This window comes from Quercus lobata, chromosome 5, assembly GCF_001633185.2.
Source record: "Quercus lobata isolate SW786 chromosome 5, ValleyOak3.0 Primary Assembly, whole genome shotgun sequence".
Classification (NCBI taxonomy): Eukaryota; Viridiplantae; Streptophyta; class Magnoliopsida; order Fagales; family Fagaceae; genus Quercus; species Quercus lobata.
The window spans coordinates 61,543,526-61,609,871 of record NC_044908.1 but is presented as its reverse complement, the minus strand read 5'-3'; the positions used below and the strand labels follow the sequence as shown (position 1 = coordinate 61,609,871).

The window sequence follows — 66,346 nt, the reverse complement described above, 5'->3', positions numbered from 1 at the left end:
TTAACAAATTGAGGTATCTATTTGCCATTTTAAATGTCCGCATTTATTGGTACGATGTCTGTGGTCTTAATGGAACTTACTATACCTACTTATATCCCTGCCTTCTGCTAAAGTAAACATGGGTTGAGGCCATTGAAAAGACGGTTCATCTTTTATCTGCATTAACACCTGTTCAATGGGCATTATCAAAGGAGTAAGGTTAGCTAAATTTGACCTTCGACTTAGGAGGTTTCTTTTTCCATTCAAAGTCTGCTTTGAGCTTTGTGTTTCCTTCTTCTTCTCAAGGTGGCAACTTGTTCCTTCATCTCTCTTCCTTTTGTCGGTTAGTTCCTTCGCGACTACTACGCCTTCTGCATTCGTGTACTTCTAGGTTTTGTAAAATAGCTCTGTTATTGACTTCGGTGGGAGAGGTCGATTCAACACCTTGGTGGTGAACAGTGAATCTATGCTTCAGATTGTTACATCCAGGTTCTCCATGTCTTTTTCTCTCGAAATCCTCCTGAGTTCATCCATCTCTCTCCTCATGCTATGGAGTTCACCTTCCATCCTAGATGGATTTTCTTCTAAAGCTCTTGTTCTCCAATTACTGTTTCCTTCCATCCTCTTAGGTTGCTCATATCCACTTTAGGTCTCAGCTGCTTTTCGCAGTTCTCCATTCTAGCATATCAATTCTGCTATACTAGCCATGAAAGCCTGAATCTGTTGTGCGACTTGCTCAGGGTCCATCTCGCACTATGGAGATTTCTTTTGTCAATTCGGGAAACTATATGGCTTTGCAAATGTCCCCACAGAGGACGCCAAACTGATGATGCAGAAAATCAATAGTTGAGATATTCATCAGTGTGGATGGACGACGATAATGGATTCATCCAGGGACAAACCTACGACATATCTAAAATAGAGAAAAAGTGATACACTGGTGTGGTGTTTACCAAACACCCTCTGATGATTAAGTTAGAATGGGATTCCGTTGAAGTGTATTACAAAAGAATTCAACTTAGGAGTAGTTTTTTGGGTGACAATTTTGTGTACCAATTGGTGTTGTCTCTTCCTGACTTTATAGCCATCTTTGTCTTTAATTAAGAAGCAACGAATCTCTGCATTCATTCTCATTTGTAATAGTTGAGGTGTTACAAACTGGTGCTTTGACTTATGTAACGTCTTCTTTCATGTCTATTACTCCTTGTCATAAATGCTCGCAATAAATGCGTAATGTATCTTGGGTTCGTCTATTATTTGAACTAGTTGGGAACCCGCGTGTTGCACGTGATAATAATTTTTATGGTGGTTTCATTATTATTTTTTTTACAATTTAAACTAATTTAATAAAGAATAATGTATTTCACAATCATATTTTTATTTATTAAAGAAACAATCATAAATGTAATACAAGAATAATCATAAATCATAAATATAAATTTTGTCATACCAAAATGAAAATAATACAATTTTTCGCAGAAATTCAAAAAGCAAATTAATGAAAAAATTCATTTTTTAATAAAATTTATTTATAACAGTTTGTGAATTATTAAAAAGAATATAAATTTTGGAAATTATTCTTTAATTTTAAACAAACGTTCTCAAACCTTATTTTCTTTGCCTACAATCCAAAACACCAAAAAACATAACTAAGAAAATTAATAAACTTAACAATGATTAATCAAACAATTAGGAAAAACAATTTATTGTTGATAATCTATTAAGGTTATTTTCTTGGCAAAAATCGTAATTTCATCCACCCAAAATATATTATCAAATAAACAAATATTAGCAGTGATGAAGCGTGAATTTGTCAGTCGAGGTGGGCAGATGGAACTCCTTGTCAGCGCGAATGTATCCTCTATGAGGGTCACCGGTGTAGTGCCTGCCACAACACCTCCGATGCCAAAGTTAGAACAGAAAAGCACTTTGTGAAATGAAAATGGAGGAACAAGATAATCATGGGTGCTTTCTTAGAGTGTGAATATGTACCTTCTGTTGACAATGTGAGGGCTTTATATATGTGGTTTTGATTGCTAGCCGTTGTGATGTAAATGCCCTTCTTAGTAACGCCTCCCGCCCAATAATAGGGCTTTTAATAGACTCCCAATGGTCTATTTGGCTGGCTTTGTAACTGCCCAAGTTACTGGCTAGCTTCATTGAATGATTTTCCTATCCTCATCAGTGATGACTGGTTTCTTTGTCAATCAAGATGACCTCATCATGAACGTTGGCTTCGTCTAGGGGATGTAATCTTGTCACTCCCGTCAGTTGCCCTCCAGGTTCTGTGGTCGTCTGTGACGTGTCATGAAGACCATAGAAGATGAAAAGTTTTCCTAAGCTGTCTGTGACTCTTGGGGTTCTGTTCCGAATTTAATGTGTAATGGCGGCGCAGTACGCAATGTGTCAACATGGCGCATGCTGATTGAGGGCGTTAATAGCATGACCCTTGGGTTTCCCGCTATTTTTCAGTTTCCTTGGGTCTTGGTTTCAAAACTTTCTTTTCTTTCACTTTAATCATTTGCTCTGAATTTCATTTTTCCCGTTTATTCCTACAACCGTTTCGACCCTGCTCCAGCGGCATTTTTCTTCGAATTTTTCAGGCTTCAATCGTTTGTTTTCAAGGTACGCTCCTCTTTTCTTCCTCTTCCGTTCCCCTTTCCTTTATAATCTTTTATGAGTTCCTGATTTTTCCTTTGCCTTTTGCTTTTGTTGTTTGTTGTGTTTGATTTTCGAGTTTTTAGGACTTTGTTCCCCTTTTCATGGTCAGTTCTTCTGAGATTAGGGTAGCTTGCCCCTCGCTCTCTTTCTTTTTCGCTCGCTTAAGGGCAACTTTAGGTGTTTCCGGTGACTTTCTTCCTTTGGTTGGGGACTTTATTTTTGAAGGTTGTGGGTTGAGTGTAGTTTTAGGGGAGCTATTTCCAGTATTAGGCCAGTCATTTGCTTGGTTTGAGGGTGAAACGAAAGGGATGTCGGAGGTGAGATCTAGCGAACTTGAAAATGGGTTGTCGTCCAACGAAGGTCCAGTGTAGGGTGACACGACCGTCTCCGTCCCTCGTCCAGTTAGGGCTTTTACGCCCTTGGGGAGGCATGTGGGCTAGACGCGGATACTGTGGCTAGGTTCAAGGATAGATTTCAGTTTCTTGAGCGGGTTCGGGTTCGTCGGCCCAGTAGTGAGGATCGGGCCTGCCACTTTTTCCCTGGTGAGGTATGCTTCTACGAGGCTGCTTTCACTTGTGGGCTTAGGTTACCCGTCCATCCGTTGGTGATGGAGTTTTTAGGTTATTCTGGTATTGCTCCCGAGTAACTTATGCCCAATTCATGGAGGATAGTGATCAACTGTATGGAGATATAGTTGGCTGCTAATGAGGACATGATCAAAGTGAGTGAGCTCGTCTATCTTGACTGTCTGAAAGAGTCAAAAGAGTATGGGTATTATGAGCTAGTCCCTTGGGCGAGGAGGACTAGAATCGTCAAGGGTTAGCCTTGTCATTCAGATATTGGAAGTCCCGTTTCTTTTTCGTGTCCAGGGACGATTTTGAGACCCCTTCTAGTGAGGCTTAGGGTGATATCCCAAGGTTGCTCCATCGGTGGGGAACCCCAAACTTAGGTGCGTCAATGTTTCTCCTCATCTGTTAATCTTCATCTTGCTTATGTGGTCGTTCCTAACCCCTTTGGTCATTTCTTTTGGGAGTTAAAAGACGCCCCAAGTTAAAAAGCAAGTAACAAGGTCGTGTTGAAAAGGCGATAGAATATGCCAATTCAATTGAAAGTTGGAAGGACCTTGTGGACCCGCGGACGCTTGCATTCTACTACTTAGGCCCGGACCCATCTCCCTATGTCTTGCGCAGCATCAATATTGAGGAAAAGAAGTATTGACTTCGTCAGTATTGATTTTCTCGTGTGTACTTGGATTTCTAAGGTTTTTTTTTTTTTTTTTTTTTTTTTTTGTAGAGATGATGACCAGGTTTAACAAGGACATGTACGCTAAGATGAGGTCCAAGAAGGACGAACCTTTGGCAAATATTGGGAAGAAGGGGGTTCATGTTACGGGGAAGGGTCCGTCTGTTCTCCTAACTACAGATGCCACTCCCATCGTCTTTGGAGTTGAGAACGTACGGACAGCTTCTCCTGCTACCTCGGTTGAGGAAATCCCTACCCCTTCCTCCAAAAGGCAACGAGTGTTGGATAAGGAGAAAGAGAAGGAGAAAGTTGGTTCGTCCGTTTGGGGTGACGAGGGTGTGGCCATGGAGCGGGCACACGGTGTTGTGAATGCTGAGGACCTCAAGGTCTTTTCCGAAGTGCCACTCAACATAGTTGCGAGTCAGCATGTGCATAGGATCGTCTAGGTAAAAAACTTCTGCATTCTCTTTGTTCCCCTTCTATAATTTTTTTTTTTTTTATTTTACCGACAGACTTAGTTTCCTTTATTAGGTGTTAGGGAAGAGTCTTCACCTTGCTTTAGAGTGTCTTACTCAAGAGGCTAAGGTGGCATCTCTAGCATCCAGGATAGAGGTTTTGGAGAAGGAGAACTCCACGTTGAAGAAGACGCTTATCGATTCGATGGAAGAAGCTATGACTTTGAAAGAAAACGTCAAGGCCTTGAATGTGGATCTTAGGGTTGAGTGTCAGTTAAACTTGGAGAAGGATGACTAGCTTCAGGCGGCCAAAGAAAAGCTCAAGACCATTGCTACTAGGTCCGTCGAAGCCTTCCAGCATCCTGAGGAGTACGCCATGGTGCTCTTCAATTGGTATTTCAAGGGATTCGAGCTTCTGCGGAGGTACCTCGTCAAGCATCCTACTGGAGTTGACTTGCCGAACCTAGACCTTGAAGCGGTGGATCAAGAGATAGTAATGGACGAGGCTGCCCAGTCTTCGGCCCTTGAAGGTGATGTCCCTGAGAAGACTCCTGATAATAACGCTCCACCTAGTGACGCCCCTGCCATTGACGATCTTACTGTTGACGCTCCCACTGATGCCCAGACTTGACACTTGTGAAAAATTTTATCTATTGTATGTGCCCGTTATGTTTTGGGCTTTTTGATAGCAATTTTTTTTTTTTTTTTTTAAATCTATTTTGGGAACAATGTTTCTTGGCCCAGTGTTTATGGGTCTTTAGGAAGAACAGGGATAATTGCCCCCTGTTTTTGGGCTTTAATTGATTATATGATTTCGCACTTACCTGCTTATATGATTGTACTTTGTTGGTACCTGACATGTTTAAAGTGTTTTGAGATTGTCCGTATCTTGCCCTTAGCAAAATTTTTTAACTGTGACCCTTTCCCTCCTTTCGTCACTGATTCGATACTTAGTCTGCAACTCTCCATCCTACTGAGAGGCTTGAGTACAGCTTAAGTTTTATTTTGATTTGTTGCAAGGTTCTTGTCCCCATTTTTTTTTTTTTTTTTTTTGGGGTATGGATTCGTCAGTACTTGTGCCTGCCAAAATATTCTGACTGCATCAGTAACTTACATCCGTCAAAGTAGAATCTTGTTACTTAGCTTTTTTTTTAAGGGGATTTCGACATGTTTGTGGCCTCTCTAGTAACTTACATCCGTCAAGGCGGAATCTTGTTACTTGACCTATGCCCATTCAAGGGTTTTGTTAGGTTTACTGATTCGTCAGTAACTTACATCTATCAAGGCGGGATCTTGTTACTTGGCCTATACCCATTTAAGGGGTTTTGTTAGGCCTGTGACTTTGTTAGTAACTTACATCTGTTAGGGTGGAATCTTGTTACTTAGCCATTTTATGGCCTTCAATCTTTATAAGTATCGTCAGGAACTTACATCCGTCAATGCAGAATCTTGTTACTTCGTCATTGCATGTCCTACGATGAACTAGACCTACTTACACAAAGGCATTAGATGAATAACTCTTTTATTAATCTCAAGAATGAGTGAATTTGTTTGTTACATCTATTGGTGGTACTTCTTTAAATGCTCAATGTTCCATGGTCGAGGAAGTCTTTGTCCGTCCATGGTTTCCAGGTGGTAACTACCTTGTCTTGAGTAGTGAATGACTCGGTAGGGTCCTTCCCATGTAGGACCCAGCTTTCCTTAGGTAGGGTCTTTAGTTGTTGTGGTGGTCTTGCGCAGGACGAGGTCTCCTATGTCCAGTCGTCTGAGTTTAACTCTCTTATTGTAGTATTCGGCCATCTTCAGCTGGTACATCATCATTTTCTTGGAGGCTTTGTCTCTTACTTCGTCCAGACAGTCCAAGTTGAGTCGCAGTTCATTGTCATTGCACTCTTCATTGAACGTCCTTCGTCTGACGCTTGTTACTCCTACCTCGACCGGAATTACTGCTTCAGTGCCATAGGTGAGCTTGAAGGGGGTTTCTCCTGTTGGGATTCTTGTCGTGGTTCTGTAAGCCCACAAGACATTAGGTAATTCTTCTGGCTAGACACCCTTCGCATCGTCCAGCTTGGTTTTGATAATCTTGAGCAGCGTTAGATTCGTTACCTCTGTCTGTCCGTTTGCCTAAGGATGCTTGGGGACGAGAATTGATTCTTGATTCCAAGGTTTGAGCAGAAGTCTCTGAAGCCTTGGTTGTCGAACTACCTCCCATTATTTGATATAATCGTCGAGGGAATCCCGAACCTGCAAATTATATTCTTCCACACAAAGCTCCGGATTCTTGTCTCGGTGATCGTTGCTAAAGCCTCTGCTTCAACCCATTTTGTGAAGTAATTAATAGCAACTAGCAGGAATTTTACTTGACCTTTATCTTGGGGTAGTGGGCCGACGATGTCGATCCCCCATTGTGCAAATGGCCACAGGGAGGATATCGTCGTCAGTTTCTCTGCTGGAAGCTGTTGTACATTCCCGTATCACTGGCACTTGTCACACCTCTTAATGATTTCAACAGCGTCCACCTGCATAGTTGGCCAGAAATAACCTGTTCGTATTACCTTGTTTACTAGGGATCTGGGGTCGGCATGGTCACTGCATGGATCTCTTCCAGTATGTATCTAGCTTTTTCTTCGTCAACACACTTCAAGTAAGGCATGGAAAATCCTCTCTTGTATAAGGCATCATTAAGGATCGTGAACCTAGCCGCCTTCTTTTTGATCCTTTTAGCTTCTTCTGTGTTCTAAGGGAGGTGCCCGTCCTGGAGGAAAGACATTATGGGTGTCATCCAGCCGTTTGCACTCTGGATGGAAAATGTTGGAACCTCTTCAATATTGGGGTGTTTCTGGACTTCCATCACCAAATCCATGCTAATCTCCCCTTTTTCTGATGATGCTAGCTTTGAGACTCCGTCTGCCTCCATATTCTGACTTTTCTGACGATGCTAGCTTTGAGACTCTGTCTGCCCCCCTATTTTGACTTCTTGGGATCTGCACGAACTCCACTATATCGAACTCCTGAGTCAGATGTTTCGTCAGCTTGAGGTATTTCTGCATCCTCTCTTCCTTCGCTTCGTACTCCCCTCTGATTTGCCTGATTACCAGCTTTGAATCATTTTGGATTAATAGGTTCTTAGTTCCAAGTGCCTTACCAAGCCTCAAACCCGTCAGTATCCCCTCGTATTCAGCTTCGTTGTTGGTAGCTGGAAATTTTAGTTGAACCCCATATTTGAGTGTCTCTCCGTTGGGGGTGGTTATGACGACCCCTACTCCCCCCCTCATTTGGGCTGACGAACCATCAGTTTGTATTGTCCATCTCTCAACTACGTCGATAAGGCTGTCTTCGTCCGGAAGGGTAAACTCTATGATGAAGTCCGCCAGAGCTTGCGCCTTGATTGCTATTCTGGGATGGTACTCGATGTCAAATTGACTAAATTCAATTGCCCACTGGACCATTCTTCCGGCTGCCTTAAGTTTGTTCATTGATTTCTTGATCGGTTGGTCCGTCATTACGAGGATGGAGTTTGCCTGAAAGTATTGCCTTAGCTTGCGTGAGGCTACTATTAATGTAAACGCGATCTTTTCAATCCATGGATACTTGGATTCAGCTCCTTGGAAGGCCTGGCTGACGTAGTAAACTGGGAGCTGCTTTGTGCCTTCTTCTATAATCAAGGCTGCACTCACTACTGAAGTTGACACTGCCAGGTATAAGTATAGGTCTTCCCCTTATTTAGATGGGCTTAAGAGGGGTGGACTACTCAGGTAACGTTTTAGTTCCTAGAACGCTGCTTCACATTCATTGGTCCAGGCGAAAGCCTGTTTAAAGCTGCTATCCTTCCTTTGAGTTTCTGAACTTCCTTGACGATCCTGGATGACGCCACATTGATTATAACTCGCACTTTCTCTAGGTTTGCTTCTATTCCTCTTTGGGACACCATGAATCTAGGAACTTCCCTGAAGCTACCCCAAAAAAACACTTACTTGGATTCAACCTCATCTGGTATTTTTTGAGGGTGGCAAATGTCTCCTTCAGGTCGTCTAGATGTGTGAGCTCTTCCTTACTCTTGACGAGCATATCGTCCACGTATACTTCCATGTTTCTTCCAATCTGTTGCTCGAACATTTTGTTCACCAGCCTCTAATATGTAGCTCTGGCATTTTTTTAATCCAAAAGGCATGACCTTGTAACAGTAGAGTCCTTGACTTGTGATGAAGGTAGTTTTCTCCTGGTCTTCCTCAGACATCCTTATTTGGTTATATCCCAAAAAAGCTTCCATGAACGTCAGTAACTTATGCTCGGCTGTAGAGTCCATAAGTTGATCTATTCTCAGTAGAGGGAAGCTATCATTTGGGCACGCCTTGTTCAGGTCTGTGAAGTTTACACACATCCTCCATTTTCCACTTGCTTTCTTCACTAGGACGACGTTTGCGAGCCATTCAGGATAGTACACTTCCTGGATGAACCCTGCTGCCAATAGTTTGGTAACTTCATCTGTAACTACTTGATCTCGTTCTGAGGCGAAGACTCTCCTTTTTTGTTGGACGGGTTTCCGCTCCGAATCCACATTCAACTGATGCTGGATGACTTTTGGAGCTATGCCCAGCATGTCCTCGTGGCTCCATACGAAGACATCTATATTCTCCTTAAGGAATTGGATAAGCCTTGTTCTCATCTCAAGGCTTAGCGTAGTCCCTATCTTTGTTGTCCTTTTCGCTTCTCCTTCAGCCAATTCCACTATTTTCAAGGCTTCTATTTTGTCTTCGTCCTTCTCTTCGATCATCCATGTGTGGTTCTCTTTTGCAGCCAGGACGGCTTGATAACATTCTCTGGCTAGGACTTGATTTCCTTTTACTTCGCCGACACCGTTATCTGTTGGGAATTTCACCTTCAAACAGTAGGTGGACGTGGCTACTTTCCATTTGTTGAGTGTGGGCCTGCCAATGATGACATTGTAGGATGAGGGGCAGTCCACCACTAGGAAGTCTAGTTGACGGGTCAACTGCACTGGGTAGGCCCCCACCGTCACTGTCAATGTCACTATGCCCTTGAGGTATACTCTATCTCTGCTGAAACTGACGAGGGGAGAGTCAAATGGGTGCAGTCTCCTTGGATCTAGCCTCAACTGCTGGAAGGCAGGGAGGTAGATGATGTCTGCAGAGTTGCCGTTGTCGACGAGGATCCTCTTGGTATTGAATCCTTCTATATTCAGTATTATGACCAATGGATCATTGTGGGGCTGCTTCACTCCCCTGGCGTCTCTTTCATTGAAGGACATGTCTCGTTCTGTTCGTCATTGCTTAGACGGAGGTATGGTATGGACACTATTTACCTACCTCTGGTATGCCTTCTTGAGTGATTTAAATGATCCTCCTGAAAATGGCCCTCCTGTAACCGTCCTTATCTCCCCGATCACCTTGTGTGGAGGTTGGGACAGGCGGTCATCATCCCGAGAAGAGGACCTATGCTGGTTCTTATTATCGTCCCTGAATTTACTATATTCTCACTTCTTCACATATTTCTGTAATTTCCCTTTCCATATCAACTCCTCTATCTGCTCCTTTAGGTCTCTGCAATCTTTCATGTTATGGCCGTGATCTTTGTGGAACCGGCAGTACTTGTTCTTGTCACGGACATTGGGGGATGAGTGCAATGGTCTGGGCCATTTAAGATAATGCTCATCCTTGATCTGCGTTAAAATTTTGTCAACAGGCATAACCAAAGGAGTAAATCTTACCGTCTGAGGACTTTTATCATCTTTCCTCCTATTCCCATCGTTGTTCTGACGGTCTGGATACTCTCTCTTTTGACCCCTACGGTCGTCTTCTTTCTTTGCCTTGTCTCCTGGCCTCTCTGCATCGTTTATGGCTGCTAAAGCATCTTCAGCATTCATATATTTTTGTGCTTTCAGGAGCATTTCTGCCATCGTCTTTGGTGGATTCTTTGCGAGGGAGGCCATGAGATCTCTAGACCTCAGTCCCGCTTTAAAGGTCGTCAGCTGCACCTTGTCATCTACTTCGTCCACCTCCAGAGTCTCCCGGGTGAAGCGTTTGACGTACGACCTCAGAGTTTCCTTTTCTCCCTGTCTAATGGTGAGTAAGTGGTTTGCTGGCCTCTCTGGACGTTGCCCCCCTATGAAATGGCACAAGAAGGCATTGCTCAACTACTCGAAGTTGTCTATGGACGAAGTTGGCAACTTTTGAACCATTCCCTTGCAACTCCTTTGAGAGTGGTGGGAAAGGAACAACACAGTATCTCGTCAAGTGGCTGTTGAAGACCTAGAGTCGTCTTGAAGGTATTAAGATGATCTTGAGGGTCTCTGAGTCCGTCGAACGGCTTGAGTTGAGGTAACCAATACTTCGACGGTACATGGCATTCAAGCACCGCCGTGGTGAAAGGCGAATCCATGGCCCTTACCATCCTATCTATGCTCTGATCCGTCTTCTCCTTAATGGCATTCCTCAGTTCATCCATCTCCTTCCTCATTTCTCAAAGGAGATTTGAATTCTGCTCGTCCGGAGTGGTTGGCCAATGATGGGTACTCCTCCTGTGGCTATCCCCTTTTCCCTCCGGGTTATTTTTGGACCTGTTCTCTTCCTGTTGGGCCTGTTGGACCTGTTGGAGTCGTAGCTTCATTTCCTGGTTTTGCTTGGTGAGTTCTTCAATGGTGGCCGCAAGAGCTTGAACTTGCTGGGCTAAGGCTGCGGAATCTGGATTGGGTTCCATCTGAATGTAAAAGGTTGATGGAAACTATGTTCTCAAATATGAATTTAAAAATGTCGCCTCCCCACAGACGCCGCCAAACTGATGAAGTGTGAATTCGTCAGTCGAGGTGGGCAGATGGAACTCCTTGTCAGCGCGAATGTATCCGCTATGAGGGTCACCGGTGTGGTGCCTGCCACAACGCCTATGATTCCAAAGTTAGAATAGAAAAGCAGTTTGTGAAATGAAAATGGAGGAACAAGATAATCATGGGTGCTTTCTTAGAGTGTGAATATGTACCTTCTGTTGACAATGTGAGGGCTTTATATATGTGGTTTTAGTTGCTAGCCATTGTGATGTAAATGCCCTTCTTAGTAATGCCTCCCGCCCAATAATTGGGCTTTTAAAAGACTCCCAACGGTCTGCTTGGCTGGCTTTGTAACTGCCCAAGTTACTGGCTGGCTTCATTGAATGATTTTCCTATCCTCGTCAGTGATGATTGGTTTCTTCGTCAATCAAGATGACCTCGTTATGAGCGTTGGCTTCATCTAGGGAACGTAATCTCTTCACTCCCGTCAAGCAGAATCTAAGAATTAAATTTCTATATATGCATTGTTATAAAATAATAATAACAATTAAACTAAAATTGCAAAAGCTAAAATTTGTCACCCATCTTATTATTTTTGTTTGGCTAACCTTTGCTGTTCTCTAAATAAATGGCATTATAGAGTACTTCTAATACAACTATTAAGAGTACTTTTTCCACTACAAAGGATTAAAAAATAAACAAAAATTAGTAGAGTCTCATAGTTAACATTTAAATTGAGCACTATAAAAAATAATGATGTGTAATAGAATAAATACAAAATTACAATAAATACCTGTAAGGACGCGATTCGTGGCGGTCCGCAACAGTGTCGGGTTCGCACGTGAAAAGGCCCTAACAATATCATTTGTAGAGCGTGGGTTTGGAAGGCTAGGCCTTGATCGACAGGCGGTGGGTTTTTCGCGGTGTTCGTACAAGTTTAAGTTATCCTTCACCCCTAGAGTCTTTCTCCTGGAGGTGGGCTGGGAGGCTCTGGTTTTTGGCCATTTTTCCCAACCTCTCCATTGGTGCACCTTCCTTTTTATTATATAGTCCGTCTTGGTTGATCCTGACCCTCCACTTGTAGGTCAGGCAGGAGCTTATTTCTGTATCCATCCTATCAACCGTCCCGTCTAACTTTCTATTAGTTGCATGGATCGAAGTTTACACCGTCCAAACGTCTTTTCTCATTAATCAGCTCTGGGTATTGGCAGGTGCATTTACTGAAGAGGGGACGCATTTTCCTTGGTCCGATTTCACACCCTGCTTCCCTATGGGCCCCATTCCGTTCACATCCCCTTGAGGGGGCTGTTTGAGGATTGCCTACACCATGGTGTTGGTCTTCCCGTTGAAACTCTGGAATGCCGAGGACAGGGTAAGTCCTCAGCCGTTCCCCTTGCTACCTCGGCCACTGATCATTCGTCTTCGGCAAGATACCTCCTCGGCACGGGCCCCGGGCCCAGATAGAGTTTGGGCCGGATTGCAGAACTCTCGGACCCACAATAGCCCCTCAAAATCCTGCTATCCGTCCCCTCGGACGGATAGGAGGGTTTTGATGACATCAGGGATCTGCTAATGCTTATCAATCCTTGTCATCTATCGATTCCCGAGGTTTTTCACCTGCCCAAGGCACGTTCCTAGAGCCGTTGGAAGGCGAAACGTGGTCTCATTAAATACGGGCGGCTTGGTGCTTCCCACGTTCAACGGTGTGATGGAAATCGAACGGTGGTGATCTCCTGGCCTCTTTGGGCGGGAAAAAGGGCGTGCAGTTTACCCTAGAAAGTATAAAAGATTTTTTGGAGATGGATCCGTCTCTCCAGTTCTGTACTTAAGAGTTTTAGTGCGTGTATCCAGGGTTCATCCGAACTTCCGCCCAAATTCAAGTCTATCTCAAGCACATATAGCCCATCCGAAGCGTAATTCTCTTTTTATGTAAGTTCCCTACCTCTATTAACTCACGTTTTTTCTTTTCTGAGTTTATTTCTCTTTGGCTCCCTTTCTTTTCCGTCGCGGGTTAGGTTTGTTTTAGTAAATGACAAAGGCGGCTAAATTGAGATTGAGGAAGTTGGTCGATACTGAAGAGGCGATGAATAAGTTCATCGTTGATTATAGGATTCCCCCCAACGTAAGTCTGGAGCACTGTAAGATGGGGGAATGGCACATTAAGAGGGGAACGGGCGCGGTTGTAATTCCCGTCCTCGCCTTTGTAGAGGGAGGTATGAGAATCTCTATGGGACCAGTGACGAGGGGTTACCTCAGGCATTTCCGTTTAGCCCCTACCCAGTGCGCCGGCAACGTTCTTAGGATTTTGGGTTGTGTGGACGCTTTAAACGAGAAGATGGATTTAAGACTGACCCACCATGATGTAAACTGGTGCTATAACCTCCAAAAATTGAAAGGAAAAACCTACTACATGAGGTCAAGGGATGATAGGGTTCGGTTGATCCAGTGCCTCCCTGATTCCAACAAGGGACTGAACAAGGATTTCCTTATCGTCTCTGGGGAGTGGCATGATGGCGATCCATGCCCCGTAGTAGAAGGAGAACCAGGTGGGGTATTAGGAATGGAAGAGGGATAACCCTTTAAACCATTCTAACCTAACGTCCTTCGATAACTAACTATGCATATATGTTTGTTGCTTTTGTAGATGAACGCGCCTATAAACGGCATTTTCATTTAGTCAATCGGGCAGACTTGGAGACCGTTTTACAAGCGGCGGTTTTTGTGAATGACAGTGATGGCCAAGTCCGTGCAACTCACAAAATACTAGGGTACCCTTCGGTTCAGAAGTCATTCGGGGACGCGAAGCATGTGATCAGTGCCCGCCGTCCTTGGCTTCCAAAAATTACCGTGGTAGAGAAGGGATTTTTAATCTCGCAGGAGCCAGCTGTCCCCAAGAACATCCCCCTGGTGGGCCCCTCTTCATCTCATCAAGCAGCAGAGGACGAAGGTGAGCCAGATCAGCCGGAGGAAGGGTTCGGGGTATTTGACTTAGTCTACCAATCCGAGGACCCTCCTGGTGACCTAGGTGACCCAGCCTTGTCCGAGGCGGAATTATCATTAATAAGCACCTCTTCTCAAGCCGAGATGGGAGTCAAAAGAATACCTTTAACCCCCCTTCTCCAACTCCTCGATGACCAACCAGGGAAGGATACCCAGGAGGCACCACAACCCAATGCTCCTCCTCCACCACCTCGACCCCTTACAATCCAAACCAGGTCATCCTCCACCAAGTCCCAGCCACAATCCACCCGCCCCGAACCTCCCACCTCCTCCCAACCAGTTCGGTCTCCTCGACCCGAAGGTGCTGATTCCAAGAGAAAGAGGAGCCCCAAAGGCAAGGACATCGTGGACGAGGGAAAATCCCAACCTCCTAAGGAGAAGGATGAGACTCCGCGCACAAAACAACTGAAGATCGGACCCCAAGGCAAAGGCAAAGGACCCGCAGTTCAAACCTCTCAAGGCAAAGGGAAAGGAATTGATTCCCAATCCCTACCGAGCGCCTGGCTTCCTGTCCCAATGCTTCACGGGGGTCCATTACTGGAAACTGCCTCTCTGAGGGACCTTGGAGACGGCGAGGGTGGATACGTGGCGGATGCATTAGGGAGAACCATGCTACTCCCTAATGACATGGATGAGCTGAAGAGAATGAGGATGCAGGAGGTTTTTCTCAGTACTAAGAGATACTTGGGCATGGTAAGATTTCTTGAAACCTAACACTTTACTAACTCTCGTCACCGGTTTGTCACTCACTACACGTTCATCTTTCTTGACAGGCTCTCCAGGCAACCTATAGGATGGAGGAAGAAGTGCATGACAGGAGTAAGGTGGCCGAGAACGAACGCAAGAAGCGCATAATGGCCTCAAAGACTCTCGAAACTTCTGAAAAGGAACTTGCCAAAGTCAAGGATGACTTAACAATGACTACCCGCGAGAGGGATAACGTCTCGGCGGGCCTTGCTAGTGCCCAAAAACAGGCCAAGGACCAAACCAAGCGCGCAATTGAAGCCGAGGACTAGCTGCGAATAGCCAGAGATCTGATCGAGGATTTAAATAAGCAGCTGGCCGCGGCTCTGCATGAGAAAGGAGTGGCAGAATATGCCCGTGATGAAGCCGTAAGGGCAAAGCAGGAGGCCGAGTTTGCCAGGAATGAGGCAGAGGCTGCCAAGAATACGGTCGAGGACGATGGTTACAACATGGGAGTAGCCGAAACCCAGGCCACCCTTAAGGCGCAGATTCCTGGAGTGTGTAGGTTTTATTGCTCCCAGGTTTGGGAGGAAGCATTGAAGCGAGCTGGGGTGGATGCGTCATCTGATTTGTGGAAGGCGGAGAGCATATTCTACCCGGCAGCCATCCGCGAGGCCACTTCGACCAGCCCCGCGGCTACGCGTGATCAACCCGAGGAAGAGATCACCCTGTTGGAAGACTTGCAGGCCAGCGGTTCTTCTAGCAAGGCGCCCAAAGAAGGAGAACTTCAGGATGTGACAGTGATATCCCAGCACACGGATTCTGAGGCACCTAAAGAGGTTGCTGAGCCCGTGGTTGGCATTCAGGTGCCTAATACAGAGGAGCCAACCATACTTGCACAGCCGCCACAGGCCACCCCCCTTGCTGTGGTTCCTCAGAGTACCAGTGCTGGCCCTGTTCAGCCTTCCCCAGAAGGGACCATCCTTCCAGGCATCGAAGCTGAATCTGCTCCCTCCTCTCGGGACGTGACCGACAAAAAAGCAGAAAAGTAGGAGTCTTGGCTTGGCTTTTGTACTCGTTTCTATTTGAACGATCAACTTGTTTCTTCTTATTTCACAAACTTCCTAGTTTATTGATGATTTGCAAGCATTTGAACATGTATATATGAAATCGTGTTTTTCCTTTTTCCTTCTGGTTACATCGTTAGCCGCCCTTGTGGATACGTACTATTTGTTTATGAGTTCTGCGCTGATTCATTTTAACATGTACAAATATTTATGCATGCAATACATTTATCATCATGCTCCCCAAACCCTAATTTATTTGCACCCACAGAGGCTTTAGACTCATTTCTGACCTTCGTTTTACGAAGATATAGGCACCATTTTCGACATCACGCATAGTAGCTAAGTATTGCTAATCGCAATTTCTTCATCCGAGTAGTTGGTTTCCCCATAGGCTTGAGTCCGAGGACCATGCAATGCCTTGGTTCTGTCCAAAACCTAGTTTTCCACATCCAGGTAGTTGGTTTCCCCAGAGGCTTGAGTCCGAGGACTATGCAATGCCTTGGTTCTGTCCAAAATAGTTTTCCACATCCAGGTAGTTGGTTTTCCCATAGGCTTGAGTCCGAGGACTATGCAATGCCTTGGTTCTGTCCAAAACCTAGTTTTCCACATCCAGGTAGTTGGTTTTCCCATAGGCTTGAGTCCGAGGACTATGCAATGCCTTGGTTCTGTCCAAAACCTAGTTTTCCACATCCAGGTAGTTGGTTTTCCCATAGGCTTGAGTCCGTGGACTATGCAATGCCTTGGTTCTGTCCAAAACCTAGTTTTCCACATCCAGGTAGTTGGTTTCCCCAGAGGCTTGAGTCCGGGACTATGCAAAAATGCCTTGGTTCTGTCCAAAACCTAGTTTTCCACATCCAGGTGGTTGGTTTTCCCATAGGCTTGAGTCCGAGAACTATGCAATGCCTTGGTTCTGTTCAAAACCTAGTTTTCCACATCTAGGTAGTTGGTTTTCCCATAGGCTTGAGTCCGAGGACTATGCAATGCCTTGGTTCTGTTCAAAACCTAGTTTTCCACATCCAGGTAGTTGGTTTTCCAGAGGGCTTGGAGTCTGGACTATGCAGAGTATCGCCCGTAGAGTTGGTCCATTGGCGCCGTGATCTGCTTTCGTGCAGTTACCCGGCCCACAAAATCCCTGAAAGTGTAAACTGCTTATGCTGTATTCTTGTCCAAAATTAGTTTTCCACATCCAGGTAGTTGGTCCCCAGAGACTTGAGGGTCCGTGGACTGCAATGCCCTGGTTCGTCCAAAACTAGTTTTTCACATCCAGTGTTGGTTTCCCAGAGGCTTGAGTCCAGTGGACTATGCAATGCCTTGGTTCTGTCCAAAACCTAGTTTTCCACATCCAGGTAGTTGGTTTTCCCATAGGCTTGAGTCCGTGGACTATGCAATGCCTTGGTTCTATCGTAAAACCTAGTTTTCCATATCCAGGTAGTTGGTTTTGAGGCCGGTGGACTATGCAATGCCTTGGTTCTGTCCAAAACCTAGTTTTCCACATCCAGATAGTTGGTTTCCCAGAGGCTTGAGTCCGGTGGACTACGCAATGCCTTGGTTCTGTCCAAAACCTAGTTTTCCACATCCAGGTAGTTGGTTTCCCCAGAGGCTTGAGTCCGTGGACTATGCAATGCCTTGGTTCTGTCCAAAACCTAGTTTTCTCTTTGTGTGGGATCTTGGCTTTAGGGGAGTTAGCTCCTCAGCCAAGCCCCTAGAGTTTATCCATACGATTAACGCTACCAAGTGCCTAGTTTGCTCTTTACGGGGGACCTTGGCTTTAAGGGAGTTAGCTCCTCAACCAAGCCCCTAGTCAAGAAACGTAGTCCCTAGCAGAACTTTATACTAGAACTCTATAATCAACGGTTAGAAATAACGAAGAAACTCTATTGACCCACTTCCTATACCAACACACAAGCCTTTCCCACAGACAGCGCCAATTGTAAGGACGTGATTCGTGGCGGACCGCAACAGTGTCGGGTTCGCACGTGAAAAGGCCCTAACAATATCATTTGTAGAGCGTGGGTTTGGAAGGCTAGGCCTTGATCGACAGGCGGTGGGTTTTTCGCGGTGTTCGTACAAGTTTAAGTTATCCTTCACCCCTGGAGTCTTTCTCCTGGAGGTGGGCTGGGAGGCTCTGGTTTTTGGCCATTTTTCCCAACCTCTCCATTGGTGCACCTTCCTTTTTATTATATAGTCCGTCTTGGTTGATCCTGACCCTCCACTTGTAGGTCAGGCAGGAGCTTATTTCTGTATCCATCCCATCAACCGTCCCGTCTAACTTTCTATTAGTTGCATGGATCGAAGTTTACACCGTCCAAACGTCTTTTCTCATTAATCAGCTCTGGGTATTGGCAGGTGCATTTACTGAAGAGGGGATGCATTTTCCTTGGTCCGATTTCACACCCTGCTTCCCTTTGGGCCCCATTCCGTTCACATCCCCTTGAGGGGGCTGTTTGGGGATTGCCTACACCATGGTGTTGGTCTTCCCGTTGAAGCTCTGGAATGCCGAGGACAGGGTAAGTCCTCAGCCGTTCCCCTTGCTACCTCGGCCACTGATCATTCGTCTTCAGTAAGATACCTCCTCGGCACGGGCCCTGGGCCCAGATAGAGTTTGGGCCGGATTGCAGAACTCTCGGACCCACAATACCAAATTATCCAAATCATGCTATGTAATAAAATAATATTATATTTTTATATGCTATATTTAATTCTTTATAATGTAATAGGATAAAATTTAACAATCAAAGAGAACATAAAAATAAATAAATAAATAAATAAATAAATAAATACCAAATTATCCAAATTATGCTATGTAATAGAATAATATTATATTTTTATATGCTATATTTAGTTTGTTATAACACAATTGGATACAATTTAACAATCAAAAAGAACAAAAAAAAAATCAATTTAAAAAACAAAACTAAATTGCATTAACCTAAAGTAGAGTTTTAAAGAATATAAAAAATTATCAACCTAAAGCAAAGATACAAGAAAAATAAAAAATTCACCGAAAAATTGAGAGAGAGAGCACCTTTTTTGTGAGGAAAAACTATGCACAGAATGGATGAGATAATCACAAATTTATAGTAAGATGGTGTGAATAAAAAAAGACTAAAATAAAGGAAGATGAAAAGAAAGAGAAAGAAAGATATTAATGTAGAAGGTAGTAGGAAGATGAAAATGTAAGGGGGGAGAAATGCCGAAGAAGTATAAATATTAAAAAAAATAAATGTTAAAAACAATTATAGGAAAATTGAAAAAAGAAAAGAAAAAAATAATAACTTAGACGCTAATGTGCCTCAACTGAAGCGTAACAATAATAAATGTTATGCTTCAACTTATAGATATATATATATATATATATATATATATATATATAAATATAGATGACAAAGCCATTATTTTTTGGACTCATCAATGTACATGACTATGTTTGCATTTGTAAGCATGAATTAACATGTACAACAATCACATCATTGTCAACAGTTTTTTTTTTTTTTTTTTGGTCAGTCTTATTCACTTCCTTTCAAATTATTGTTAAGGAGTGAAATTCTTGTTCCAAAGAACCGTGGATTCTTTGTTTCTTCATGGAGAAGTTGAGCCCTTCAATTTATCACAAGTTGCGTTTAGATCATTTCCACCTTTATGCTGCAAGATAGATTATGGGGCCTTTCCTTTCTTGCAATGGTGATAGTCTTGAGTTGTATGGCACAAGTGTGCCTTTTTCCGCCCATGAGCCCACTTTGGCAGCACCAGCACTATGTAATAGCCTTTATCAGGGGGATTCTTGCTTTATCATTCGTCAAAGTACTCAACGTCTTTTACATTTATAATTGATTATTCATCAGTTTTCTAAAGTCACAAATTGAACTATAGCGCTGGATGTCAACTAACCAAGCTATACCAAGCTCATTAGTGCAGTGCATCGGTTTGCGAATTTCAAGAACAACCAAAAAGGCCAAGAAAACCAAGATTGGCAGAGATTGCAAAGATCTAAAATGTGATGACAGATATTGATGGAGATATGCAATAGGACGGTGATCTCCGGTGACTGGATGTGAGTGAAGAGGAGAGAGGAGAGAGCATACAAAATCGTTTCACAAAAGACAAGGGAAAAAAAGAAAAAAAGAAAAAATGAACGTCCAAGAAATTGTGTATATATATATATATATATATAATATACACACCACCGCACACTCTTGTTGCCTAGGTCATTCTACAAGTATAAGTTCTAGTGGAGTGTAGGAGGCAAGGGCTGAAATTTAAGTTTCTAGGAAAAAGTTTCATACACATATACACTTAAAATATTTTAAAGTATAATTTTTATCTTGTATGAAAAAAAAAAAAAATATATATATATATATATATATATGTGTATATATTTTATGAAATCAAACCTCAACAAGAAAGAGGATTCCCTTGAACCACCTCTTGGACTAAACCATAGATATATCATATATGAACCCACCTATCAGAAGGCAGAACCATCTATTAACTATTAAGTAATTCAAGAGAATTCCAAATTGAATTGAACCAACTCATTTCAAAATTCCAACAAAGTAAACTGCACCATTGGCCGGTGAAATAAAAAATAAATAAAAATAGAGAAAGAAAAGGAAAGAGAAGAACAAAGAATGAATAAAAAAAAACGTCATGCATGGTGTCATGGACACCAGTTTATATTTCGAAGTAATAAAAGCACTACATTGAATATGATCGATCATCTCCGAGTCAAAGCCATCACTTTCCACTCCCGTTATTGAATCTGATAATTCTCTCGCGTCAAGCTCTAGGTGTACGACCGAAGCGTTTTATTTTTTATTTATTTATTTATTTATTTTATGACAACAAGGAAGAGGATTCCCTTGAACCACCTCTTGGACTAAACCATAGACATATGACCTCAGCTGCCAGAAGGCCAGAACCATGTATTAAGTAATCCAAGAGAATTTCTAATTGAATTGAACTAACTCATTTCAAAATTCAAACAAGTAAACTGCACCTTGGTCGGTGAAATAATAAAAAAATAAAAATAGAGAACGAAAAGGAAAGAGAAAAACAAAGAATGAATAGAAAACTAGAATAGAAAAAACGGAATGATAGAAGCGCGGCGGTCAAGAAGGCAAGAGATTAGGATGTTTGACTGTTTGGGAGGAAAAATTGGTTTATTAGACCTTCTGAATCTACAATTGAATCGATATCAAATGTTTTTTTTTTTTTTTTTTTTAATGTCTTTCTCTGAACATAAAAATCAATCCGGACCCATAACTTTGGAAATTTTTCTTGGTGTCACCCGTTTCTATTTCTTGGTTTTCTTGGTGTCACCCGTTTGAATTAGAAACGGGTGACACCAAGCAAACCAAGAAAATTTTGTCAATTTTTCTTGGTTTGCTTGGTATCACCCGTTTCTATTTCAAAGTGATAAAATCACTACATTGAATCTGCTCATCTCTGGGTCAAAGCCGCCACTTTCCACTCCCATTGAATCTGATAATTCTCTCGTCGTCAAGCTTAGGTGTACGACCGAAGCTTCAATGGAAGCTATTTCACAGTATATTTCAAAGTTATTCAGGACTTCCGGGAAGAGAGCAAAACAATCTTTACTTCTTCCAGAGGGATTATGCCGGAGATTTTCACTCGCTGAGATCAAGATAGCTACCAATAACTTCGATGAAGATTCAGTAATTGGTGAGGGAGCTTTTGGCAAAATATATAAGGGATTTATTGGTGACTGTACCGTAAGTGTTGCAGTAAAGCGTAAGAGTTCGACGTCACGACAGGGTTTCGAAGAGTTTGGGACCGAGATACTTCTACTCTGCCAGCTACGCCACCCTAATCTCGTCAATATCATCGGATATTGTATTGACGAAAAGGAGATGATCCTAATCTTCGAGTTAATAGCAAATGGATCCCTCATGGAACACTTCCTCTACCGGGACCAAGATGATCCCCTCACGTGGAAACGAAGGCTACAGATTTGCATTGGAGTGGCGCGTGGACTGCACTACCTTCACACTGGGGTGAAGCGTACTATCATCCACCGTGACGTGAAGTTGAGCAACATTAAGTTGGACGAGAAATTGGAGGCCAAGCTGACGAATTTCGGCTTGTCCAAGATGGGTCCCCCGAGTTTGTCAAAGGCCTTAATAAGGGTGGGTTCTGCAGTGAAGGGTACTGTTGGATACCTGGATCCTGCTTATATTCGAACGAGGCAGCTGACTGATAAAACTGACGTTTACGGTTTGGGTGTGGTACTGTTTGAAGTACTCTGTACGAAAATAACAGTGGACATGAAATTAGAGAGCGAACAACAGAGTCTGGCCATCTGGGCTCCAAAATGTGTAGAAGATGGAACCATTAATCAGATGATTGATCCGTGTCTGATAGGGAAGATAGCTCCAGAGTGTTTCAAGATATACGTGAACATTGCAACATCTTGCGTCCGAGAAGACCATATGGAACGTCCCACAATTGGAGAAGTGGAGGCAGGCCTTGAACACGCACTGGAGCAGCAAAAGCGTGCGGATGCTGCTACGAGGAAGGATGATTCAATATAATTTACTTATCCCATTGTTAAATAAACTTGTAGGGCTTCTATTTAGGGTTGATTCGAAGTCCATTTCAAGTTTAGGAGCAACCAAAAGAAGTGCAGATTGACTGAGAATGGGATGTTTGTCAGTGATATCATTGCCACGGTATGGAGGTCTTCATTTGGAGTGATTTTTTCTTTGAGTTTGGAAATGGGTCTGAATTTAGTTTTGTTAGATATGTTCAATTGTATTTAGACGCTTAGATCAAGTTTTCACGGTGAAGGATGCTACACAGTATATTCATAGATTGAAATTGTAGTTGACTTTCTTTGTATTTTGTAAGCTTGAATTAACTACCACAATAATAATCACGTTGTTGACTGTTTGTTGTATAACTTCATGACTTGGAAAAGGCCTCTTAAATTCTTATTCACTTACTTTCCAACGGTTGCTTTTTCCGAAAATCTTGTTTCAAAGATAGCGTATTCTCTGTTCTTTCATGGAAAAGTTGAGGCTTGAATTTGTCACGAGTTGCATTTAGATCAATTCCACATTTATGCTGCAAGATATGTAAAGTGGCCTTTGCACTACAAGAAACTTAACCTGTCAAGGAAACCAAGATCAGCAGAGATTGCAAAGATCTAAAATGGGATGACAGATATCGATGGAGATATGCAATGGGACGGTGATCTCTTGTGACTGGATGTGAGTGGAGAGGGAAGGGCAGAGAAAATCGGTTCACAAAAGATAAGGGAGAAAAAAGAAATAGATGAACAGAAAAGGGAAATATAAATAAATAAATAAATATATATATATATATATATATATATATATATATATTTTATGACCTAGAACCTTAACAAGGTAGAGGGGTCCCTTCAACCACCCCTTGGATTGAACCACAGAATATATAACCCCACCTACCAGAAGGTGAAAACCATGTATTATTTATTAAGTAATCCAAAAGAATTCCTAATGGGAATCGAGCCAACTCATTTCAAAACTCCAACAAGTAAACTGCACCTTGGCCGGTGAAATAAAAAAAAAAAAAATAAATAAAAAATAGAGAACGAAAAGGAAAGAGAAGAACAAGAATGAATAGAAAAAACGGAATGATAGATGAGCGGCGGTCAGGAAGGATAGAGGTAAGGATGTTTGACTGTTTAGGATGTAAAATTGGTTTATTACAACATTTTGAACCTACTACTTAATCAATCTCATACGTCGTTTTTTTTTTTTTGAACAAACTTCAATCCGAACCCATAACTTTGGAAACTGGCTGAAATCAATATGTTCAATTGGGTAGTTTCCTTGGTTTGCTTGGTGTCATGAACACCCGTTTCTATTTCGAAATTATAAAAGCACTACATTGAATCTAATCAATCATCTCCGGGTCAAAGCTGCCACTTTTCACTCCATTGAATCTGATAATTCTCTTGTCGTCAAGCTCTTGGTGTATGACCGAAGCGTCAATGGAAGCTATTTCACAGTATTTTTCAAAGCTATTCAGGATGTCTGGGAAGAGAGCAAAAAAATCTTTAGTTCTTCCTGAGGGATCATGCAGGCGATTTTCACTCGCTGAGATCAAGATAGCTACCAATAACTTCGATGATGATTTAGTAATTGATCATGGAGATTCTGGCAAAATATATAAGGGATTTATTGATGACTCTACCATAAAGGTTGCAATAAGGCGTCGTAATTGGATGTTAGGACAGGGTTTCAAAGAGTTTGGGACGGTGTTAGTGTTACATGGCCAGCTACGCCACCCTAACCTCGTCAATCTCATCGGATATTGTACTGACGAACACGAGATGATCCTAGTTTATGAGTTCATATTAGGTGGATCCCTCGACAGACGCCTCCTCCACCAGTACCAACATGATCCCCTCCCGTGGAAACGAAGACTACAGATTTGCATTGGAGTGGCGCGTGGACTGCACTACCTTCACACTGGAGTTAAGCATACTATAATCTATCGCGACGTGAAGTTGACAAACATTTTGTTGGGTGAGAACTGGGAGGCCAAGCTGGCAGATTTCGGCTTGTGCAAGAAGGGTCCCCCGAGTTTGTCAAAGGCTTTAATTAGGATTGATTCTGTAGTGAAGGGTACTGTTGGATACCTGGATCCCGCTTATCTTCGAACGAGTCAGCTGACCGATAAAACTGACGTCTACTGTTTCGGTGTGGTACTGTTTGAAGTGCTCTGTGCGAGAAGATCAGTGGACATGGAATCAGAGAGGGAACAGAGTATGGCCGTCTGGGCTCCAGCATGCGTAGAAGATGGGACCATAAATCAGATTATTGATCCCTATCTGATAGGGAAGATAGCTCCGGAGTGTTTCAAGATATACGTGGACATTGCCACTTCTTGCCTGCGAGAAGACAATTTGGAACGTCCTGCGATTGGTGAAGTGGAGATAGGCCTTGAGCACGCATTGGAGCTGCAAGAGTATGCAGATGCTGCGATGAGGAAAGATGATGTGGGTTCTGGTAGTGACCAATGATTCAATATACCTATCCCATTGTTAAATTAAATATACCTGTAAGTGCTTCTATGAGGAATCAGCCAACTTGTTCTTGGGCACCGCCATGCCAAACGGCTTAATGAACATACAATTATCAAATTCACATTTGGATTGGGGTCTTCTCCACTTCAAAGTCTATTTCAAGGTTTGGTGTAACCAAGTGGGTGAGAATGGAGTGTTTGTTAGTGATATTGCTGCCACAGCTGGTGTGGAGGTCTTCTTTTGGGTTTGGGAAATTGGTCTGATTTTAGTTTTGTTAGAAATTTATGTTCAATGGTAGTTGAATAAAGTTTTCACGGTAATGGATGCTACACAGTATTCATAGATTGACGTAAATGACTTTCTTTGTATTTTGTAAGCTTGAATTAACAACCACAATAATCTCAACGTTGTTGACTTCTTTCTTTTTTTTTTTCTTTTTTTTTTTTTTTTTTTTTTTTTTTTTTCTGTAAAACGTTATGACTTGGAGAAGGCCTGTAAAAGTCTTACTCATTTACTTTCCAAATTCGAATGGTTCCCTTTTTTTTTCTTTTCTTTTTTTTCCTGAAAATCCTATTTCAAAGATACCGTATTATTTGTTCTTCATGATAAAGTTGAACCTTGAATTTGTCACAATTTAGATCAATTCCACATTTATGCTGCAAGATAGGTTAGCTGTTAGCGGCCTACGTTTATTGCAGTGGTAGATCCGTAGATGGTCTGGAGTTGTAAGGCATAAGTGCCTTTTCCTTCCAAGATCTGACTTTGGTCAGAACAACACCCAGTAATAGCCTTTATGCTGCAGTTTACTTAAGGTTGGTCATAAATTAGTTCTCAGTATTTACTACGGAGATCCCTGCTTGTTTATTCATCAAACTGCTCAAGGTCTATTACACTTTTCAGTCAAACTGATTTGCTCATGAAGTGCATTGAACGTTTTCTTTGTAAGAGTAGACATTGGTGAATATGATGCTTCCAAAAAAGAAAATAGATATCTCAAATCTTTCTATTTCTTAAGGTTTTTATTTAGGAGTGTGTACAATATTGTATTATTGTACACCATTCATGCAAATGTGTGCGATTGTACACTACATGAAGAGCGAACGTAAATGAGAGAATAAAAGGCCAAACCTGAAAGTCTGAAACTACTACAACACCAACAGATGGAGCGCAAAAAACAGAAGCATGGAACAAGAGACAAAACATACTAGGAGACGTGCAGACAAAGATTGGTCTGTTCTCGGCTGATTATCGCCGCAACACATGGGAGATCTTCCTCTGGGCCTCCTCAACATTGTAGGCATTACTGGAATAGCCATGTGCCGCATGGCTTACTTCTTGTATTGTAATATTTTGTAAAATTATTGCTACAGTGCAAACTTTATTCCTAAATTACTTGGTTTGAAAAGAGGATTTGGCACATATAGGGGGTTGTTGTCTGTGCTATAAATTAATTGGTTTGAATGGAGGAATTCCTGGCAGCAGATTTGAGGTCGTTGTCAAGTGCTCTAATTAATTTATTGTAGGAGGCATTCCCGGTGGCGGCATTTATGGGGTCGTTGTTATGTGCTCTAATTAATTTATTAGAGCTGAGTAGCTGTTTTAATTAATTTGCACAAGCAACATAAATCTTCAACAATTATAATATGTGATTTGTTTGGTTATTTTACAAGAATAGTAAAAAGAAATGAAAGCCAATATTACAAACTAAAATGAAAAACTGGTGGAGCAAAGTGAAGAGAAATTTGCTTTGATATTTGCTTCTTGTTCTGGTGAGGGAAGGAGGAGGAGGAGGCGCATAGCATGGCCGAGTCTGTAGTTTTCAATGCCGTGGGAAGGCTAGGCAACCTTCTGATTGAAGAAGCGACATATTTAAAAGGCGTGAGCCAACAAGTCAAGCAAACACAAATTGAATTAAAGCGGATGCAGTGCTTTTTAAAAGATGCAGATAAAAGGCAAAACGAAGATGAGAGTGTTCGAATTTGGGTTTCACAGATACGGGAAGCTGCCTATGAAGTTGAGGATGTTATTGAAACTTTCGCCCTTGAAATTGCTTTGAAGAATAGAGACAGCACATTCAAGAAACATGTTCCTATTTTCAACACCAGAAAGCTTTATAAAGTGGGGTCCAAGATTGAGGTCATTAAAACAAGAATCTCTGATCTTACTAGAAGTTTACAAACTTATGGTGTGACTCCTATAAAAGAAGTGGGCTCAAGTTCTGTGCTGGACAGACAAAGGCAATTGAGATGGTCTTATTCCCATGTTGTTGAAGAGTATATCGTGGGGTTGGATGAAGATATAAAAGAAGTAGTTGCTCAGTTGGTAAATGAAGATAAACACTGTCAAGTTGTGTCTATTTGTGGGATGGGTGGTCTAGGAAAGACCACCCTTGCTAAGAAAATCTACCATCACAGTGAGGTCAGGCATCATTTTGATGGTTTCGCTTGGGCTTATATATCTCAACAATGCAAAACAAGAGATGTTTGGGAAGGAATATTAATCAAACTTACCTTTCCAACCAAAGATGAGAGGGATCAAATTTTGAAAATGAGAGATGAAGAGCTGGCAAAGAAGCTTAATCAAATTCAGAAAGAGAAGAGATGTTTGGTGATCCTGGATGATATTTGGAGCAAAGAGGCATGGGATATACTTAGTCCAGGCTTCCCATTAGGACAGGAAAGTAGAAGAAAAATTTTACTAACAACTCGCAATAGAGAAGTAGCCTTGCATATAGATCCAAGTGGTTTTTTACATAAGCCGGGCTGTTTAAACAAAGAACAGAATTGCGAGCTGTTTCAGAAGAAGGCATTTCACAGAAACGATCCAGGTATATTCTCATCCTACCACTTTTTATTGTATACATATGTACTACTACATACACACCACAAACTGTGGAAATCTCGATTCATTTCTACATCATCTGATTCATCAGATGAATGTTTTAATTTAGTGGTTTTATTGTAGTCATTATTTAATTAAAGGTATTAAAAGCTGTGAAATGCAAATGGTTTCTGGTGTAAATGCACTTTTAGTCCTTATATTTTGACGTTTTTCCATTTTAGTCCCTACATTTTATTTTTTCCACTTTTAGTCCCTAAAACCAATTTACGCTTTCCGTTTTAGTCCTTGAAGCACTATTCCGTCACCAAACTAACGGGAAAACTGGACGTGGCTGACGTGAGTATTAAAATATTATTAAAAAAATTATTTGACATTTTTTAAATACCAAAATTAAAAAAATAATTAATTACTCAATTTAATGTTACTGTAGAAAGAATAGAAACCCACCGAATCAAAGAACATGAAACCCAGCAAAAGAATAGAAACCCAGCAACCAAAACCTCATACTCTCTCTCTACCCTCTCTCACTCACCGCTCGCCCTTTCGTCTTCATTCTCTCTCAAAACGATCTCAAAGACGCCACTTCATCCTCCTCCTCCGACTCGCCCCCCGATCCCACCACTCCCCATGACTCGTCCGAGTGGGACAAGTTCGGCTCTGAGTCCCACTCACCTCACAAGTCCGAGGACGAGCTTGACCCTGGCTCCTGGCGCCCGATCTTTGAACATGACTCCTCCTCCTCCACCTCGGCCCCACCAGATCTAGTCCCTGCCTCGGAGTCCGATTCGCTCTTGATAGGGTGGCCATGGAGATCGACATCTTGTAAGGTATCCTTGGCGGCCTTAGCGACTTCAATTCGCTTGAAGAAGACGAAAGCGTAGCTGCGAGAAGAGTAAGAGGTGACGCTATCGAGCGCACCGTACTGGACAAAGAGATCCATGAGATCTGAGTCCGCAATGTCGCTGGCTAGGTTATCGACCCAGAGATTGTTCGATGGCGTCTCCAATTCGTCAGAGTCGCCGCCGATTCTTCCTGGCCTGGTGTTCATCATCATCGATTTGTTGTTCAGAGGTGGCATTTGCGGATCAATTGGGAATTTGGGTCTCACCACAGAGAGAGAGAGTGATTGGGTTTGGAGAGAGGGAGAGAGAGATAAAGAGATTTGATTTAGGGGAATGGTCTAGAGAGAAAAAAGAGAAGTGGATGAGAGTGAAAAGAGGGGCAGATGAGATTTGATTGGGTTTGGCAGTTTCAGGTTGCTGCTGTGTTTACTTTAAATTTCTGGGTTTGTTTTTTTCATGTGGAATTTATTATTTTTCTGGGTTTATGGGTTTGATTTGTTGGAGGATTCAGTGGAGGAAAGGGATTTTGAATGAATTTTTGCATGTTTAATTTTCTGGGCAACCTTCATGTTCTTTCCCGAAGAACATGAAGAACATGTAACTTTGTTCTTCCGAAAATAATGAAAAGAAAAAAAAGAAAAATTTTTAATTACTCTTTTTAATTGGTTTGTGTTTGTTATTGTGTTCTTTGCGTTTGTGTTTGTGTTTGTGTTTGTGTTTGTGATCTTGTGGTAATGTTTAAATTTGAGTTTGTGTTTTTTGTGTTTGGTAAGAATATGAATCATATACGGGAAACAACATAAAGAACATGAATATGTTCTTCTGAGTTCATCAAAAAAAGAATATGTTCTTCTGAAAAAAAAAATTTGGAAAAAAAAAATTCTTTTTAATTAAAAGAAAGTAAATTTTTTTGTTGGAAAGAAAATAATTTTGTTTGTTTGTTTTTTTTATTTTAATTAAAATTGAGTAATTAATTAATTATTTATAATTTTGGCATTTAAAAAATGTTAAATAATTTTTTTAATAATATTTTAATGCTCACGTCAGCCACGTCCAGTTTTCCCGTTAGTTTGGTGACGGAATAGTGCTTCAAGGACTAAAACAGAAAGCGTAAATTGGTTTTAGGGACTAAAAGTGAAAAAAATAAAATATAGGGACTAAAATGGAAAAATGTCAAAATGTAAGGACTAAAAGTGCATTTACGCCATGGTTTCTTTTTGAAGAGGGTTTCAAATCAACTATTGAAAGCTATGAGGTGATTACATGCAAACTGTTTCTGATGAGGGTAAAACTGTAGTAGTAATACTTACCCTTGTCAAAGTACAAAACGACATTCCAAATGAACCCGTCGGGACCATTGGAAAGTGACGACATTAGGAAGTCTACGAAGCGCACCTCATAGCCGACGGGAGGACCTTAGGCAACGAAGATGTGTGGCTGACACCAATGAAGCTGAAAGGAGTAGGTGAAGCTGACAACCCTGAACCTTGCTTGGTCTCCACGTTTGCATATATAAGGAAATGTCTTGCATTTCACATTTAGTGCTAATCAAGAGGATTCCTACAAGGAAAGGGCTCTGCAAAATACGCTCATAGAGACTCCTATAAGGAAAAGACTTCTAACCCAAGGAAAGGATGTCAACCCTCTACTTTTATAAAAACCAAGACCCTCGCAGATCAAGGTACGCATAATTCACCCCAACTTTGGGACTCTAGAGTTGTGAGAAGTTCTAACTTGACCTTCGGAAGGTATTTAGCCGGCACCACATCGATGCTCTCTACTAGGTCTTCTTTTTTTATGTTGTACAGGTGTTGTTTCAAGCACATGAGGATCGTGTGATTTATTGTTGATTTTTCGGCATCATCAGCTAGTGTCGTTTGTGGGAAAGATCTTAGCGACTTGTAAGCCATACTATTGCTTCCCGGACAAAGAGTTTCATGGTACTTACTTGCTTGATGGCAACCACCAACAACATTCAAGGAGACGAGTTGCGACCCACTGCCTTGGAGAGGCAGGTCCAAACCCTCACAGCCACAGTGGAATGTCTCACCAAACAGAATCAAGACCTAGAGGAACAGCTACGACAGAAGAACGTAGTGATAGATACCCAAGAGGAAGACCAAGAAGATACCAGCGTTGAGAGAAGGGACCAAGAGGGACCGGAAGGTAGCAATGCCCCAAGGAGACCAGAACGACAAGACATGAGCCGACTATCCATCACAGATACGGCTCCACCTCACATGGTTGTAGAGATGCAGATAATGAAGGAACGAATGGATTTTATGATGAACGCCCTTAGAGGACGAGTATCCAGCGACCTCGACGACTTGGTCTACCGAACCAATTCACCATTAACTGTGTCTGTCAATTCATACCCCCTTCCGCCAAAGTTTCGTATGCCGCAGGTAGAAAGCTACGACGGAGCTAAAGACCCTCTAGATCACTTGGAATCCTTCAAGACCCTGATGCACCTTCAAGGGGTGGCGGACGAAATCATGTGTAAGGCCTTCCCTACTACGCTGAAGAGGCCGATAAGAATATGGTTCAGCAAACTGACACCTAATTCCATCAGCACTTTCAAAGAGCTAAGCGCCCAGTTTGCCTCACACTTTATTGGGGGGCATAAGTATAAGAAATCCACTACGTGTTTGATGAGCATCAAGCAACGAGAGGACGAGACGTTGAGGTCTTACATAGCTTGCTTTAACAAAAAAGCACTTTCAATTGATGAGGCCGACGATAAAATTCTTGTAGCTACATTCACTAATGGGCTACGGAAGGGTAAGTTTCTATTTTCATTATACAAGAATGACCCAAAGACTATGTCAGACGTACTTTACAAGGCGACTAAATACATGAATGCTGAAGACGTGCTTCTAACTCGAGAGGAGAGGCCCAAGAAGAGAGAAAGATAGGAGAACACACGGCAAAACAGAGAGCGGAAGATGGCGAGAATGGGAGAACGAAGGGATGACAGGCGCTCCAAGCCCCCTACCTGTGGGGAGGTTCACAAGCTTCACCCCACTGAATGCCTAAGTTAAAACTGTAGTAGTAATACTTACCCTTGCCAAAGTACAAAACGACATTCCAAATGAACCCGTCAGGATCCATTGGAAAGTGACGACGTTAAGAAGTCTACGAAGCACACCTCATAGCCGACGAGAGGACCTTAGGCAACGAAGATGTGTGGCTGACACCAATGAAGCTAAAGGGAGTAGGTGAAGCTGACGACCCTGAGCCTTGCTTGGTCTCCACGTTTGCATATATAAGGAAATATCTTGCATTGTGCGTTTAGTGCTAATCAAGAGGACTCCTACAAGGAAGGGGCTCCGCAAAATACGCTCATAGAGACTCTTATAAGGAAAAGACTTCTAACTCAAGGAAAGGATGTCAACCCTCTACTACTATAAAAACCCAAGACCCTCGCAGATCAAGATATGCATAATTCACCCCAACTCTGGGTCTTTAGAGTTGTGAGAAGTTCTAACTTGATTTTCGGAGGGTATTTGGCCGGTACCACACCGGTGCTCTCTGCTAGGTGTTCTCTTTTTGTGTTGTGCAAGTGTTGTTTCAAACACGTGAGGACAGTGTGACTTTCTGTTGATTTTTCGGCATCATCAGTTTCAATCTCAATTAATGAAAAGAAGATTATGCATTCAAATTTATTCAGCCATGCTTATCACGCGTGATGCTTGATTGAGAAGTAGCATTTTTTTTTTTTTTTTTTTTTTTTTAAAGGGGGGAGAAGTAGCATGTTAGTTTGTCTTTTTTGCTAAAAAGGACTAGAATGATTTTATTGGGATTCTGAAAGAGGGAATAGCTATCATCTTAAACCAAAGGACAAGTTCTTTTTAATCTGGTGGGATATAGTAGTTTTTCATAACAGAATACGTAATTTCCAAGTAATAATTCAAGAGAGAGCCATTTGAAGATTAAAATTCAGTTGAAAATGTGGACTTGGTCAATTAATCTTTGTCTTGAAAATTAGTTTTATAATCATCAAATCTTGTTGTGTATTGTCTTGTGATTTGAGTTTGTATTATGAGTTGTATATTTAACTATTGGAAGTTGTAGTAATTATGAGGGTAGTTGTGTCTCTAGAAGGCTTGAATGTTGTTACCTCGGATATCCTTTGAGAAGTCGCATTTCTTGAATTTTGTCCCACCAATTTGAAGATATCTACACAGCCTTGTTGCTACTAGATTCACCTATTGAGCCTCGGGCACATCTTTATAATCAAAGAATTTATTAGTAGCACTTGTAGTAATTCTATATATATGGTAGAGCTGTGTATTCTAAATTAAGCATTTTTACTAGTTCTGTATTGAGTATTGTCATCAATAAAAATATAAAAGTAGAAATCTCATGTTGGAGAGCATTGGATTGTGTGAAGTGGCACATTCCTTGAAATTATTTTTATTTAAGCTTCTACTTCAAAACGATTGTATTTATATCAAATTATTAGTTCATTGAATTAGCTAATAAAGTAAATGTATATACTAATTATCAATAGTTGTGCATTAATTATTTATTTTAAATGAATTTATAAGATTATTTTATAGACTTTATTTAAGAAATAATTTTTAGTTGGAATAAGAATATTAGATTTACAATATGACATTATTTCTCATGTTTAGTTGATTTGACAATATATATATATATATATATATTTTTTTTTTTTTTTTTTTTTGAGAAAGTGCTTTGACAAAAATTGACACAAAAATTATTAAAAAAATTAAATATTTGTGAATTCACTAAAAATTAATTTTAACCCTTTAAATTTCCTGATTTCTTTCAGTGACATGTGATAGATATATATATATATATATATATATATATATATATATATATAAACATACATACATGTGTGTGTGTGTGTAACTGACATTGTAGTATTTATTCTTGGTAATTAGAAAGAAAACATTGATTTTTTTTTTTTTTTTTTTTTTAATGTAAGGAGCAATTGATTTGAAATATGGTATTCTTACTAAAAGTTTAGTTGTCTTTGCAACTATTGAAAAAATGTCCAACAAAAAGGGAAAAAAGCAAATTACTTTACTAACACAAAATCCAAAATGTAAAAAACATAATTGAAGGATATTTGCATTTTTTGTAGGCATGAAACATGCCTATTTATATGACCCAATATATCATGCAATTTTAAATTTAAAAACACACACACACATTTATATATACTATGATCAAATCACTACACTATTCTTAGTGTCTTTCTATTTTGTTTATAAATAAACTAAAGATTACCTTCTTCTTCTTTTTTACAAAGAAAGTTATTGAAATCTTTTTTTATACATCAATAGTTGAAAGTGAGGGATCTGAATCTGAATGTCTCTATTATTATTATTATTTTTTTTTTTGAAGGACAACAATCAAGAGTTCACGAGGTGTTGGCTTTGAGTTACTTTGAATTGCCTTACCAATTGAAACCATGCTTCCTTTATTTGAGCCATTTCCCAGAGGACTTCGATATACCAACAAAGAAATTGGTTCGACTATGGGTGGCAGAAGGCTTTGTGCCATTAAGTATGAACTAGAGGGAGATGAAATGTTAGAAGATTATGTAGAACACTACTTGGTTGACTTGATAAATAGGTGCATGGTTCAAGTGGGTGTAATTGGGTCAAATGGAAGGATTAAATCCTGTTGTCTCCATGATCTTATGAGAGACTTATGCTTGTCAAAGGCAAAGCAGGAAAATTTCCTCCACATACTGAGTCCTTGGAGTGGAAATGAGACAGCTAATTCATCAACTAGTAGTATTTGAAGACTTGCCATATTTTCTGATGAACTTCTCGCAAATGATTATTACAAAGAGAATCCTCAGATCATGTCCCTTATATACTTCAATGAAAATAGCCAGCAAGTCAAATCAATTTTTAAGTACTTGAAATTGCTTAGAGTTTTGGATCTGGAAGGAATCCAATCATTGGATGGACAGTTACCACAGCAAATAGGAAGCTTGATTCATTTAAGGTTCTTAAGCTTGAAGATAACTTGTATACAAGAATTGCCTTCCTAGTGTGTTTAGAGACCCTAAATTTGAAAACCATTGAAGAACTGAGTTGGGAATCAACTGTACTAATACCGACAGTGATATGGAAGATGAAAAAGTTGAGAAATCTATATCTTCCAAAGTGGTGTAACTATTTAACTAATGATAAACTGCAACTAGCAAATCTGAGCAATTCGCAGACACTAGTAAACTTCCCCACCAACAAATATGATGTAAGAGATCTTCTTAGTTTGACAAATCTCAAAAAATTGGTGCTAAATGGCCCGAGAGACTTCCAAGAGTTGGGGGAAATCTTCAATCCCCCTATCAAAAAATTAAATAGCCTTCGATCCTTGTCCATGAAGATTGAAATGCTTTCATACCCTAATAAGGTAGTAGATGTAGGACAAGTAGTACAAGGCTGTCCTCGTCTTCACAAGCTACACATAGAAGGGCCGATTAACAAGCTACCAAATCACCAAGAATTTTCTCCATACCTTGCCAAGTTAACTTTTTGGGGATCTAGACTTGTGGAAGATCCAATGCCAATACTCGAGAAGCTACCTTATGAGTGATGTAATTTGCCATTTGTGTTAATGAGTAACAATTACACCCACTAAAACTTTGACATTGTACTTCTCAATATGTTTTTATTAGATACTACGTATTTTGACAAAATATTGTCATTTAGGATTGGGATCTATTATATTTATTTATCTCTCTCAATCTTCCTTATGGCAAAAATAAAGGTTGCAGTGAAGTAGCTAAAGAATTTAGATAGTAAGTTTATACAAACCTGGAGTTTGTTTTAACTGTTAATCACCCTTCCTCGTATTCCAAGCTTAGTTTAGAAAAATAATGGAAGGCACATGTTCTCGACTTTGTAGAAATCATCTCCTTCTTCTTCAAGCCTATGTTTGATTGTTCTTGGCATCCATCGTATCTCTAGTTCCTTTAGCGTGCCAACAAACTTCAATCCATGTGGAACTGTCACCAACTTGTTGCAATCTGTAATCTCTAAACAGAAAAGACTAGGCATTGCACCTGCCTCCACTGTCCACTCCTGTAAATTAGGCAAGCCTCGTAGGAGTAAAGATTTGAGTACCTTTCTCAGAGCAAACCATTTGCTTCCCAATGAAGGCTTCCCATCCTCTTAGGACCCTCAAGCAAGGTAGCTTCTCGAGTATTGGCATTGGATCTTCCACAAGTCTAGATCCCCACAAAGTTAACTTGGCAAGGTATGGAGAAAATTCTTGGTGATTTGGTAGCTTCTTAATCCGCCCTTCTATGTGCAACTTGTGAAGACGAGGACAGCCTTGTACTACTTGTCCTACATCTACTACCTTATTAGGGAATGAAAGCATTTCAATCTTCATGGACAAGGATCAAAGGCTATTTAATTTTTTGATAGGGGGATTGAAGATTTCCCCCAACTCTTGGAAGTCTCTCGGGCCATTTAGCACCAATTTTCTAAGATTTGTCAAACTAAGAAGATCTCTTACATCACATTTGTTGGTGGGGAAGTTTACTAGTGTCTGCAAATTGCTCAGATTTGCTAGTTGCAGCTTATCATTAGTTAAATAGTTACACCACTTTGGAATATATAGATGTCTCAACTTTTTCATCTTCCATATCACTGTCGATATTAGTACAATTGATTCCCAACTCAGTTCTTCAATGGTTTCCAAATTTAGGATCTCTAAACACAACAAATTGACTATAGAGGAAGGCAATTCTCGTATAAAAGTTTTCTCCAAGCTTAAGAACCTCAAATGAATAAAGCTTCCTATTTGCTCTAGTAATTGTCCATCCAATGATTGGATTCCTTTCAGATCCAAAACTAAGCAATTTTGAGTACTTAAAAACTTATTTGACTTGCTGGCTATTTTAAGTATATAAGGGACAAGATCTGAGGATTCTCTTTGTGATAATCATTTGCGAGAAGTTCATCAGAAAATATAGCAAGTCTTCAAATACTACCAATTGATGAATCAACTGTCTCATTTCCACTCCAAGGACTCAGTATGTGGAGGGAATTTTCCTGCTTTGCCTTTGACAAGCATAGGTCTCTCATAAGATCATGAAGATGACAGGATTTAATCCTTCCATTTGACCCAATTACACCCACTTGAACCATGCACCTATTTATCAAGTCCACCAAGTAGTGTTCTGCATAATCCTCTAACATTTCATCTCCCTCTAGTTCATACTTCAATGGCACAAAGCCTTTTGCCACCCATAATCGAACCAATTTCTTTGTTGGTATATTGAAGTCCTCTGGGAAATGGCTCAGATAAAGGAAGCATGGCTTCAATTGGTAAGGCAATTCAAAGTAACTCAAAGCCAGCACCTTGTGAACTCTTGATTATTGTCCCACCACAACCCCTCCACCAACCACAACTCGCCACATGGGCAAGTTGTGGCTTTTTTTGTGGCACTAGAAGGACTCCATTTGTTATAAAGATATTTGAAATTAGTGTCATCATATGATCCAAATGCTCCACCACCGCCATCATCATCATCCTCTTCATCTTCATCTTCATCTTCAGCTTCATTAGGATGATTTCTAACTTTAAATCCAAGAGTATCATCTTAATACCAAATGATCCCAAATCAATGTCATCATCCTCGATCATGTCATTGTTCATATCTATACAAATTCCAAAACCAATGAAGAACAATAAATAAAAGTGCGATTCTAATAATCATTTCTAATAATAGTCTAATTAAAATATGCAACTAGGCAAAGAATTCACAAAATTTCTTATAAACTAACCTTCTAGCTCCTTCTTTGTATAATGTATTCTCTAACTCCACATAATCAAGAAGTGGATGTTCCTCTTCTTCCACTGCCCAAAATTTTGTTTTATTGATACTTGCATAATCAATAGGATCAAAATTGAACTTCTTACTTTTAATGTTGTACCGTAAAATGAACATTTGAATAATTCGAACCAACCAAGTATTACAATAAAAGAAAGTAAGAGTAGTATTTGAATAATTGAACAAGATCTATATACCTATCTTTCAACCGGTAGTTATAATGAAGATACAAAAGATCATTAAGTTGTTGATGCTCCAATCTATTTTTCCTTTTGGTATGTACTTATTAAAAAACACTCCAATTCTACTCACATCCTGAAGAGGCAGTTGTTTGGCTAAGGATCCGAACAAATTGCAAACTTTTGTAAGTTTGGAGTGCAAGACCCAAACAACTTCCACCACTCATCTAAGTTCCATATACTACACAAAAAAAATATATAATCAATATACAGAGAAAATACTCTTCAAAACATAATTTCATATTATTATTAGTTAAAGTAAACAATATCTTACTCGGTTGAGATGTCTTGGCTGTTTCTAGTGCAAGTTGAGTTCCAAAAGTTTGCTCATACTCTCGAAATAGCTTTAATTCCTCCACCAACTTGAGTTGACCATTGGAAACCTTTGATTCAATAATATCTGTCACAGCAGATTATGTCTCTAGCCTTTTATTAAGAGTGGATGAATCACATTGGAATGCGGGATTCAACTAAAAAGCTGCAGCATGAATATCTCTATAGAATTAACTATCCCAACGATCCTTGATAATTTAACATATGGCTCCAAAAATTTCTTCTTGTCCTTGAAATTTTTTTATTCCATCAATTGCTCAATACATGCCATCATAAACATATCCCATAGCTGGTTGTTCATTAGAATTGTTCCAAATAGGCTTAAACTGACCAAATTTGTTTGCTTTCTTGGATACCCAATACTAATTAAATTCTGCAGAAGCCTACAATATTACTTCATACTTAAATTACTTTCCTTCAGTAAGATCTCTATTTAAAGAGAATTTCCCCGGGCAGTTTACAATTTTCCAGGAAAAAGAGAAACTGAGAAGGAAACTTCCTCTTTCAAATGCTAACAAAAGCAAAAACAAAAAAACAAAATATTCACTCCAATAAGTTAAAAACCAAAGAGTACGACGAACATCCAAGCAACCATTATTTACCCTCCACAGCAATCCTTTTGCGTATCTCATGAGCTGTATTGAAAATGCCAAGAGTAGGTTTGTTGCAAACAAAGCATTTCTTGTTCTTCGCATGATGTTGAAAAAGAGAAGAACCTCCAGTTAGAATACACTTTCAAATAAAGGAGAGATGGACAACAAAGAAATCAGACTGACATGTTTTGTAGGAAACCTTTGGTCATGCTTAAGCACAGAACAAAAGCAAATAAAAAAGACAACATTATATTTATTTTTAACTGAGTTGTTTTGACAATGCAATTTGCTGAAAGCTCAGGGCATCAGCTGCATAATAAATCTTGCTAGAAACTTCATAATGAAAGATTTTATGGCATCAATCAAAAGGAAATCCTGGATCTGATGACTACAATGATTTGTTGGACCCAACAAAAACTTGGATTGAATGCCTAAAATTGCAGACTCAACAGTTGGCTGAAATTTCACAAGTAATTGGGCTCAAAATTTTTTTTTTTTGATAAGTAATAAGAATTCATATATATTAAAATAGAGACACCCAAGCACAAAGGGAGTATACAGGGGTGAACAAGTCAAGAACGAAAATTACAAAAGTCAAGTAAATCCAAAATAGAAAAAGGATGGTTTCTCCACACAGAGAACCATTCAAGTAAGGTTCGGATGAAAAGAAGCTTGAGGTCAGGCATAGCACGCTCAATGTCTTCAAAGCATCTACTATTCCTCTCCTTCCAAATACACCACATCAAACAAAGAGGAACGACCTTCCAAATAACTTCATTGCGGAAGCGACCAAAGCGACCTTGCCAGCAAGCAAAGAGCCCAACAACAGACACAGGCATGACCCAACACACTCCAAATAAACCAAAAACCATATCCCATATCACAAGTAATTGGGCTCAAAATTGAAACCACGAAGAAAAAAAAAACAAGCATAACTCAATTCTCTAATAAATAAGACTTCAAACTACTTATACAGAAAACACATGTTTTGAAACACTTCACTGAGAAATAATTTTATAAACCATAATCATCAAGTTATTTACACCCATATAACAACCTTATGTCTTTGATCCATGCACAAACCCTAAGCCCATTATAAGAACCCACTTCCAGACCTAGGCAAAATATGTCTTGACAGAAATGCAACCATCAAAACTTTGAGAATAATTATAATACCTGAATTTTATCTCAAACTTAAACCAGCTCTAAGTTTTCTTTGTTAGTGTATTTGAAACCCATCTGTCAGCATCTTGCTGTATAAGTCACTCATAGCATTTGATTGTATGGTTAGTTTTCATGGCAGAGCTCCTCATCTAGAAATTTAACAAGTTTACATATGTACATAAGTGTGTAAGTATGTGCTGCTAGTATCTAGTATTGGGGTGGGGACGGCACATGTAATAAACCTTTATAACAAGCCTACACTTTTGTCATGTTTCATACACTGCAAGTCTGCAATTTAATTCATTTCCAGCTTCTTTTTTAAAATTTAAAAGGGTTTTTTTTTTTTTTTTTTTTTCTTTTTCTAAATGTGTGATCTGATTTTTTTCTTCAAATGAATGTAAAATATTCATCATAAAAATCCACAAACAGTAGACTGATTACGCTCCATAATTTAAGTTGGTATAGAAGGGATACCTTTAATGCGCAATGCTCATAGAAATAGTGCTTGCACTTGGTTACAACAGCATCAACAAAAGGCTGCCTGCAAATGAAACATGCAAACAGCAACAAATCATCTTCGTCATCTTCCTCACCAAGGTCTACACAGCCATCATCCTCATCATCTAATCCCAAAGCTAGATTTCTCTTCCTTGCTTTCTCTGCTTCATCCCACTCCTTCTCCATTTGCCATCCAGACTTGTAATCCCCTCAATCATGCATAAACTTACAGGAATCTCCATACCCACAGTAACCAGTCTTTTTGTAATCCTTACATATGTCTGGTTGATAATCAAATCTCGCAGAAACTCGTATGTGAGCAGAAGCCCTCAAAGGCCCATGTGCCCCACCAGCTTTCCCACTAGCAAATGTTTGCTCTCTTCGGAAACCAGCCTTGTAATTGGTATATCCATGAATGCCTTTATACAACTTTTCATCCCCAGAGCTTTTTCCTCTCCCTTTTAAAGCTCCTCTGCTTGCTTAAGAGATCTCTCACGCAATGCACAAGCATCTCTTGAGAACTCGGTCTCAGTTTCTAGAGTTGCTGTCGCTCTCCTATCATGTTCAACTTGAATTTCCTTTGAAGAGTCAAACTGAAAAATTGGCTTCTCAGATTCTTCTTTTGCTTCAGTAGACATTTTGTTCTTAGAGGATCCAGTAGAAAAATACAGCTTATTGTTGGGTTTTATGGTTTTCTTGTGACTGTGTAAGAATGAGCCTTCTGTTTTTGAATCCTCTTTTTCATCTTAATCAACTGTTCATTTTCTGAAAAAGTTGCAGACTGAAAAGACAAAAAGATTAGACATATTTTGGGATGAAAATAGCAAATAACCACAAAAACAAAAGGTAAGAATAGCATCCAAATGGTAAATATACAATGAAAGAGAAGGGAAAACAGCAGAAGAATTATACCTTGTTCAGGCTGTTGATCTTCACCAGAATCTGACATTAAGGACTCCTGAAAATCATTGACATATAGTGTCAGTCCCATACTAATGATGCAGAAAATATAACAGAATATGTAGCCAAATTTATCGAAACTACTGCAAATTTGGGATCTACACAAAAGACCATAATCAACCAAAGAAAATATCCATCAAATGCAGGTCCAGAATTATCAAAAATATACATGTTGATACATATAGATACTACAACGATATTTATATACACACACAGATACTTCTGCAACACTAAAGAGTGTAACAACAAACATTCAACTATATCTCATTCCTGGCTTTTACACAGCCATGCCCAAGCATACATTTCAAGGATTTGGTGGGATTGGAATTCTGTTTTGTAGAGACAAGTTCATCTCAGTATCGGCAAGGCATGAGACCTATGAAGCACGGGTGCGTTTCGGGACTCGGGTGCGGGTGCGGGTGCGGGTGCGGGACTCGGCGATTAAAAAATTATTAAAAATATTTTTATTTATCTTTTCTATATATTTTTACTATTAAAATATTCTTAAAAAATACATTAATATACTTGATTCACAAAACAAAGAAAGAATAAGGCAAGAAACGCATCTAAGGTCAGAATTTCGGCCTCTCCGGCGATTTTCACGGCCGATTTCGGCCTGTTTCGGCCAATTTCGGCCTATTTCGGCCTGTTTCGGCCGATTTCGGCCGATTCCGGCCTGTTTCGGCCGATTCCGGCCTGTTTCGGCCGATTCCGGCCGATTTCGGCCGATTCCGGCCTGTTTCGGCCGTATCGGCCGTATCGGTCGCCGGCCGATATTTGCCGATACGGACGATACGGACCGAGTCGGCCCGATTTCGGCCGCGTCGGCGCCGATTTTGGCCACGTCGGCCCGAGTCGGGATCCTCCACGTGGCGCGACGCGGCACGACGCGGGACAGACGCGCGGTCTGCGGCGTCCCTCCCGCGTCGCCGCGTCCCGCCGCGTCGGACGCGGGTGCGCCGGCCTGGGAGCCGCGTCCGTGCATCCTTGCATGAGACCCTAAAACAGACAAAAGTATTGTATTTTCTATCTCTGAAGAATTTCATCAAACAGAAAAGGTACTTCCTACTTCTAACCATACCAACATCTTGAACAAAACACATAGAAAGTAACATGCTCAATTAACTCTCTCAGATGGTAGAATGAGACACAAAATTCAGAGAATATAACAAGTCCCAAAACTACATGCACCCTTTTAGCTTATAAAAGCAGACACTACAGTTGGTTCATTTCAAATGCATCAAATCATAAACCCCAATAAATACATTCAAGATATTCATGAAAAAAATTTTAAAATCACCATGACCCATAGAGAGACTAAGATTAAGGTTATCAACTTTCGGTGAGTATCGAACAAGCTCCATTTCAAGGCAAACACAAAAATTCCTATCCCAAAATACCTCTGAAACCAAAGACCAAACCCCAGTCAGCCAAAGCCCACCCTAAAAATCACAGAATCGGTGAATCCAACCACCAGCTCAGCAATCAAAGCCTAAACAAAGCCACTCACAAGCTTAAACCACAACGGTTGTCGAGCAACCAAACAAAGGGAGAGAGAGAGTAGTACCTGGAATGGAAATAAGTGGTTTATTACGGCAAGGCTTTAGCTTTAGATGATATGAATGTTGGGAAGGTTCTAGATGGATCTCAGAAGTACAGACGGCTATGGCGGTTTGACTGTTCAGCAGAGAGAGAGAGAGAGCGCGCATACAGGGCCCGCCCTTCCCTTAGGCGAGTTAGGCAATTGCCTAAGGCCCCCAAGTGGAGGGGGGCCCCAAAATTTTAGAAAAGAACTGGGTAGTAGAGGATTTAGTTTCAAATGAATTACAAAAATAATCTGGCACATCCTTTTAACCAAAAAAACAAAAATTTTGGTAAATCCTATTAAACATTGGTTCTAAACAAAATCATTGACCAAAAACCAAACAGATAAACTACAAATCCGGTCTAAGAGATTAACCACAAAGCAATCACAAATCAAAACAAATAAATCCACTCAAAACCCTAAAAATTTTACCTTTCTCTCTAGTCTCTGCTCTCCGCCTCTCTCTAGTCTCCAGTCTCCACTGTTCAGTCTGTTCTCATCTGCTCAACAGACAACAGCTCAAGGCTCAAGCAAGGCAGCAAGCTTGAAGCTCCTCCGCCTGGACGGCTGGTCCAGCTGGACCGCCTCAGCCTCTCTCTGATTCTCTGCTCTCCGCCTCTCTCAAGTCTCAACTGCTCACCTCACCTCACCTCACCTCACCTCACCGTATCAGGTTCTGAGGTTCAGGAATCAGGTATAAAATTATAAATATTTGGGCCATTTTATCTGTTAAGAACTTAAGATAACTTTGTTTATTTGGGCCCTCCCTGGCTGGTTTTGTAACTTTGTTTATCACTTATCAGTTTATCATTATGGCTGCCTGGACTGGGCGTTAAGTCTGGGCCTTCAAGTTTTGTTTTGGTTATAGATAGGGTTCTTTTTTTTTTTTTTTTTTTTTTTTTTTGTGTGTGGGTCTTATTAATAAGTCTTGTGTAAGTGTTATGGCTATGCTTAAATTTTTGTTATGCTTGTGCTTAATTTTTTTTTAATTTATGTAGGTTGAGATTACTAAAAACTTATTATTATTCAGTGAAACTATAACAATACTTTTTATATAAATCAGGTTTTATTTCTCATTTGTTCTACACTTGAAAGTTATTTTTTATTTTAGTCTTTATAAATATATTGTTTGATTAGAAATGTCTACTAGAAAATATGCATTTGGATATGAAAAACTTAAAAAAAAAAGAAAAATTAATTGAGTCTCAAAAAGCATTAATGGTTAAATTTGTTATTAGTAATAAACAAAATGTAACACAAAATTTAGATGAAAATATCACAAATGAGCAAGAAATTCACCAAAATAATTTAGAAGAAAATGATGTTCAATTTTGCAATACAACAAATCTTGATAATGAACTTCAAAATAATTTAGAAGAAAATGAAAATAATGATGAAAAATATAATATAAAAATATTAAATAAATATTAATTTAATTAATATATAAGTATAAAAAAAATGCCCCATTTTTAGTTCTTGTCATAGGCCTCAAAATGTCTAGGGCCACCCCTGAGCGCATAATCTATTAAATTTTTATAAATTTAATTTCTCTATAATTAGTGGTGAGTGGACTGAAGGATTGAAATCAAACGTGGACTGAAGGATTGAAATCAAACCGGCAATGTCGCAATGGTGAGTGGTGACAACTGACAGAGAGACCGAGAACCTTCAGCAAAGACAAAGTAAACCGTAGAAGACCTGAGAGACAGAAAAACCACATCATTTGAGCCAAAACGGCATAGTTTTCGTACGTTCTCTTGACCGGTTGAACCGGATCAGTTCTTTGTTTTTTTGGTAGTAAATGACAGATTCTGGTTAAACTTGCTTTTTTTAAGTTTGTAGTAGGCATAACCAGACCGGATTGGTACCTATGTCCTCTTTTGGGCCAAAATTGAGAATTAACACTGGTTTTCAAATTATATTTTTTACTAGCATCTCGAGTCTAAGAGACTCGATTTAGAGCCTATAAATCGAGTCTTAAAGACTCGATTTTCATGGTCTGATCACGTCTGATGTGACATTTTTTTCACGTGGCGATCACCTGGAAATCAAGTCTCTAAGACTCGATTTATAACGCCGTTCAGCTACTTTTTTTCCTATTTCATTTCTCACACGCACACAAACAGTTTCACTGTCACACACACAAACTCAAACACCTTCTCTCTCTCTCTCACTAGATGGGCAAATCTAGCTTTCGAAGATGAAGATCACCGGTAAGCTGCAACTGCCGGCGACATTCGCGACGAGTTCAGCCTTCATCTGTTTTAAGCCTGCATCTCTCTCTCTCTCTCTCTCTCTCTCGGTGAAGCCTCCATGGCCGATCGGCCTTCATGAGAGTGGGTTCTTTCGTGGCCGACAACAACACCCGATGAGTTCGACCCCGTCCCATGTATCTGTCGCATAATCCTCGCCATCTATGAATCGGACCTCCAAAACCCACAATGGGAGCCCTCGGGCTGGTACAGGCTTAACCCGGATTAGGTCATCAAGCGCGTCACCTACGAGCAAACCCAGGGCCACACACTGCTGTACCTGATCTACTGCTCCCAAGAGCACCACCGTACCTGATCTGTTGAATGATGGGTTTTGGGGTTTTTATTTTTTTGATTTGGATTTTAGGTGGTTGTTGGGGGTGGATTTGGTTGGATTTATGCTGAGTTGTTAGATTAATGCTCAAATTTATGGGTTGTATTTGATAGTGGCTAGTTTGTGCTTGTATTTGATGGTGGCTGATATGTGTTTGTGTTTTGTACTCCAACACTTGCGAAAAAATTTTCAGTCTGAAAGTTTTACAGATACAAATAGAGTATTAAATCGTCGAAATATAAATCGAGTTTCTAAGACTCGATTTCCAGGTGGACAAAGTGTCAACTCAAACTTGATCAAAACATGAAAATCAACCCTCAAAGACTCGATTTATAGCCCAAAATCGAGTCTTTTAGACTCGAGATGTTAGTAAATTATATACTTTTGAAACCGGGCCTATTAACTATATAGTTTGAAAATTGGGCTTAATTCCCAATTTTGGCCCCTTTTTTTAGATAAAACCATGGAATTAGTCCAAACCACCCATAAAGGATCATTTTCGTGACTCCGTGATCGCCGGGTCAAGCTGCCACTTCTCTGTCGTCAAATCCATTGGTATACGACCGAAGTGTCAATGGAAGGAGTTTCAAAGTTATTCAAGACATCCAGGAAGAAAGCAAAACCATCTTCAACTGTTCCTAAGGAACTATGCCATCGATTTTCACTAGCTAAGATGAAGATAGCTACCAATAACTTCGACAATAAATTATTCATTGGTCAGGGTATTTATGGGAAAGTATCCAAGGGGTTGTTAATTGATGACTGTAGCTGTACCATAAACATTGCAATTGAGTGTGTAACGTTTGACCAGTCAAGGACAGAGATGTTGTTGGCTTGCTAGCTACACCACCCTTTACCTCTCTTATAAAATAATTGTTGATTAAAACTATGATTACCTTTTTTCTTAAGTAAGGTTCATCTGTTCACTTTAATAAACATTTCAAAGTCTTTGATATTATTATTATTATTATTATTATTATCATATCTGCCTGCTGCAACCCATTTGAAACAGTTTCGCTGGCCGTAAGCGTGCTCCTAACAAACGAGGTATAGTTTGTGCACAAACCAGACCAAATTGAATTGCAGTTGGACTGGTCTCAACTCCCTTACTCAGAACACTCGGACCCAATACCGCAAGAGGCAGCCCAGCCCACTTTAACCACAAAAAGGCCCACTACAGGAAGTACTTTGTGGCAGGAAAGCATTCCAACGATTGGGAGTGGAAGAACAGTAGTATCTAGTTAATTGGGCCCAAAAATGCAAACGAGAAGGGACCATCAATAAGATAATTGATCTATATCTGGTGGGGAAGATAGCTCCAGAGTGTTTCAAAATATATCTCGACAGTGCCACTTCTTGTGTGCGAAACGAGGGAAAGGATCGTCCCACAATTGGTGAAGTGGAGGTAGGCCTTGAACATGCTCTGCAGCTGCAACAGAGCGCAGATGCTGAGAGAAATGATGGTGTGGATCAATATAATTATACCATTGTTGAATATATTTCTGGTACTGCGTCTCCTGAGGAATCTTTTTCAGGTGTATATAGCATGACCACATTAGCTAAATTTTCCTCGGACACCGGCATGAGAGCATAGTGTCTGAATCATTTTTGCACTACTTTGGGAACAAAACTGGGCTGTTTGCCACAGTATGGAGGTTTTTTTTGGAGGGTGTGCCCTGGTTTTGGGAAATAGATCTGAATTCAGTTTTGTTATATTTTCTATGTTGAATTATATTTTGAAGTTTTTCACGGTGATGGTTGCTACACAGTTTTCATTGATTGATGTGCATGACTTTCTTTGTATTTTGTGAGCCTGAATTAACAACGACGACAATCTCAACACTGTAAAGTAATACTGTTTTTTGTAAAACTTAATGAGATAACTTGGAGAATTGGTCAGTCTTATTCACTTGCTTTCAAATGATTGTTTTTCCTTTGTTACAGAGTAAAATTCTTGTTTCAATGACAATGTATTCTCTGTTTCCTGATGGAGAAGTTGAGCCCTTGAAATAATCACAAGTTGCCTTTAGAACATTTCCACATTTATGGTGCAAGATAGGTTAAGGGCCTTTTGTTTGTTGCAATGGCGATGGTCTTGAATTGTAAGGCACAAGTGCCTTTTTCCTGCCACTTTAGCAGGACCAACACTAAGTAATAGCCTTTATGCTGCAAAATACTTAAGATGGTCATAAATTGGTTGTCAGTATTTTACTATGGGGATCCCTGCTCGATTATTCATCAAACTGCTCAAGGTCTTTTACATTTATCAGTCAATTTGATTTGAGTGCATTATCTGCCGTACAAGGATTAGTTGCACCAAGGGAATTTGATACTATCTAACATGGATGCCAAATTGGAAATTGTAAATTGTAATAAGGTAGCACAAAAGACATCTTCCAATCAAATACCTACCCCACGTCTACTATAATCCAAAAAGGGGCTAAAACAAAACTGAATAACAGAATGTATTTAACAGAAACAGAAAATTATAGAATCTCAACTTAACGACATTTTTAAACGTAGAAATATGCAGGAATAATTTACAATTATAAAAGATACTTGGAATAACCATATTCAAAATGAAACCAATAAAATAAAAAATGCATAGTGCATAGAGAATAAATTAAAAAAGAAATATGGAAAAGGAAAGAGACATAAAATGGAAAAGCCTGTAACCAGTGCTTTATGAACATTTTTCTCTTTCTAAGTGATTTAAGATCACCACTTCATGGAGTTTAAGAGCTTGAGGAGACATGAAGCTTAATTGGTTGTCATAGAAAATTTCAGATCATTGAATGATTATTGGGATTGCTTAATTATGTCTTTGTGGAAGTAATTTCAGAGATGAATGTATATAAAAACGTTACTATCAGAGATGAATGAAATGAAACCTGATCTTTCCAACTCTATGATGAAGCTTTTGTTTTATGGCAAAAGCTTTTATTGTCATTTTTTTTTAAGCAAAGTGTCCATGGCATCTTTTCCATAGCTTAAATACTCTTTAATTGTGATGAATGCACTCTGGAATATGTCCCCTAAGATTTTGAATGCTTGGCAAGGGCTGCAAGATCAATGTTTTTTATTAGGGCGATGTCCTCAGTCAAAAGTTATGAAAGTCTGTATTCCTGAACTATCACCAAGCAAAGGAACGTAAATTAACCAATTTGAGGCCTGCTGAATGGTAATTATTCCATTTTAGTTTGCAACCGGCTCAGAATTTTGTCAGCAGCACCCAAGTTTCCCCACACTACTTTCACTCTCAAGTTGCAGAGGAGTTTAGTTCTTCAAGAAAAAGGATACGATGCAGATTGGTTCTTTGTGGACCATCTCGAAACCTCTCACATTGTCCTCTCTCTCTCTCTCCGAACTTCTTGTGAGTAGCAAAGGCTGCAGATGCTTATAAAATTATTGACATCCATTTACATTTGCATTCCTAAGAAGAGTTTTCCAACTATCATGGTACCAAAGAAATTATCTTGAAGGTGACAAAGGATAATTCTCCTACCATGTAGAAGGCGCCATTGTATAACGATTTCTTGATGCTCCCTTCTTAAAAATCTCAAGCCCACCATAGTCTTTCGAAGTTTTAGTTATTTTCTCACAAAGAGCAGAAGCAGATGCATTACTAGTCCCAAGAGTAGCATTCGAGTTCTCACCCATATAACCGTATTGACATCAGAGATGGGGAATCCCAATTTCATTTTCATAATCTATCACATCTATCTTCTCCCTAATGCATTTTTAGTTCAGGTTCACTGCAAGTTGCAAGGTTAGCTCCAACACGCACGAGTTTCCTTGGCTACCTGTCTACATCTTCAGGGAGCTTCACCATATGAGCTCCTAAAAATCAATACCTCTATTTGTGGTTGCTCAAAGACATTCTAATTATAGGATATGTGCTGATAGCTCAATTTCAATCCCCAATAACAGTAATATGGTCGTCAAGTTTAGCCCATGAGGGCCAAGACTGGCTAGAAAATGACGCTTCAAAGAAGCATCAAGCACGTTCTCAATAGGCCCTCCAATCATGTTGGCAAAATGTGCCCCATTTTCCCTTAATTTGACATGACTCATGGGGCAATAATTTGCATAGCCTAAACGTATCATTCCAATATTTTAATCTCGAAAATTTAAAATACAAAATAAGGTCTCCTAATTGAATATATTTAATAATTGAGCCGATCACTCAATAATCTACAATCTCCAAAATATCAAATCATCTAGACTTCTTTTAAGACAAAGTAAACTCCCAAAACAATATTTGAATATCAGTTATGTAAAAAACAAAAATGAGTGTTTGAAAATTCAGTTATAGTGCACTTGAAGGCAAAAATGATCACTCCTTAATAATATACGGTACCAATAAAACTATCTAGGGTAAATAATATGAAAAATATTGAAATAAGTTAAATAACCCAATAAAGTAGGATGTTATACACCATTGGATGAGACATTAATGAGAAGTCAGAAGAATGGTTCCCCAAAAAAAAAAAATAAATAAAAATCGAAAATGATTTTTTATTACTTTTTATATTTTATAGATTCAATCAATTTAAGAAATTTTACAATCATCAATATATATTTATATAAGTAGAGACCTTATATAGGAAAGTATGAGATTCTGCCAAATGGCATATTGTATTGCATTTTTTTCATTTAGGCTTCCATCTCATCTACATTTAGCATTTATGTCAAAGTATTAACTAATGGCAAATGCATTTATTTCAATTTTTTTTTTATTTTATGGAAAAAGGAAAAAAATTGTATATATTTATAACTTATTGCTTTGAATGGATATGGATAGATCTTAAAAGTCATTAGAAATGTAGGAATTAAGAAAACTTTTCAATTTTTCTGCATAAAACTAACTGCAATGCAGAATTGTAAGAGTCAGATTCAATGAATATTGTAAATATTATTTGTCTACACATTTGTCTAATATAATTAAATCCCATTTCCATTGGACTTAAAAATTAAACTTCCATAATTTTTCTGATAGTATCTTTGGTTTTCTTTTTGTGAGGTTAAACTTCCATAATTTTTCTCATAGTATCTTTGGTTTTTTTTCTATGAGATATGTTAATTTTCAAAATATTATGTTCGTTTTAAATATTTTGTTTAGATTTTATGTATATGTTTTTGCTTATGTAGTATTGTAATGTATTTAGGCTTAGTTTTTCATATTATGTGTCAATTTATATTTTTGGTTTTTTGTATGATGCATATACTTGGTAAGGATTTGTTTTTGGCTACTTTTAGTTCAATTAAAATTTGGAGATTAACTTGTGATATTATTGCATCACTATGACATTATTTTTTCTATTGTTTTATCATGAAATTCTAGAAGTTTCTATAGCTAGTTGATATATAAAGCATAAATCATACAAGAAAAACACTTAGGAACCAACAGGTTTGTAGGTGACAATATGAACTGTAATTTGATGAAATTTCTTGGTTGCATGAATTAGATGAATTTTCCCACAATGTATTTAGTTTAAATTTAGTTTTAGTAGAAAACTTCATAGATTAATTGTGACTAAAAATAATAGTGGAAAGCATGAAGTTCTACCCAGTAGCGCATTCTATGCAAAAAAAAGTTGAAATATTCTCAAAATAAGAAAAAATTAAATATTGACTTTTTGTTTCATTTGATTCAATGTTTCAAGACTTTTCTGATTAAAAAATAAATATTATTTATATCCTTTGATTTAATGTTTCAAGAATTTTCATTTGATATACATACACACAAACCTCTTTACATTTTAATTCATCATTTTCACCTCTTCTACTTCTACATCTTTATATATACCTACCCATTGCCCTTCATTTTATCTTATGTCAAATACACATTACACACAGACAAAAAACGATGTCATTTACCTTCAATCTTTCGACGACATCTACCTAGCTCTAACATTGTTGTTTTATCTTATCCTAACTCGTATGAGTTGGCTACAACCAATGAAAGGTGGCTTGCATTTTATATTGAATGACAACAGCAATTACTATTTTGACGCTAAGGTCGAACGTTGTGAATTTGTAGGTTTTGTAAATGGTGTGATTGACCGTGAGTGTTTAGGATGTGTATTTTTTTTTAGAATTAAGGAGAAAGAAAAAGCCACATTCTATATTAACTTTTATTCTATAATATTCTTCCAAAGTTTTTTTTTTTTTTTTTTTCACTACTTCAATTGAATAATTATAATGAATATATGTGTACAATTTATAATTGTTACTTTTTATAATAAACTCATTAAAAATAAAGCTCTATAATAGTTATGTTATAATATTTATACAACATTCTTCAAAATCATCTTACATAAAACATTACAACATTATCCATACATCGTATGGGCAACTTACTAATTTAAATTAATTAAAACTCACATCAATTAATAATTACTAACTATATAAAATATAAAATAACAAGACAAAATACTAGTGGTACGTAGAGTTCAAATTGGAAAGAGCAGCACATCAAATTTGACCCGTGCCCAATCATGTACATATGACACCGACATGGCGCTACTTCTTTTTCAAATTCCTTGTATTGATTAAATTCTTTTTTTTTTTTCTTTTTTTTTCTTTTTGCTGAATAAATACTTTATTGCTCAAAAAACTCAACTCGAAATCGGGGAGAAACAAAAAGATCGGGCCTGAACCCATCTCTAACAACAGCCTGAGATACATGAGAAGGCAGAAAGGAGATGGGAACCGGCCCAGACCAGTTTACAAGAGCTGCCCATTGAGCAAGCAAATGAGCAGATACATTACCTTTTCTATGTACAAAATAAAATTCAACATTGGAAAAACTATTAACAAAGAACACAATATCTTCTAGGATAGACTTGATACTCCAATGCGGGGTTATATCAGATTTTTTCAGTGGCTCAATGACATTCCAAGCATCACCCTCCAAGATTATATTCTGAAATCCTTCATTCACGGCACACTTCATGGCAAACCAAGCTGCTCTCGCTTCTCCTAGTAGGGAATCTCCACTCTCAAAGTGCTCTGACCATGTCAACAAAAGGTTGCCATTATCATCTCTTCCCACAACTGCAACTGTGGTTTTCTCTTCACGGATTGCCACATCAAAATTTATCTTGATCCAGTTCTTTGGAGGGGGAGACCAGACCACATCTTTGGATGGTCTCTCATTTTGCTCTTTCCAAGCATCCTTATGCTCCATGAAGACTTTAAAAATCTATATGGAAAGATCAGCTGGATTACTTTTGGAACCTTCCACTCTAGCTTTATTTCTAGCCATCCATAAATGATCACAGAGAATGGAAGCATAAAGCTGGAAGTCTCTGACAGACTCTTCATTCAACCCCAACATGGATTTTGGATTTAAAATAACCTTAATCCAGTCCAAAATAGATAGAGAGGATAACTTACTCATATATATAGGCCACGGGGCTAATAACCAAAGCTGAACAGCCCAATCACACTGCAAAAACAAATGCTCAATATTTTCAGGGGCCTTATTACACAAAAAGCACTTTAAAGAAGAAATATTAGAGCGACTATTAAGAACAGAACAAGTTGGAAGGATGTTCCAGCACATTTTCCACAAAAGGTTTTTCAACTTGGCATTTACTTTCAGCTTCCATAAGTCCTTCCAATCTTCACTAAGTATATGGGGGTGGCTTTGATGATTCAGCCCTATTATCGCATTATAAGAGGATTTCACTGAAAACTCACCTGAATGAGTAAGACACCAGAATACTTGGTCATTCATAGTTTGATGAGATAGATGTATATTTAGGATTTTATTAACTGTGGGAGGATCAAACAGTATTGAAAGTTTACCTCTATCCCATTGTCTGGTATCCTGATTAATCAAATCTGCTACCAAGTGAACAGCAGTAGATACACCACTTCTTATTTGGGGGATGAACCCTAGCTCATTAGGGACCCAAGGATCTTCAAAGATCCAAGTGTTAAGGCCATCACCAATTCTATGGCACAAGCCCTTACTAATAACCTTCCTACACTCAAAGATACCTTGAGCAGCCCAAGAAGCACTCGTTGGATTAGGCATTTTCATGAAATTTCTGTTCCGAACATATTTCTTCTTGAAGACCACCACCCACCTTTTATCACTGTTATTGACCACATCCCAAGTCATTTTAGCCACCAAAGCTTTATTCATATCTGCTGTTTTTTTAATGCCAAGTCCTCCAACGTTTTTAGGAGAACATATTGAATCCCAGCTTTTGAGACAGCAACCTTTCTTACTATCATCCATTATACCCCACCAAAATCTTCGGTTGAGGGAATCAAGCTTTGAACAAACTTCATTAGGGAGGATTAGGGATGAAGCTTGGTAAGATGGCATGGAAGAAGCCACAGATGAAATGAGAGTTGCACGGCCTGCTTGAGAGAGTGTTTTCATTTTCCACCCTTGCAGCCTTTGTTTAACTTTCTCAATAATCTCTTCAGCTGCTGCTTTTTTGTCTCTACCAGAGGCCAATTCAATGCAATTGGTAATGGTATACAACAAAGCTGCCTAGTGTCCACTACGGGCCTACCCTTATATGCTCAAGAAAACAACCAAAAATGTAAAAAAGGTGGTGTTGTTCACATTTTCAATTATAAAAATTAAAAACACAGTGTGTATATGGGTTTTTTTTTTTTTTCAAAAAACAAGAAAAAAGGCGGTGACCGAGGCCTCAAATGAAAGGAATTTCAGAGTTATTTAGGCCGTCCAAGAAGAGAAGGTCAGACGAAAAAAAACAATCTAATTTAGTTCTTCTTGAGGGATTATGTCGTCGAATTGGTTGAGTTCGATGAATTTGGTTGAGTTCAATGTCTTTAGAGTATAATTGGAAAATTTTAGTTGTTTGCTAAATGAATTTATTTTACCCATTCCTATTGGGTTTCATGTAGTTTCATAGACTTTTCTTTGCTAGTTTTCTTGGATTTAAGATTATTGTGGATTATGTCTTTTGATTAATTGTCACCATGGTTAATTAGGATAGAGTTTTTTTGGATTTTCATTCTTGGAATTTTGTGGGAGCATTTTAGTAAAAATATCTTCATGATTTTAGAAATTTGTAGTCCTATGTGGTCTAGGTCGAGACCCAACTGTCGAAAGAACTAGTTGGTCAAAAAAGTCAGGTGTTCACATTTAGTGCCCGTTTGTTTCATCTTTTAGAAGCTAAAACGCTCTTTTTGAAACCAAATAAATAAAATGTGTGTTTGGTAAATTTTAAAAGTTGTTTTTTCAAAAAAAGCTACATTTTCATTTGTGAAGGAAAAGCGCGTTTCGTGAAAGCAGCCTTGAGCTCCATTGCAAAAAAGCGCCAGTGCATTTCATGTTACCGTCGCGCAAATTTCCCAAATTGAACACTAGTTTTTCTTAAGAACTCAATTTTATCCCTTTGTTTATAAAACAATTTACAAAGGAACCCAATAATGAAATCAGAACCAAAAAAAAAAACCGATATGACCCATTTCTACCGCATGTCGTTGGCAGTGGGGAAGAGATCAAGCAGGAATGGGGAGGAAGACAGGCAGCAGTGAAGACAGAGCAGATCAGCAAACGATGAAGGCGTGTTAAGGAAGACAAACGGCTATGAAGGCAGAGATCAAGCATCGATCTAACCCATTTCTCCCTTGGCGATTTCCCCCTCTATCTTTGTTTGATGAGAATCAAATGGTGTGGTGTGTGTAACATTTAAGTTTGTGTGTTTTGATGGGATAGAGGGAAAGAAACTTGCAGACAAGTGGTAAGAGAAAAGAGAGAAAGGAAGAAGAAAAAAAAAGAAAAGAAAAGAAAGAGAGCTCTGCGGCAACTAGAACATTCTGGAGGAAGTGGTAGGGAAAAAGAGGAAAGAAAGAAAAAAGAAAAAGAAAACTGGAATGTTTTGGAGGAAGTGGTAGGAAAAAAGAAAAGAAGAGAGAAGGGTACGTGTATGGAGGAGAAAAAAAGAGGATAAAAAAGAGAGAAGGAAATATGGATGAAAAAAAAAGGTAAAGAAATAAGGGAAAAATAAAATAAAGAATGAGAAATTAAAATTGAGAAATGTTATCACAATATTTTCACAATAAATCTTAAGTGGTAGGTTATTATTAGTTAATATTGGTGAGAAAAAAATAATTTTTTTTAGAAACTTTGAAAGTTCTTTTTAGAATAACTTTTTAGAAAGTATTTTTACAATACTTTATATATACATTGTCCTTTTTGGTAATTTACCACTCAAACCACTACTTTTATAAATACTAGTCAAATACTCAACTTTTTCAAAAAGAACTTTTTACCATCTTTTATCAAACACTCAGTTTTTTCAAAAGGCACTTTTTGCACACCGCACTTTTTGAATACCCCACTTTTCAAAAAACCCAATTTAAAAAAAGATGAAACAAACTCACCATTAAAGCAGTTGGTGTCTAACTTATTATCAAATGGTACAGGAGTCATCAAAGTCTCCCCTCATCCTCCACTTGCAGCTGGTAAAAAATGCCGGTGTTCACTTTCAAATCTTGATCTGATGTTTTTGGGAAATGGATCTGATTTTTGTTTTGCTAGATTTATATGTTGAATTGTAGTTGGAAGTTTTCACGGTGATGGATGCTACACAATATTCATAGATTGATGCACATGACTTTGTATTTTGTAAGCCTGAATTAACAACCCCAACAATCTCAACATTGCCAAGACTGTTTTTTCTTTTTTTTTTTTTTGTAAAAAGTCATAAGATAACTTGGAGGTTTTTTTTTTTTTGTGTAAAAAGTCATAAGATAACTTGGTGAAGATTTTGAGAGTATTTTTGTAACAATCATAATGTTGATTAAATAGTCATTTAACTAATGATATATATATTCCATGATATTTTGATACTTATATCTTTTGACTTTTTCATCTCTCTTTTTGCGTGTGTATTAAAATACTTAGTATTTTCATAAATAAATAAATATTCCGCCATGTTAGCTATTCACCCATTTAGTTGCTCAATTCAATAGCCAAACGTTATTGTCCTTATTATCAAATGTTTTGATACATAAATGTTATGATAGTCATGCGGTTATACAGGTCATGTAATTAGGTTTTGAAATTTATTTTGATACCTAGAATCAAATTAATGGAAAGGCTATCCGTGAGCTCTATATGTATCCATGGTGTAAACATGTGATGAAAAATTATTCTTCTATCGATAGTCTTTATACTTTACTTCCACTCCTCACCCACTTTGTTAAAAGTATATATAAACATGCTTTCTACATAATATATTTTTGGATTAAGAATTTTTTTTTTTTTTTTTTTGTGACCAAACAGAGGGAGATACAAAGTTACAAAAGTGCTGGATTGTACCAGCAATAGTTCATTGGCATTTGAGTTGCCAATTTAGCTACTGACCAAACAGGTTTTACAATCAAGTGGGGCACTAAGAACATATTGCAGCTAAGTCCATTCTGGTTCAGAAAATTTAGATCAGCTAATCTAGTCTGTTGAAGCCAATCTGGAGTCTTCCAATGCCTAAAGACTCGGACTAATTTTCTGCTAGCTCATAGAAATAAAACTCGCTGATAACCATGGTTCTTTGCTCTGATCCCAGCTTTTACCACAGCATCCAGCATTGCTCCACAAGTTGTCCTGGATGCACTACTAGTTACACCGTAGAAAATGCTATCTCCCTGCATGTTAATAGCTTCATAGGCAGAAGACCATCTCTTGGGCTTCCTGCTCCTAGCTCCTGCTAATTTAACAATCAGTTGCCACTGTCCTGAAGGTGGATATTAGTCTATGTTAGTCCTTCTTGGCTGACTGGTGTGTCTTGGCTGTTCAGAGAAAGCTTCCTTGTACCTGCAAGACATTGATTGAGATATTAAGATTACACTCATAGGATTAGGTGTTAATCCTTCATAAATCACCCTGTTTCTATGAGTCCAAATATTCCACAGGTTGTGAAAATGGTTTGTAAGTAAGCCATTGATGTTATTTCTCTGGTTTTGAACTTGATGAGAAGGGAAGTTAGCCATTGCTGGACAATTGAACTGCCATAATCAGTGAAGTGGATGGCCAAAGTTGATCCATGCCAGCAAGCTCTAGAGAATGGACAGAGCAGGAAGAGGTGAGTTGAGGATTATTCTTCAGAGTTGCATAGGGGGCACAAATTCTGAGTTGCTATAAGAAAGTATTGTTGAGAGAGGTTCTTATCCTACCAATTGATGTAGACTATGCTATGTAGTAGTCCTTATTGTACTAAGTCATTTACTACTTAATTAATTTTATACAATAGTTACGAAACGCTTGATGCTGAGCTACAAGGCTAATTAAATTGAATTTTAACCTTATTTGTATATGTAAGTTGACAATAATATTGTGTGATTCTTCTTTAATATGCATAGAGTAACTACAGCAGGTAATTAAGCATTCCCCATTTCCCCTGCATGGTAATGTAAAGTTTCTGTTTTTGTACAATGACTGTAAAATATCGAATGGGTTGACATTGAGGTTAAATTAAACTATGCCTTGGATAGAAGTTGTGCCTATTACAAATCCAAATGCAATTAAGCCATTTAAGATAATATATGTAGATGTTCTTGCACCGTGAGCTCTCGGCTCTCTTTCACTGCTGAACGAGGAGAACTAATAGATGGATTTGATGCTCTAATGAGAAAGAAGACTGATTTTACTCATCTGATTGCATTGACTATTCACCGCTATGTACAATTACATGGCTTGGTGTTTATAGCAGACGAAATCGATCTCAGATGTGACAAACTAACCGTTAAGTGAAATAACTTCCCAAACAGATTTAACAATAACAGAGAAAACTAACTTCAACTAACTAGTATGGGACCTTAACGGTTTGTATTAGAGATAATCGATTTAAGCTATCTCGTACACAAACTACATGTAGCTTTGAGGGAAGAATCATTTGCTAGCCTTGTGCGGCGAGCGGCTTGTCGTGTCGTTGATGGTTTAGAACTTTAGGTAGATGACAAGTTGTATTCCTTTGTTTACAAAAATTCCTTAATATAATAATAAAAATAATAACAAACCAAACTGATGCAAGGTGAATGGATAGAACGCGTCATGTGTTTTTTTTTTTTTTTGGGTTAAATGACAGGCAATTTTGTCCATCCAGTGAATTTTCTTAAATCTCAAAGCGTATCCCAAAGCTCTGTTTCTTGTATCTTTCGCTAGGTACCAAGAGAAGGGAACTTGCTAGGAAAAATGGGCAATACATGATTGGTTTTTTTTCAATGATGGAATACTTTCTAATTCCAAGAAAAAAGAAAAAAGAAAAAAAAAAAAAATTCAAGAGAGTAAAGACAGTAGAAGTGTTTGTATAATAGAAAAATAAACAACTTATATAGAGTAGTGTAATAATATATTGCCTATATATATCTAAAAGAGGAGATGTAGAATTTAATGTTAATATTCTCCTGTTGAGCCACCTTATCAATCATGTTATACTTAAAAAAATAAATAATAAATTCTTTATAATTTTTCTATTTTATTTTGTATAAAATAATTAAATATAGTTTATGGACAAACCTGTTAATGCACTCCATTACTATTCAACATGTTACTATTTATTTGTTTTAAATGCAAATATTTGACTATTCAGTCACCCAATTTGATATCAACTTTTCATTTTCTTCTTTCTAATTTCAAGTAATTGTTAAAATTGAATAATCTATTATCTTTTTAGTAGATATATGCACATATTTGACTATTCATTATAAACGTTACTATTTATTAGATGCAAATGTTTTATTATATTCAACTACCCAAATTGATTTCAACTTTTCATTATTTTCTTTCTAATTTCAAGTAATTATTAAAATTGAATATTTAAACTTTTCATCATCCTATTTTAATAAATAAAAAAAATAAAAACTCTTCTTCTCTTCCTCCAACATTTCCTCTCCTTTTTTGCCTCTTTATCTTCCTACTACTATTTACTTTACCATTGAACTTCCTTTATCATTTCCTTTCTTATATTTTGACTCTTCTTCTCTCCATCTTATTTTGTATAAATTTGATATCATTTATTTCAATCAATCCATATTTTTTTCACACAAAAACTGTGAGTACTCTCTCTCTCTCTCTCTCTCTCTCTCTCTCTCTCTCTCTTTTGATTTTTGTTCAAAAGAGAGAGAGAGAGAGAGAGTAAACCAACACAATATAGATGAGGATTCTGGCATTTTACCCCTAATTAAAAAAAAAAAAAAAAAATTAACAATATGCCCCTGTTTGCAAATTATATAGGAGCGTGCTCCTGTTTCGATACTCGATTATCCTAAAATCGAGTTCAATTAAATACTCGATTTGTAGAAAATCGAGTTATGCCCGATCAAACTTAAAAAAAAAAAAAAAAAAAAAAAAATTTCCATGGAACTCGAGTTTCAGGAAATCGAGTTCCATGCAAAAAAAAATTTTATAAGTGTGATTGCCCTATATACAGGGAGCCCTATAGTGGCGTTTTTAATCCCTATAGTAACGTTTAAAAGCCCTATAGTGGCGTTTTCCTGCAAATTTTTTATAAGTGTGATTGGCCCATATTCAGGGTGCCCTATAGTGGCGTTTTTAAGCCCTATAGTGACGTTTTAAGGCCCTATAGCGGCGTTTTCCTGCAAAAAGTTTTTATAAGTGTAATCGCCCTGTTCTGGGTGCCCTATAGTGGCCTTTTTAGGCCCTATAGTGACGTTTTTAAGCCCTATAGTGACGTTTTAGAGCCCTATAGCGGCGTTTTCTTGCAAAAAAATTTTATAAGTCCCCACACCAAGTTCAAGGGGCCCTATAGTGACGTTTTTAAACCCTATAGTGACGTTTTAAAGCCCTATAGCGGCGTTTTGGAACTCGACTTCCCTAAAATCGAGTTCCATGCTTTTTTTTTTTTTTTTTTAGTTTTATTCGGCATAACTCGATTTTGTACGAATCGAGTATTTCATTGAAACTTGATTTTAAGGTAATCGAGTATCGAAACAGGGGCATATCCCTATATAGTTTCGAAATAGGGGCATATTGCTAATTTTTTTAAAAATTAAAGGCAAAAGGCTAGAATCTCCCAATATAGACACACATCTAACTTTTCCCCCATGTTTGTATTGTGTCAGATCCCATACACTGAACCACTAGAGCTAAGTCCTACCCTTAAATTGTTATTAGTAAATTCCTTGTTGCAAATCCAATTGAAATCCAATTTAGAATTGATAGGTCAAGAATGTATTGATCCCTTGTGATATTAATCAATTAATTAGTCAATTTAATTAATTAATTCAATTAACATGCAATACGCATGGTAGCACAAACAAATCACCAACTAAATTAATATGCAGCGAAAAATAAAGTTGACACAGTAATTTGTTTACAAATGGGGAAAACCTCCAAGGCAAAACCCCACCGAGTGAATTTAAGGTCACTACTCCCGAAAATCAATTATTATCACAACAAGCTGTTACAAGTAAAGGAATCCTAGTACTTTATACCAACCTACAGTTAAACCCTTACCTTAATACCCAATTGGACTTGTTCTGTAGTGACAATCTCTCATTTTCAATGCACTGCTCTCAGTACGTGACTAACCAATCGATGCACGGATCCAAGTACGTAACTAACTACCAACTTGAGAAGAATGTTAACTGCAAAGTTCTTCAGTTCATCGACACGATGAAGATCACAAAACTCCTTGGTTACAAAATCCTACGGCGCACAAACGCAGCAACTTCTTCAAGAGAAAGATGGACTAAAGCATATGTCTCCGGTCACAATATGCTTGTGAAAATTTTTTGCATTAAGTTGCATCAATTGTGACGATCCTTAAAATAATTCTTATATATGTTTAGGGTTATGAGAAAAGAAAACCTAAACAAATATACACGGATTGGTGTGAAATCAGATCTGAAAATCTGATTTTCGTAAATCTCGATAAATAGGTTATCTATCGAGAAGCTGTCGAGCATCAGGCTAAACAAGCCTTTTAAACCTTGATAGATGATATCTGTCAAACTAGCTGTCGAGTTTTAAAATTCAGCACTTCTTCACTTACTTCTTAGACAGATTTGCATGGCTTAACACTTGGACTTGAACTCTTGTTCCTTGAAGTATTAAACACATCCTAAATCTACCCAATTACAAGTAAAATGCATTTTGTCAAATGATTAACCAATTCTAATTGACATATTTTCCTAACATGATTCACATATGTCCTAACAAGAATATAATTGGATTTAGACTACTCAATTTTTCATCTAATAATTCACTTGACACAAAAATTTAAAAATTAGATAGGATATGTAGAGGGTGGGTTTGAGCGCTCCTCCTACTGGACGAAAGGTCTCAAGCCCAACTAGCTCAATACAATAAATTTTTAGAGAATGTGTTTAAGAACTAGGTCTTAGTCTGAACCATAATCACTAGACACGGTTAGGTGCAGGCTGAGCAATAAAGAAGTGGATTAAAGTATGGAATTTTGTCCTCGGGCATTTCGTCCGAGGAACTTAGTATTCTTCTTCTTCTACTTTCAGTACTAGGTTACAGTAGTTTTCAAGACCATGCAGACTGCCACCGTTTTCTCCTTTTTCTCTCCTCCTGCTCTTTTTCCGTGATCCCCTATTCCTGGAGGGTTTCTCACATTATATACCTCTTTCCAGTCGATCTTGACCCTCCACCTGTTGATCGTGCAGGTCATTACTCGAGTGCTCATCCCATCAGCCACCTTCTCAAACCCTCTGTGAGTTGCAGCAACCAAGGCCGCACTGTTCAAGAGTCCTTTCCTCATTAATGCGGCCAGAACGTTAGTTGGGTGCATTCAATGTGGAGGTGACAGCTTCTCCTTGAATTGCTCCTACACCATACCCCCGTGTGTGTCCTATTGTACCCGTCCTTTCTTCTGGGGATGCTCTGGGAAGCTGCCTTTGATGGCGTGCCGTTCTTTCCTTCCGGGGTCTGGAATACCGAGGACAGCATCGTCCTCGGCAACATCTCTAGGCCATTTGGGCTTTCTTTGTACGTCCTCGGACATTTTTCCCTCCTCGGCGCGGGCCTTGGGCCTAGTACAAAGTGGGCCGGGGTCGTCAAGCTCTTTGGCCCCATAGGATACGTGGTGCAAAGTTGAACTCTAATATATATATATATATATATATATATACACACACACACACTAGACTCATCACACATGCTTTGCGTGTGCAATAATGCTCTTTTTTATTTATTTGTTTTTTTGGTTTAGTGTTATAATGTTTAAAAGTGTTATATAGATAACTATTTGTATTTTTTTTTTTTTTAAGAAAGAGGTAAGACAATGTAAAATAATGTTTAAAAATGAGATAAAGATAGTGTCCATATAGAAGAAAAGACTTAAAATTTAGGAACAATAAATTACTCTTTTAACCAATTTGTATTTTATAATTTAAAATTATTTAACTAAAAGATCGGGATATTTTAGAGAGTTTAAGAAATTGTGTAAGGGTATTTTAGTACGCAAAATGTTGAAACCCAAATAAGAAATCCTGTTACTAATAGTGTGTGTGTGTGTATGTGTGTATAACCTCGTGCATATGCACGGGTCCAATTAAAAACAATCACAATTACATAGTTTAAATTATATATTTTTATAAGAAAAGATTCAAATTATACATAGTGTTAACTTACACATTTTTTAAACCATATATTTCTAAAAAATGTAATGGTTTCTTATTATATATATATATATATATATATATATATATATATATTGTAGGGGCGGATTTTGGGGCCCGGGCCTAGTAAGCAGGCGATTTTGGCCCAAAAGACCCTCAACAATGAATTTGTAGAGAGTGGGTCGAAGAACTAGGTCTAGACAGAGTAAACGTAGTTGTTAGCAAGCCATGCAACCATTTGAACGTAGGAATGTTTTATCAAGCTTCCTGGGATTAGGGGTGTCCAATCCAATCCGGACCCGAACAAAACCGCCCGGACCGACTTGACCCGATTAGATATGAGTCGGCTCCGAATAAGTTTTGGTCGGTAACGGTTGTGAACTTTCAAATCCGACCATTTTCGGTTCGGATATCGGTTTTCAATTATGGCAACCAGTAAAAACCGAACCGACCGAATATATTGAACTAACAACTTTCTTACTTGGTAACCGTGTCTCTACTTTTTGAAACTCTTACTTCTTTGCATGGCTGACACGTCCTACCAGCCATGTCTCTTCCATTCCATCTTTTTAGCAAACTTTCTATTTCTTTATTTTTATAATGTAAACTTATCTCTTCCTGTCTTCCATTCTTATCAAACATCATTTCTGACTCTTCTTCTGGTTCTCTTTGAAATCAAAAGCTAAAAACCACTCATCATGCGAGTGTGAGTCCTTTGCCAAACTTCTCTCAAAAGTAAAACATAACTCCTCCCTCTCTCTCTGTGCAATGACTGTCACCTTCTCTTGCTCTCCACCTCTCATTTTATTCCCGGAGTTTGATCATCACTTTTGCAATTTTTTGGTGGTGTGACTGTAATAGTTGGCCATGGGTAATTTGGGTATGGTAAGGACCGTGAGGTGGGTGAGGCAGTAGCTGTGATGTATTTTGATGTTTTGTGTTGTACTATGTTTGGGGTTTTCTGTGTGTAGTTGCAGATTTGAAGCAAACCGCTAATCCGACCGAACCCGTCCGTGAAACCGATGGCAAACAGCGGTCGGAGACCCGAGGACTGTCGGTTGACAACGGGTGACAGAATCCAGGACCCGCTGAGATCGGATCGAGTCACGGGTTGACCCTCAACCCGAGTCCGACCGACCTGTGGACACCCCTACCTGGGATAACAGTTCATGGAACAATAACTTAGGCTTTGCTTACAGAACTTCTCTCTTTTTCTCTCTCTTTTCCTTACTTTTTGCTCTCCAACTTCCGATCCCCTGATCATGGGGGTTTTCTTCTCTTATATAGCATCCTTCGAATGATAATGGCCCTACACTTGTTGATCATCTGGGCCCCTACTTGAATGTCTGTCCCATAGGACACCCTCCCCCCTTTCTATGAGTTGCACTGGCCAAGATAATACTGTCTTCCTGTCCTCTTCACATTAATGCGGCTGGAAAAGTAGCTCCCTTGCATTTAATATGGCAGTTGTGGTTGCCCCCTGAACGTCTAGCATTTTCCTTTCATTTTAGATGACCTTTCACCAGGTAAAGGGTGTGGATTGGACTCCCGTTTGGTGCGTCCGAGGAGGCACTCCTACTCGGACGCCCCTTAACAAGCCCGGCCCAACATGGTTGGGTTGGGGGTCCTCTGTCCGTGTTTTCGCTTCCTATTATGGTTGGGCTTTGTACGGGTACCATGGCCCACAGTTTACTGGCGAACTTTACTCCCCACAATAGCCCCTCAAAATTCCGGCTCTCCCTTCTTGGTCCGAGGAGGAAAGGCGGGATTTTGATGCCCACTAGACAGTTCGTTGTGGGTTCCTGCTTTACACGTGCGGGGGCGTGCCCTCACGTGCCTCATTAATGCTGCAGGCATTTATTGACCCTAGGAGAAGTAATTGCAGCTTTTGGAGTTTTACGTTCTTTCAATCCAACGGCTGGAGACCAGATCAACGGTGGACAACATTTCATTTGCTCTAGGCGGGAGTGTGTCTGTCCAACTCCCTCTGAGTATAAAAGGTTTTGAAGGCGTTCCTTCCTCGCCTTTGACGAATACTCCAGTATTCAGAACATCTTAGAGCCTTCTCCTTCAGCACGTTCTTACCTTCGCCGCCGTTCTCTTGAAGATTCCGTCGAGTTTCTTACCCGTAAGTGCGCGCTTCTTCTTCATTACTCTTTATTAGACAAACTGCCTTCACGTTGTCTAGGATTAGAGGGAATGGGTAGGCTTGAAAAAATGGCAGACTCTCCGGCCGGTATGGCGGGCTTCAGGGCGAAGTATCGTATTCCACTGGAGGTAGATTTAGAATATTGCCACCAGGAGGAAATTTTGTTCAAGAGAAGAACGGGGGAAGTCACAATTCCAATGATAGCCTTCGTGGAAGGAGGAATGACGATTCCAATGGGGAGAATAACTAGGGACTACCTACGTGGTCATAGATTGGCCCCACACCAGTGCACCGCGAACCTGTTCCGGATCCTGGGGTGCGCCGACGCATTAAACGACCAGATGAACCTCGGCCTTTCATGGCACGACGTGTTTCATCTTTATGAATGCCATAAGCTCGGCGACTCATACTACCTAAAGTCCAGGACTGACGAAGTGAGGTTGATATCCTGCCTTCCCAAGTCCAGCAAAGGCTTGAAGGACGACCATCTGATTGTCTCCGGACCATGGCATGACGGCCTTCACTGTCCGACTAGGGCGGGAACGCCAGGTGGGGTGTCATAGAACTAGATTCCGCAGGGAGGACCTTAGTTTTGAGCTCTCCCCCCTTTTTTCTTCCTTTCTTTCTTTTTCTTTTATTTTAAACTTGTTGGTTTGGTTGCACGCCTCCTCGGACTAACGTAAACTCTTTAACGGCCTTTGCAGACAAGGAGCGAACATCCCCTCGGCTGAGCTTGGTCAACGTCTCGGCTCTAAATTACCTCCTGAGATCTGAGATTTTCGTAAGCGAAGACGGACAATTACGGTCAGCTCCATTGATTTTGGACTACGTTCCCCTCACTCGATCCTTGGTAGACCCCGGCCAAGCTATAAGGGCTGGCAGTCCAAGATTGGCACGTATTGACGTATCCATACCGGGGTTCCTTGCTTCAACAGACTTACCTCCTATTCAGCTGCCTCCCCAACGTGCCTTTCCCCTAGTGGTTATCCCGGAGGAGGAGGCCGGTTCTTCGCATTCATCCTTAGAGGAACAAATAAACCAGTTCCAATTTACCGAGGAAGGAGAGGCGTCGGCCAGGGTAGTAGAGCTCTCGGACTCCAACGACGATTTAGACCGTGCCTCAGCGGCTCCTGATACTGGTTTAGTCATCGCACAAGTTGACACCAGCGAAGAAATTGAAGAAGAAGGAATGGACTTGAAGCCGAGGACTGGCCTCAGG

The 66,346-nt window shown here is 39.2% G+C and overlaps 3 protein-coding genes and 3 pseudogenes across 3 annotated transcripts; 3 read left to right on the top strand and 3 right to left on the bottom strand.

The window, feature by feature from the left end:
- Positions 1-9,831: 9,831 nt before the first annotated feature.
- Positions 9,832-10,814, bottom strand: LOC115990880. The gene is made up of 2 exons (XM_031114650.1): positions 10,577-10,814; positions 9,832-10,460 (listed from the first exon to the last, which is right to left on the bottom strand). The coding sequence occupies exons 1-2, from the start codon at positions 10,812-10,814 to the stop codon at positions 9,832-9,834; spliced, it is 867 nt and encodes a 288-aa protein (XP_030970510.1).
- Positions 10,815-21,397: 10,583 nt separating this feature from the next.
- On the top strand, positions 21,398-22,420 carry LOC115990879 (receptor-like protein kinase FERONIA). The gene has a single exon (XM_031114649.1). It carries the CDS (start codon positions 21,398-21,400, stop codon positions 22,418-22,420), a length of 1,023 nt encoding a protein of 340 aa, XP_030970509.1.
- A 1,672-nt stretch (positions 22,421-24,092) lies between these two features.
- On the top strand, positions 24,093-25,241 carry LOC115988504 (receptor-like protein kinase FERONIA). The gene has a single exon (XM_031112079.1). The coding sequence runs from the start codon at positions 24,100-24,102 to the stop codon at positions 24,898-24,900; it is 801 nt and encodes a 266-aa protein (XP_030967939.1). The 5' UTR covers positions 24,093-24,099; the 3' UTR covers positions 24,901-25,241.
- A 1,462-nt stretch (positions 25,242-26,703) lies between these two features.
- On the top strand, positions 26,704-35,171 carry LOC115990878 (annotated as a pseudogene).
- A 168-nt stretch (positions 35,172-35,339) lies between these two features.
- LOC115988646 lies at positions 35,340-36,961 on the bottom strand (annotated as a pseudogene).
- Positions 36,962-38,066: 1,105 nt separating this feature from the next.
- On the bottom strand, positions 38,067-43,446 carry LOC115988647 (annotated as a pseudogene).
- Between the last annotated feature and the right edge of the window lie 22,900 nt (positions 43,447-66,346).

Coding starts and splice junctions, on each gene's coding strand:
- LOC115990880 (XM_031114650.1), bottom strand. CDS start 10,814: ATGAGGAAGGAGATGGATGAACTGAGGAATGCCATTAAGGAGAAGACG. Junction 10,461..10,576: donor GCCACTTGACGAGATACTGT/GTTGTTCCTTTC, acceptor GCCATTTCATAG/GGGGGCAACGTCCAGAGAGG.
- LOC115990879 (XM_031114649.1), top strand. CDS start 21,398: ATGGAAGCTATTTCACAGTATATTTCAAAGTTATTCAGGACTTCCGGG.
- LOC115988504 (XM_031112079.1), top strand. CDS start 24,100: ATGTTAGGACAGGGTTTCAAAGAGTTTGGGACGGTGTTAGTGTTACAT.